The 68,826-nt window shown below is 42.0% G+C and overlaps 2 protein-coding genes across 8 annotated transcripts; one reads left to right on the top strand and one right to left on the bottom strand.

The window, feature by feature from the left end:
• Positions 1 to 8,343: 8,343 nt before the first annotated feature.
• Lgals12 (galectin 12) lies at positions 8,344 to 25,157 on the bottom strand. Of its 5 annotated transcripts, none has more exons than XM_074047927.1 (11): positions 22,931 to 25,157; positions 20,496 to 20,652; positions 18,342 to 19,405; positions 16,682 to 17,540; positions 16,341 to 16,554; positions 15,475 to 15,594; positions 14,883 to 14,921; positions 14,289 to 14,315; positions 13,681 to 13,769; positions 10,298 to 10,448; positions 8,347 to 9,781 (listed from the first exon to the last, which is right to left on the bottom strand). In XM_074047927.1, the coding sequence occupies exons 4-11, from the start codon at positions 16,768 to 16,770 to the stop codon at positions 9,635 to 9,637; spliced, it is 876 nt and encodes a 291-aa protein (XP_073904028.1). In that variant the 5' UTR covers positions 16,771 to 17,540; positions 18,342 to 19,405; positions 20,496 to 20,652; positions 22,931 to 25,157; the 3' UTR covers positions 8,347 to 9,634. The 5 variants fall into 5 exon arrangements, with proteins under 5 accessions (XP_073904044.1, XP_073904028.1, XP_073904031.1 ...); XM_074047930.1 differs by having other exon boundaries at positions 16,682 to 16,832; XM_020152022.2 differs by having other exon boundaries at positions 16,682 to 16,770.
• Positions 25,158 to 25,421: 264 nt separating this feature from the next.
• Plaat5 (phospholipase A and acyltransferase 5) lies at positions 25,422 to 51,511 on the top strand. Of its 3 annotated transcripts, none has more exons than XM_074047917.1 (6): positions 25,422 to 25,814; positions 26,254 to 26,370; positions 28,560 to 28,665; positions 46,088 to 46,196; positions 48,376 to 48,588; positions 50,249 to 51,511. In XM_074047917.1, exons 1-6 carry the CDS (start codon positions 25,663 to 25,665, stop codon positions 50,449 to 50,451), a joined length of 900 nt encoding a protein of 299 aa, XP_073904018.1. In that variant the 5' UTR covers positions 25,422 to 25,662; the 3' UTR covers positions 50,452 to 51,511. The 3 variants fall into 3 exon arrangements, with proteins under 3 accessions (XP_073904018.1, XP_020007610.2, XP_073904010.1); XM_020152021.2 differs by having other exon boundaries at positions 48,376 to 48,638; XM_074047909.1 differs by lacking the exons at positions 25,422 to 25,814; positions 26,254 to 26,370; positions 28,560 to 28,665 and adding an exon at positions 28,703 to 30,759 and having other exon boundaries at positions 48,376 to 48,638.
• Positions 51,512 to 68,826: the final 17,315 nt, after the last annotated feature.

The raw sequence follows: 68,826 nt of genomic DNA, 5'->3' as shown, positions 1-68,826 counted from the left end.
TGGGTGCAGCTCTACTTCACTGAGGAAGAGGAAGCTTAGTTTCAAGAGTTATCACAGAGAATAAATCACAATCTTGAGATTAGGACAAACTGTAATGAAGTCCAATCATTGCTTCTGCTCCAACATATTTAGAGGAATGTAGGAGCAAAGAAGAATTATCATGTTCTTGGAAGACCTAAGTTAAGTGTGTTCACAGGAAGGGGATAGGTAGGGTAACACTAATGAATTATATGGGTGTATGGTTTTATAAGGCAAGAAGGAGTAGTTGTTCATCTTACTAATAGGGGTTAGTGAAAAGTGGGGTGAGGTAGGTAGGAAAGACCTAGTTAATGTGCTGGGAAAGAGAGGAGGAAGAGAGATGAAGAAAATTAAACAAGCCAGTGACAAAAATTTGAAAGAAAAGAAAAAAAGATGATCTCACAATATAGTTAAACTATTAAGAGTGTAGATAATAAAGAAGGATTATGAAATATGGGTGATAGAGCAGTTCTTGTTGGAGACTAAAGAAAGTTTAAGTGAGGGAGGGAAAGGACAAAGAGAATAAGGTTTAAGACTGAATATTGAAAGGTGGGTGTTGTGGTTCAAATACAATGACTGCAAAGAAAAGGAAGAGAAGAAAAGTAGAACTAAAAAGAAAATGAGAGAGAGTATAAAGTTATCCTAACCAGATATGCAAATTCAATACAAACAAATTAAAAAATCGGAGCAATCAAAACCTAACAGTGATGAAGACAAGTTTATTTTTGAAAAATCAGAAATTTCAGTGGCTTTTCTGACATCTATCTATCTATCTATCTATCTGTCTGTCTTTCTATCATCTATCCATCCATCTTCTATCTTTTTCCTTCAGAATTTGAGTCTTTAAAGTCAGTAGATGGCAGTGTAGTTTAAGACTTGACTGTGGAATGGAGTCTGGGCTTCTTTACAGCATGGGAGCAGTGTATTTGGAGATCTGAACACAATCTCCCTCGAAGCCTTCTGAGGAACAAGCCCTCAGTCTTCTCCCAAGTCCCCAAGAACTCATGGCAGTCCCTTCCCTTGTTGGATGCTGAACTCTGTTTCTGTGCATGCTACCACAGTTTCTTAACTGTAGCTAGTGGTCGTTCCCATCCAACCTAAGGGCTCTACCTTTTGTCTCAGCAGGGCATTCTATTTGGTGTATTTGTTTCCTGCTTCTTTTTCTTGTTGGATTCTCTGTAAATTAAGTCATGGCACAGGATGCTCCAAGGCTTTTGTGCACACATGTGGGGCTAAGCTCATATTCCCATAGTTCTGCTTTGTCTGCATTTATTGATACACTCGGGCTGTTGATGAAATCAAAACTTTGTTGCCAGGGCTAACTATTTTAGCAATTCTTCAGGGAGTTAGGCGAGAGAATTGCTATTTTTGGGGGGTGTAACCATGAGGAATAATGGCTGGCAATGTTACTCTGTCATTTTGCTATCTGTTTTCTATTTTTCCCTCAATTATGAAGGATCACTTTGCTGGGTACAGTAATGTAGATTAGTGGTTATTTTCCATCAAGGCTTGAAATACATCATTTCATTCACTTCTTGATTTAGAGTTTCTATTGAGAGGCTTGCTGTCATTTTGATGAGTTTGCCTTTATAGGTGACGTGGCACTTGTCTAAACTTGCAGATTTTAATATTCTTTCCTTATTCTCTACACCTAATGGTTTAACTATAATATGATGTCAGGAGCTTTTCATTCTTTCATTCTTCTTTAGAACTAAATAATACTTCATCATGTATACATACACCAAAATTAACACCTAGGCTGATTCCATAACTTTGCTATTGTGAATTGTACCAAAATAAATATGGATATGTATGCATATTATATGCTATCTTACATTCCTTTGGGTAAGTAACCAGGAGTGGTATAGCAGAACCATATGGTAGTTCTATTTTTAGTTTTTTAAAGGAATCTCCAGGAAGCCTCTTGGATACATTTAAGACAAACCCATGCCAATTCTTTCATGTTGTCCATATCAGGTCAACAGGGATAACTTAGCAACTCTGGAAGGAAAGCCAGGCACGGTGGGCAGCTCTTTCTCCCCCATTCCTGCAAACAGTGCCAAGGCGGTCCATCTTTCACCTCTGGAATTTTTCAGGTGGGACTCAACACTTGTTCCACTCCCACCCCACCTGAAAGCGCCAGTGGACATGGGTCAAACTTTGTGTGTCCTTAAGTCCTTTTTGTTTTGCCTTGAGGGAAAGTAGAAAGAACTCTATTTCTCTTCTTGCCCAGAATGGGGGAACTCAGCACACATAGAGATAATTCCCAAAATCTCTTTTAAAAAATCCTCCTCTAATCTCTTAATTCTTAACCCTTTACTATCTTGGGAGTGGCTATGGGTTGAAGTGGCTGATCTTACTTCTCTGTTCCTTGGTTGCTCTGAGAATGTGCTTCAGCTTATGTTTCACTCTTAACGCAGTGTTACAAATATGAAAATAATGAAAGCAAAGCTCTTTTTCTAATCATCTTATAAAAATGAACTAACTTTCAGTCATCATTTTCTTACCTTTCACTAATCTTTTAATTTTTAAGTTGGTATTGAGGTATAATTTATATACAGCAAAAATTAACATTTTTATGTGTGGATCTACGGGTTTTGACAAATATATCCAATTATGTTATTATCACTACAATCAACATATATAGTGTTTTCCTCCTTCCCCAAAGTTCTGTCATGTTCCTTTTAGTAAACTCCTCTGCCTCTCCTAGCCCCAGACAACCACTGATCTCATTTCTGGTATGTCATATAAGTGTAATCCACTGCATGTAGTCTTTGGGTCTGGGTTCTCTCATTTAACATCTCTTTCTCGTTTTGATATTTACCTATATTACATATTTTGACTGAGTAATATTGTTATATGGATGAATGTTTATTCATTCCTTAGGTGATAGACACTTTGATTATTTCTACTTTTTGTTATTATAAACAAAGTATCTATAAACAGTTAAATACAAATCTTAGTGTGGATATACATTTTCATTTTGCTTGGGTAGATTGGAAGAGGGAACTTTATAAATTAAAGTTTGTGAGAAACTGCCAAACCAGCAATCAGTCTTTTAAAATAAATTTTCCTTTGCTTTGAAGAACATCCAGATCTTATAGAGTGCTTTTCAGTTTTAATCCCAAATGTTCACTACTTACTCTCTTCCTCCTGCCTTAATTACTGTCCCTTCTTTCTTCTACTTTGACAATGTAAGGATACACTTTTAACAAATACTTTAGGGTCAAGAAATTACTGGTTATAGAAATGACAAAACATTTAGAAAGTAATAACAACAAAATATTACTTTTAAAATTGTCAGTTGTGACTAAGCCAGTAATTACACAGTAATTTAATTCTTATATGTGTATATTAGCAAGATTGACATTTATTGATCTGAGTGTTTTTATTCAAGAAATTACAGAGACACAATGGGCATATGCTTTTTTCTTTGCTCCCATTCTGAAATCTAACTAAAAAAAAGCAGTGAAAGTATTAAAAAAGGCATAAAACAAGAAGTACAGAAAGAATGACAAGCTGTCAAGATAGAAAAAAGTCAAAAAAACCCCAAAGCAAAACAAACAAAAGCCTGCGGAATTTGGAAAGCTGATATGTGAATGGGGGTTGATACAGGAGGCTAATGGAAGCTGAATATTAAGATTTCAGGGGAGAGAGTTACAGCCTAAGTGAACCACAGTATGCCACAGAAGCCTCCAAATGATCAGGAATTGGAGGTACCTGGAACCACAGGAGGGTAGAGGCCAAAGGATGCTGAAATAAGAGGCTTGCTTTGGATACCGTGTCTCTTCCTCAGGATTCTGTAGCCATGGGTCTGTTTCCCAACTTTACAGAAGATTAAAGGTATTTTCTAAAGAACTTGAAGGAGACAGGCTCTAAACCCACAAAGACCAGGCAAAATGAGGAAGAGAATAAATTTACTGAAGATTGGGAGGAGGGGGCTGGGATTAAAGGGAAGTGAACAAAGCAAATCTGTACTCTGCTTCTATTGCTTGGCTTCCAGGATTCTGATAGCCAGAATTACAGCCTCAAACAGTAGCTGGATGATTCCTGTATTAGTCAAAATAGGCTAGGTTGTGCTGAAGTAACAAACAACCCTATAAATCTTAGTGGATGACTGCAATGGTGGTATATTTCTCTTTTACACACAGTCTGTTGTGGGTCTGGACAATTCCCTATGAAGTTCCTTAGCATTTTGCACTGCTAGAAGTTCTAACATACAGTAGCTATCCTCTAACCAGGACACATCCTCCTTGGTCAGCACTGCAGGGGAGGACAGCAGTGGCAAGTGGCAATTAAACATTGACAATAAAGGCTTCAATCCAGAATACACAACCCCACTCTCATCTCATTGGCCAGACGTAGTCATGTGGATCATCCTATCCTAGGCCATTTTCTGTTACTGTAACAAAACACCCAAGACTGAGTACTTATAAAGAAGCTTATTTTAGCTCATGATTCTGGAGGTCCAAGGTTGAGAGTCAAATCTGCTGGCAGAGTCCTAAGGTGGTGCAGAATTTCACACAGCAAGACGCAGGGATCATGCATGTGTGTGTGTGTGTGTGTGTGTGTGTGTTTGTGTGTGTGTTCTGGTCTCTCTCCCTCTTCTTATAAAGCCACCAGCAGTATTCAATCATTGGTGGGGGTATCTACCCTCATTACATTATGTAATCTTATTACCTGCCAAAGGCCTCGCTTCTAAACATAATAGTTGAATTAAGTTTCTACTCTCTTACTTCCTATAATGGAGATTGAACTTCGTATGTGAACCCTTGAAGGATACACTCAAACCATATCCAAACTATATCACAGCTTAACTTTCAGTGAATGGGGAAGTGCAATTCTGAATGTGACCTGAAGATGAGGAGACCATATGTCCACAGGCACTGAGATTACTTTGTAGGGAAATTATTTAAGCCCAGAAAAAGACATGGGGTTACTTATATTAAGGTGGTACCCCAGTCCAAAAGCCATCTGTTTCCTGAGTTACCCTTTGGTGAGGCATGTGTCAACAGATCCCACCTAGTCACAAACAGCTTCCAATCAGAATATTGGTGCCTTGCTGTCTTCTCCTCCATTGTCAATACTGGGGATTGAACTCAGGGCCTTGTGCTTGCTAGCCAAGGACTCTACACTTGAGCCATACCCCCAGTCCTTTATGCTTCTAGTTTGTTTTTCAGACAGAGTCTTGTGTTTTGCCCAGGGTCAGCCTCAGACAGCAATACCCCTACCTCCACCTCCCGAATAGCTGGGATTACAGTTATGAACCAATACTTGGCCTTCTAGTGCCTCATTCTTGAACATAAACAAGCAACCAAAAATTGCTGGACACTTGAGAAAATCCTCTAATTTGAAAGATAGACAGCAAAACAAACAAATAACAAACTTTAAGAAAATAAATGTGATATAGGAAGCAGAAGAAAACTTATGCAAACAAAATTAATATTATTAAATAACTGGAAAATATATTTCTGAAACAAGAATAAGAGGTTATAAAAAGAATATTCAGGGAACAAGAGTTTTTGACATTCTGGTAAAAAAAATGAACTCAATCAGATCAGACCTCTAGACCAAAGGAAATACTACAGGAGACAGAGTAATATATTAAACAGTGCCCCAGGGACTAACCAGTAAAATTCAGTTTCTTGGAATCTGTACAAGAAAAGGAATTCACATTTTTTCCCAACAAATAAAAATGAGATGGAGGATGGAAACTACAGATGAAATAAAGACCTAAGGGACATATAAAACAATTGATGACCTTAAGTAGAAAAGAGACAGCTCAACATTTAGTGTTGATGAGTAAGTGAAATTATAAGCCAATTTAATTTATGAATATAATGCAAAAATTGAATGCAGTATCAGTGAATAGAATGCCTCAGCATGTTTATTAAAAATTCATCAACATGAAATCAGGTTTTATTCCAGGAATTTTAAGATAGAGTAACATTAGAGATCCTGTTAAGGTTATGCATCTCAATAACAGATTAAAGAAACTCAGACATGATCATATGATAAAAATGAAGATATGCAATACTGACCCTCATTCATGATAAAAAGAAAAGTCTTTTAGTAAAAAAAAGGAAAAACATTTTACCTTAAAAATTGTGTCTATCCCCAGCCTACTGTGGCCATCATGATTGATGGTGAAATATAAATAGCCTTTCCCTAAAGTCAGAACAGATCAAGGTATCCTGCTACTTAACAGTACATAGGAAGTCCCAGTTAATGTAATACATTAAGGGGAGAATGAAGGAGAAATGGGGGAAAGGGTGGGGTGTCATGGGGGGGGGGAAAAATCAGAAATCATATTATTTTTATTTATTTATTTTTTTGGTGGTACTGAGGTTTGACTCAGGGCCTCACACTTGCTAGGTAGGTACTCCACCACTTGAGTCACCTCACCAAACTAGAAATCCTATTATTATTATTATTATTATGTGCAAATGCTATGATTATCTTTTTGAACTAATAAAAGAATCCAGCAACTTTGCTAGAAACAAAATTGGTATAAAGAAATCAGGTACATTTTTTGTACCAATGTCAACAAAGTATAGCTTTTAAAAGACAGAATTATGAATAGCATAAAAGGTATAAAGTGCTTAAGTGTGAATATAACAAAAATTGTGCAAGACCCTGGTAAAAAATAAAACATTATATTGATGGACATAAAGGACTGTCTAAATAAATTGAGAGGTATATTGTGTTTATGGATGAGAAGAAGCATTCTAGAGATACACATCCCTTCTCCCTCTAAAAATCTGTACATTCTAGTTAATTCTAACAAAAATTCTAAAAAAAATGTGTGTGGACACTGACAAGCTTATCCTAAAAATTGTTGTGGAAGAATAAAGGGCTAAGAATATCTTGAAAAATTTGAGGGAGAATAAGGAATAGCCCTATAAGACTTTAAGGTTTAGCCAGGCCCCAGCGGCTCTCGCCTGTAACTCTAACTACTTGGAAGGCAGAGATCAGGAGGATCAAGGCTCAAAATACAAAATAAAGCGCTGGCAGAGTGGCTCAAGTGGATGAGCACCTGCCTGGAAAGTGTGAGGCCCTGAGTTCAAACCCCAGTACCTATGCGCGCGCGCGCGCACACACACACACACACACACACACACACACACACACACTCACACAGATTTTAGAGTTTGCTCTAAAGCAATAGTAAAGATGCCGAAGGGTCAGGCTTTACTCCCAGCTGTGTGTGATGGGGCCAGCTGTGTGGCCTGCCTCCTTCTCTTGGCTTGGGCCTTGGGATCTGCATGCCTCTAACTCATCCTCCCACTTGTCATCTCCTCTGTGACCTGGGTCTTGTCCAGAAGCCAGTGTCTTTGTTTCTATGGAGTCACTTTCCAATTATCTTTGTCATGACTTCTAGTTTTACTGGGTTACGATAAGGTTATATTTACTTTAAAATCTACTCTGGGGAATGTACGAGGATTTTCCCTGTGATAGATACATGATCAGTATTGGTAAATGCATGTAAGGGAATAATGTTGTTTTTTCTTTGTACGGTATGAAGTTTAAAAACACATATTCATCTCAGCTATTTGATGATGTAATTCAAATTCTCTATATCCTTCACTTTTTTCCTTGATCTAGTTAATTTGCTAAATACAGTTGTGTGTCACTTAAGTGATAGGGCTAAGTTCTGAGAAATGCATTTGTTTGTCAATTTTGCCATTGTGCAAGCATCAGAGAGTGTGTTTACACAAACCTAGATGGTATAGCCTACGGCTCATCCAGGCCTTATTATCATCTCATGGGACCACCATTGTTTGTGTGGTTGGCTGACCAAATTGTGGTTATGGCACATGATTGTACTGAGAGTAGTGCACTAAAGTCCTTGTGGGGCTAGTAACAGATTTGGTTCTGACTCTTTCTGAGTTTGTAATTAGTGTGCATTTCTGAGGTGGGGCCCGAGACTTGCTTTGGCCGAAAGCATGGTAGCAACTGTGGTGTGGTCACTTTGAGCAGAGGCCTCAAGAGCTTGTGATCTCATGCTTGTAAATGAGATGCCACTGTAAACAGTGTGCGTCAATCCCAGGCCTCCTGGGGCGTGTGAAATCAGGCGGGTCTTGTCTACACTCTCTATTTGCCTTCTCAGTGGCTGAAACCTAGATAGGGCGACAATGGAGCTTCAGTCACATGGCTGATGGTGGTGGAATGGTGACTAAAACACAACCCAGATGTTGAAGGCCTATTGGCCTGCGCCATTTTCTCCAGAACTGCCAGATAAGAATGAAGTAAATGGGGCTGGGGAAGAGGCTCAAGTTGTAGAGCATCTGCCTAGCAAGTGCAAGTGCAAGGTCCTGAGTTCAAACCCTAGTACTGCCACCAAAAAAAAAAAAAAAAAGAATGAAGTAAATGTCTGAATTCTTTTTTTTTTAAACTTTAGTGTCTGTTATTATTTTAGTTCATTTATTACATTGTACTTATTTGATTTTCTTTGGGATTTTTTTTTTCATTGCTCTAGAATTATGCCTCTTCAAGTGTATGAAATGTGTGGTACAGAAAATGACTTCAGGGGTACTTTGATGAACTTAATGTAATAGTGGTATATCATTTATAATTAAGTATATTAGAAAATATGTACAGACTTCAGTTCCCTAATTTGTTACTTGGAACAAGATTAATCAATGGAATTGGAGTTTTAAAAGAATTTTTTACAATTCAATTTTTATTAGAATATATTAATTGTATGAAGAGGTTTCATTATGACATTTCCATACCTGCATACAATATGTACTTTGATAGAGAATTTTTATGAAGGAGTAAATAATAATACAAATAACATGATATGATGACTTCCTGAATTTTGGGAAGCTGGTAATATTCCCTAGTCATAATCTATCTTGCTTTATGATAGGGATTAGATAGATTGATAAAATAGCAACTTCTTTTAAATTTGGCCACTTTGGCAAAAAGCAGTTTTTGCCTGAATGGAAGCTGAAATGAAGTCTTTGCAGCAAAAAATGCTAAAGGTGAGAGTGGGGGAAACAGTAGGAATGGGAGAGTAAAAAGGGAGGACAGTCCTGAAATTGGGGTTCTGGTTGTAGTATACTTGTGTGCCAGGCTGGTAAGTGGAGGAAATACAATTTTGGATCCGAGACTGCTCAGACCCTTAATATCACCCAAGAAAAGTGCTTTGGTTGTCTGAGATCTGTGCAATCACCGGCCATAAGTGCATGCTTTACTGCCACTTGCAAGTATTTATTTTTTCAATATAAATTCAGGGTCAGATTTAAGGCATGTCTAGGAATAAAGCATATCGTCATGTGAACTGAGCTGAAATGTTTGAATTCTTTAAGCCACTGTGCTCTGAGTATTTTGGTTAGGCTATAAAACCCAGGGAGTGCAGTGTAGGCCCTGAAGGAAGATAGAGCCAAGTCCCAGGCTCATGGTGGAGGAAGTCACAGAGTTGGAGCAACTTTCACACCTGGTACCTTTCCTCTGCCATGGGGATCAACATCCTTGTAGACTCAGGCTAATGACCCAGAATTAAACTAAGCTTGACTTGGTGGTGATAGGCAGCAGAATGCGGCCATACCGTGAGGTCCTGGGCAGTGACTGGCCTTTCTCTTATGTGGCCGGGGTCCCTCTGGAACCCTTATCAGTAGTGGACACAGTAAAGCTGGACACTTCCACTGATCCGGAGCTCCCGCAGTCTTTCCAGTGCCTGCTGGTCCAGGCTGGTGGCTCCCAGCCTCTGCCCATTGAGTGCCAGCTTCAGTCCTCCCTCCTGGCACAGAAGCAGCACCTGGCAGGGAGGGCTTGAGTAGGTGAGGGGCTTCCAGACAGACCCTCCTTTGCCTGTCTGATGTGTTATTCACAGAGACCTCCTCCCCTCAGAGGACACATGACTGGAACCAGAGAGACTCAGCTTGTCACCAGCTCATTGTGGCTTCTGACAAGGATCTTCCTGGCCCTTGGCCTCAGAATCACCATCTGCAATGGGAGTTTCTTCTTGTTGGGAAGTAGGTCTGAGTCCTGGCACACTGGAACCATTAGGATTGCTTTTTAATAAGGCTAAGGCTTGAGCCCCCACTGCATTACTTATGCCAGAGTTTCTTAAGGCAGGATTCCAGGCATCAGCATGGAGAGTTGAGAATCAAGGCCTGTAGGTTCTCTCTGCTGGGATCCCTCCAGTTTCCAGTTCAATGACTTTTGGCTGCCCACCCACCCTAGGATATATGCCCTATAGTCTCCCAGATCATTATGGGAATCAGCTCAGTGTCCATTCCTAGAGAGATGCAGTCATTTGGTTCAGACCTACCTCGAAAAAGCGCTGAGGGTAAAAGAGGAAGGGGGCTGAGATCAGCTTCTTGCGTCCCCAGGGGGAAACCCAGGCCAGGGTTTTATCTGCGAAGGAAACCCTGAGTGTCACAGGAACGTGAGCGGTCTCATCCCTCAGGCTCAGGGTGAAGCTGCAGGAAGCAGGCCCAGAAAAGGGGATCAACCTCCACTGTTCTCAGGCCATTGTGTACCCCAGGGGGAAGGCTGGATGTGGGATAGCAGCTGGAAGGTTCACAGTTTCTGAGCATTAAGTGTCTGTACAAGCTCTGGGATAGATGCTTGGATACAATATTTCAGAGGAGTGGAAAAAACATGAGTGAATCTCCAAATTGCCATCTACTGACTGGAGGACCATGGAGTAGGGATTACCTAGTTTGAGCCTCAGTTTTTCCTCCTGAAAATGGGGATAATTATGATAATGATAGTAGCAGCTAACATTTTTGTTTGTTTGTTTTGCAGCAGGGTCTCCCTATGTAGCCAGGCTGGTGTAGAGCTTGCAATCCACTAGCCTCAGCTAACTATGTGCCAGGTATTGTCTTAAATATTTTGTATATAGTTCAGTGGTTAGAGCCAGGCTTCAGGTGTTTAATCCTGGCTCTGCTGCTTTTTAGTCCTGTGAATTTAAGCAAATCATTAATCTCTTTGTGTCTGTTCCCTTATCTATAATTTAGGGATAACAGCAATATGGTTTCTGTCTTCCGGGGTTGTTGTTAGAATGAAATAAGTTAATAAACATAAAGTACTTGTGTAGAATAGTACCTGGCACATAGTAAGCACTCAAATGATACTTACTGCTTTAAAAAATTATATAATACAATATCTATCTCATAAGGCCCACCTCCCCACACAAAGAAAATAAATAGGAATGGAGGAGGCAATGTATGTGAAAACTAGGAAGAACCCGGTGCACAACAGGGATTTTACAGAAGCTAGGGTTTGCATTTCCGTAGTCTTCACAAAAATCCTGTACCATGAAATTTATCAGCTCACTCAGCTAATGAGGACAGGAAGTTAAATGATTTGCTCTGTTATTTGTAGTAGCTGTGGGGTCTCAGGCTGGGATGTGAACCAGGATCACAAGTCCAGACTGGGAAGATCTTTCTACTGGCATCTTCCTGGCACCTGCCTCTCAGTGAGGGCTCCAAGACTCTGTTCCATGTCTTGGAAGCTTCCAGACACCATCTTTGAAGCACCACCCCTGAGGGTGCTGTTGGCAGCAGGAAGCAGTTGAAGAGACACGGGATGCAGATGGCGGGGGCAAATTTGAAGAGATACCTGCCTTGGAGAGGTTTTCAGAGACTCCTATGAGACCTACCAGGAGGAGGCTTCATGAATTTCTAGCTTTGGAAAAGGGACAGTAAGGGCTTAATGTTGGAAAGAAGTTTGGAAAGCAAGGACACAGAGAATGTATTGTGTGGAGGCTGTGGTCTGGAACTGGTCAGCCCCATCACCCTCCCCAGATAAGTCTTTGTTTATGCATAGGCTTGAGACTTCTTAGAGGCATACTTGTCTTCTCCCTCCCTTGCCCCTCCACCACCTTATCCACCCTGGAGTGGATAAGGGACTCTAAATGTCTTGCAAAACTTTGTGAAGCTCTTGCAGGCTGCGACCACACTCCCTACTCAGTATGTGTGTGTGAAGTGGTTGGGGGGAGGGAAGGACAGGCTTTCATGACAAATGAAACCATGCCCACCAACTTTTGCTCCCTCTGTCCAATTCAACTATTGTTTGTTTCAGAAAGCAGCAGCATTCACTGCAGGCTTACCAAGTGCCAAGCACTGTGCTAAGGTTGGATGTTTGTGGCTCACAGCCATAGGAACGTTCTGCCTGGTCCACAGTATTCTTCAATTTTAAATAAATACCAAATTTAAAACTGAGTTTATATAAAAGATGATTTTCAACTTCTCTTTAAAAAAAACAGAAGATCTAGCATTGTAGCAGGGAGGAGGATCAGAAGAAAACAGATAGGCCTGAGTCCTGATAAAGTAGCAGGGGGAAGGGATGGCATAGCAGAGAGATAAAACCTAAAGGAGGTCACATAGCACGAGGGGTAGAAGGGCACTTAGCACTAGGGTGAAGTAGCCTATAGAGTTGCATGTAACCATATATGGGTTAAACCTTGTTGTTTTAATTGTATTGCCTCTGTAACCTGCTTGCAAGGGTACATAAGGTGAAACCCCTTTGTTCTCGGGCTCAGGCTTTGGACACCAGTCCACTGAGTCTGTGCTGGCACAAAAAAGCGTTGCTTCCTGCTAAACTGCCTCAGTGTTCCCTATCTCAGCTAGCAACTTCCTGCAACAGCATGACTGGGCCTATGGAAATGGCCTTTCTACTTCATCCCCTTCCCAATCTGGTGTGTTACCATTTATGTGACGTGTCTGACCTCTGAGAATATGTGCAACTGTGGCCCTTGAGAAAGAGCAGTTAAGTTATTCATGGTGTTAGTAATAACAGTCGTGTGACTTTGAGCTAGGACGTGAACCGGGTCTCAAATCTCCAGGGTTTGAGTGAGGTCGTTTTACTTTGACCACTGAGCACCTTTTTATTTTCCCCATCAGGTTTGGATTATTTTTTTCTCCTTTTTTCAACATAGAAACTCAGACTCAGAGAGGTATAGTGACTTGTCCAAGTACACACAGTTTACAAGAGGCAAAATCAGGAATCCAACCAGTCATGCCTGGCTTTGGAGGCCTATGCTATCCAGTGCTGTTATTCTAGGGCAGTTCCTGCCCTAGAATAAATAGAATGTATGATCAGGAGCACACTGGGGAAAGGTTTACTGAGGTCAGTGACTTAAATAAGAACATAAACAAAGCAGGGAGAGCACAGGGTGCTGTCCTCACTCTCCCCTCTCCTGCCTCCTCTGAGATAATTCGGATATCACCACATTGTGGAGCACTTTCTGTGCAAGCAAATGAACAGGCTGCCCTGGTCTAACTGGATTGGAGCTATAGGTCTGTGTTTGAGTGCCTCCTGGAAGAGAACCAGGCAGCATTTGTTTAGTAACTAATTCTTGTCTTCCAAGTACCAGCTCTCCTCTCTAGGGTACTTTGGCTGTTTCTTAAACTAAGCATTGTGTCTCGGTGGGAGTCCACATCTTCTCTCTGGGCTTCAGCCTGTGCCTGTACAGTGCTTTCCTGGGATCTATGATGCGAGACTGGTTGGTCTGACCAGAGGCACCACAGGGAGGATGCTCCTGCAAGTCTGACTGACTGCAGGCCCCAAATCCCAGCCTGACTTTCATGAGCTTGTGACCTTGGGAAACTTACTTCTTTCTGCTCCTCTGCTTTCTCATCTATAAGAAAGGGATTAAACAGTGGTGCTTGGAAATTGAAAGAGAGGGTTTTTAAGTTGGATACTTACTCCTTTGGCTCTTGCAAGATCAGTCCCCGAACTATGATGACTTGTCCAGGCCAGAGACCCTGAGGAAGAGCACGTGAGCAGGGCACTTCCTGAAAGTGATGGGAGAGGACTAAGAAGGTGATCACAGGGGGCTCAGGGAGGGTCCCCACTAATAGGATCAGCTCTTTTGGGCTACCCTCAGGGACCAGGGGAGCACCAGGACAGGCAAGTTTCTTGCAGCCAGGAGACCCAGCTCTGCCTCTTTATTAAGCACCTGCTGCATGCCTGCTGAAAACTTGCCCTGGCCCCTCCAGGCTGAGCACAGTGCCCTATGCCTGTACACTGTGTGCTCTGCCCATGGCTGCACTCTGGACTATAACAGCCATTCAGTGGTTCATTCCTTCACCAGCCTGTGAGTAACTGGAGGGCCAGGACTGGCTTGTTCCTCTATCCTAACGCCTGGCACTGGGCTCCATACAGAGAAATATCAAATAGCTGTTTGCAGAGTAAGTCAAGAAAAGAAAATAAAGCTGGAGCTGCTGTTTTCTTATAAGGAAGGTAAACTTTGGGGCTGAAGGAGCCAAGAAGACACCAAGCCTCCAGGAGATGCAAGGAAGGAAGTCACTTACCAGTCTGTGACTATACAGCAGGAAGGGCTGTTAGGAAAGAAAGAGGCAAGAGGTGGTCATTGGTGTTTGCTTAGGAAATCAGAACCTCTTGCTAGTATTCTTACATATGGGGCACACTTGGGGTTTGTGTCTTTCACAGCCGCAGGTGAGTTGTTGGACCACCAATGGGATCCTCTTGAATGTAGAGACCTATCATCTCTGGAATAACAGGTTAGAACTGGGCAGTGGGTCTGTCATCCCACATCCTGGGGCAAGTCATGAGTCTCATCTCCCCTTTTGTCCTGTAAGGCCAGCCCCAGCCACCTGACAGGGTTGCTGTGAGAATCTAAAGCTTCAACTGAAAGGCATCTTCTAATGGGAATCATGGGCTCTGCCTGATCCACCAGGCAGTCAGCAGGGAGAGGCAAATCCATACTCTCCAAGGGCTGAAGGGAGCCAGGTGTATCCATGGCAACCACAGCAGTGAGGGAAGGGGCAGCTGGGCCTTGTGCAATGTGGGGTCATGTGCAGGAAGGAGGTTGGACTGGCTGGCTCCGGTAGTGTAGCTTTTCAATTTTGTCCAACAAGGTCCAACATTGTTCTCAAAAAACTCACGTGTCCAACTGGATATTCTTTGCTGCCCTCCATAAATGGCTGTTGAGAAAGAGAAAAAAGAACTGGCAGCATCTGGGGCCACTGCAAGTTCTGAGAGTCACTTATTTGGCCCCTGCCTTTCTTGATTGCTTCCCACACCAGCTTGTCAATAGGCTAAAACCCGGTATTTTGAACTTACTTGGCCCTGCCTCAGACTTATTGCATCAGAGCCTCTGGGGCCAGGTCCCAGAGATCTTTATTTTCAATAAGTTCATCCTGTGGAATAGTACAGCCAGCTAGCTGCAGCCTGTGTAGGCCCCACTGTGCCCTGTCCTTTACCTCCTGGCCATTGCTCCTCAGTGTTATTCAGATCCTGCAGCTAGGTCAGACCAGGCTCTTGCCAGTGACCCCCTGGTGCCATTCTGCTGTTACCTTCTCTTCCCTCTCACCCCACTCACCTCTGACACCCCTATAGAGCCCCTTCCCCTTAGCTATTACTGGGGTATAGAGTCTTCTCTATTGGTGGGGTAAGTGGTCGGGCCCCAGGCCTCTACAGGCATCAAGGGAAGTCAGTGCCCACCACTACCCAGGCCTTGGCCCCAAGGGAACTTACATTGATGTTCAGGAATCCAACAGCCTTCACCAAGATGTCACCATATATGCCCAGTGTGTCTACCCGGGACAACGGGAGTCGGTAGCGGTAGTGGAGAAAATGCTTTCCATTTATACTCACCTGGAGAAGCAGACAGAGCTCAGCTCAACAGCAGCCAGTGTTTGCTGGGTTCATAAGCACATCCCAGCATGGGTGAGTACTACTTCCTGGACATTTATCTGTTTGGTTTCACACCAGCTTTGCAAGGTAGGTACATTTTACAGATGAGCTTAAGTAACCTTCCCAAGGTGGCAGAGCTGGCAGATGGCAGAGCTGGTTTTGGAACTAGGGCACTTTTTATGCTCCTCTTTATCTATGACAAAGCACTGCTCCATCATCAACCCATGTACAGGTGAGAAACTGAAACCCAAGAGGCTGAGAGATAACTCATATCCCTCCAACTTCCCTCACACCGGCTGCCTTGTTCTTTGGAGTTGTTTGAAGTTCTCATTATCTTTCTGGCAGGAGTTCATATCAGAGGTTAAGGTCTCCCTCTTCCCTTCTGTCTCAGCTACAAGATGGGGATAATGAAAGAACCTACTTCAGAGGTTGTGGTGAGCATTTAATGGGTTTAGGTCAGTCCCTGGTATCCAGTAGATGCTCTCTAAATGCTTGCTATAAATATGGCAATGGATCTCTCCAGAGGCAGGCCCCATCCAGCTTCTTGCTGCCACATAGGTTTAGGGCAGTCTGGAACCAGGTGTAGCAGCTACTGAATGCTTTCCCTGCAATTCTACTCCCCACAGTGAGGTGGGGAATTAGTTGGGGGAAGGAAAGGAGGAGGGCCACCAGTTCTAGATTATTCCATGACTATCCCTTCCACTCACCTTCATCTCCTCATTTTCAAAGAGAAAGACGATGAGGAAGCTGGCCCCTTTCTGCAGGTCTAGGCCAGGCCACCGGGCCTCTGTTTGCCACTGTCCATAGTATAAGGTGTTGCAGATGACATGGGGTTTGGTGGTGTGGAAGCGAGGGTTGAAGTGGATGGCGATATCTGGCCGGGGACACAGGCTGCAGCCGCACTGGAAGTCCACCTGAAACCTGGTAGAGGGTGAGGCTTTCAAGCTGCCGTTCTGGTTGGAGACCTTCAGAGATCCTGAAGGCAGACTGGAACCCCCAGGTCGATCCTCTAAAGCTGAGCCCCAGCACCCGGGGTCTGCCCCCTTACCTGCGTGCACATAGCGGGACCACACCCTGCAGCATCACCATCTTGCCTGCATGAAGGCCGCCAAAAATTGTTGTGACATAAGGCACCATCTGCACAAGGGGAGAAACTCATACATGCAGGTTGGAGAAAGGGCCAAGGGACCCCTATAGGTCTGGAGTTTAGAGTGGGAAGAACAAGAAAACTCAACTTTCCCTCTTCAAACAGAAAACGTCTTTACAGGGAAAAAACAATCAAGTTTTTCTGAAGTATTCTCTTCCACCTACTCTTCTTTTTTGGACATACATATGTCAAAGCCACATTGCCCTGGGGAAGCCTAATCAAGCTCTACTGTCCCTTTAGAGTACCAGACAGCTAGCTTTCCCTGCTCCTAGGGCACAATAAGCTGCTGTGTAGCCAATGAGGCTTGACATCCCCTAAATGCTACCCTGGTCTCCAGAAGTCTGGTATGGAGGCTTCCTGGGGACTGGTTAGTAGCTGGAGTCTGGCAACTGGAAGGCCAAAAGAACTGACAAGTTGGGAACTGAGAGAGGGCCTCAATGTAGACCCTCGGAGAGATACCTAACAATAAGCAGCTATACTCCCTGGCACATCTTTCTTTCCTTCCTTGAGCTCCCAGAGCACTTTGCTCACATAACTATCTTGACTCTTGGTCTTTGGTGTAGAGGGGCTGGCTGGCTGTTTTCCCTGGGATACCACAAGCCCCTTAAAGCCGAAACCTCCTCTTTTCCTTTGGTAGACTCAATGCCACGTTGGTGTGCACAGCATGAGCTCTGCTGAGATGTTTGCAGAAGGAATGTAAACAGAACTGCAGGTACACTTTGGATAATATTGCCGGATCAGACTCAGAAGCCCAAACCACCTAGAAAGAAACGGTAGCCTCAGCACTGCCTTTCAGGTGAGCTTGAATCAATGGTCCTGATTCCAGAATCTATATCCCCAGTGGACTGACCCACCTTTCCAAGCATGTTAAGGAGGTTCTAGATGGCTTGGCCCTTTACTCAGGCACCTAGGGAGACTGGGAGTCCCAGCTGTCAGAGCCCCTACAGCACACACAGGCTCAGCAGTTCAATGGCTTTTACTTCCCAGGTTCCAGGAAGGGTCTGTAATTAACTGAGCTCATGCAGCCCTCTGGGAGGAGAGGATCAAGTAAGGGAAAGAGATAATTACTGCTCATGACTGGGGGTGTCTGTTGGGAATTCAGCATTCCGTAAAGCAGCTTCAGAAAGTCTCCCGGTCACTGAACAGGAGGAGGCAGAGAGGAGCCCCCATTGCATCCCCGATTGGGCAGTTCCTCCACAACCCTCCTTTCCAGACTGTGCTGAGGCTGCTCTTTCTAGTAGTCAGTGTCCCCCTCAACGATCTCACCCACTCCACCATCTTCCTAGCTACCCATCCCAGTAGGGGCACAGCACTGGGTTGCTGAGTGTCACTAATTTTAAAATGTAAGGAACCTGGAAGCCCAGCACCAAACTTACTCTCTCAAGTGGGAATTTGCTGGGTCAGCCACTTGGCTAAGCTTAAGAGAGCCTTTCAGAACCCTGAGCAGGTCCTAGGGGCAGGAAGGCCCAAGACTGAGGCCATTCCTATCCCTGGGGGAGTCTGGACCTGGCTGAGAGGATCCCTGAGATCTAAGAGGGTCCAGATCAGGACAGCTGCTCACCGGATGGAAGACTGGTGGCTGCAGAATGAAGGTGTCAGGAATCGGGTCCAGATTTTCTCCAGGTGACATGGGGAGAAGGTTTTCAGCCTCTGGGGCAGTGATCCCAGCTGTTAGTCTCACCTGCACCCTGCAGGGCACTAAAGCCTTTGAAGGAGAACTGGGAGGGAGGAGGTCCACCTCCAGGGCTCACACCAGACCCAGCACCAGTGGTGAACAGCAGAAGAAGCAGCTTTGGCTGAACTGGGGCTGAGGGCAGAAACTCTGTGTCCAGGGGTGGGTCTCTGGTACTAACCAACTAACTGGCCCCTCTGGGACTGAAGCTCATAACCATTGCAGAGGGAAGTGAGGGGCTGGCTCCTTGGTGGCCAGCAGGGCTTTGTGTTCCCAGGCTCACCTGAGCAGTCACTGGATCAGAGGAAGGGGTGGTGGCACATGTGTGCAGGTTCCAGAAGAAGCCCTGCCCCCAGTTTCCGGGATTCTCCTCCCCTTACCACCAAATGGTCTGGTCTTTCTCTCATTTCCCTGCCCTTTTCCCCGCCCCTCTTTTTTCCCCCAAGTTGTACAGCTCCTGGAGGCTCCATCTCAGGATTAAGTGGAAATGCCAGGTACCAGATGGGATCACAAGAAAGTGGAATGAGAAAAGAGAAGGGAGAGGAGCATCTCCTTGTCTGTGAAAAGGTAGCTTGGATTAGTGGGAGCACTGGACTGGAGAAAGAAACCTGGCTATTTGCTCAGCCTCTGCTTTAGCATGGTGCTCTGTGCCCTTGGACAAGTCACTTCCTCTCCCTTGGCTTCTCTTTGTTCATCTGCACATTGAGAGGCTGACCACAGTCTCACAGTCTTGCAGGAGGCTTGTATCTGAGACTGAGGCAAGATTCCTATTTTAGCAGACTTCTTCCAGTCCTCGTTCCAATTCCAGTAAAGCTTTCTCTTTAAAATCTGTACAGCTTCTCAACTTTAGCCTAAGTTGGGAGATCGCTGGATCTGACCATAGTGTCAGACTTGGCAGCAGGAAATTCCTGGCAGGATCAGGCTGGGTGAAGGGTGAAGTGCATGGGGTGCTCCTGGAATGAAGGGGAGTGTGCATGAGGACCCTAGGATGAGGAATCAGAGCCAGAACTAGTCAACCTGTGCTTCTCACCTGGAGGCTTGACAGAAATGCAAATTTGGGGTTCTACCCCAGACCTACCAACGAGGGCCCTCTGTGGGTGAGGTGCAGGGATCTGCATTTTAACATGCCCTCCAAGTGTGCTGCTGCACATGTATGCTTGAGAGACCCTGACTTAGCTCATAACTGAAAGGGATTTGGGTGCTAAGCCATGGTGTTTGTTCAGATCCTGCTGTGTAGATAGAGCTGGGTGGCAGAAGGTGTTTATGTGGGGAAATTTGATCAGAGCTGAGTGAGAGTGTGTGTGTGTGTTCAGGAAGAGTAATCTATGTACACAGAGGGGAGGAGAAACAAAAGGTGGAGAGACCAGTTGAGCAGGGATGTGGAACCCTGCACTAAAATCAGATCTGGGTTCTGTCCCAGCCTCAGTTGTGCAGATCTTGTGGCCTGAGGCCAGTGGTACCCTTCCCCCCACCCAGACCCAGTTCTTCTGCTGGGTAATAGAGATGGAGGAGGTATTTGTTTCCTAGGACTGCCTTAACAAAACACTACAGATTAGAGGGTTTAAATAACACAGAAATCCTTACTAGTTGGGAGGCACAGAGTCTAAGATCAAGGTGTTGACAGGTCTGGTTTCTTCTGAGGCTTATCTCCTGGGTTTGTAGATGGCTTCCTTCTTGTCCTCATGTAGTGGTTCGTGGTCTTTATATTTGTGTCCTAATCTATCTTATGTAAGGACTGTGGTCATATTAGATCAGGATCCTCCCATATGAGTGCATTTTACCTCACCTCTTTAAATGTTTTTTTCCTTTTCTTAAACTTTTACTGTTATCGTGCTGGGGTACATTGTGACATTTACAACAGCTCAATATATCATAGTTGAATTAATCCCTTCCATCATTATTCTTTATTATACCTCCTCCCATTCCTGGAATAGTTTCAACAGGTGTCACTTTTCCATTTTCATACATGAATACATAGTTTTTCCACCGTATTCACCTTCCTACCCCTTTTCCTTCTATCCTCCCCCCTCCCACTGGTCTTACCTCTTTAAAGGCTTTGCTCCCAACCAGTCACATTCTGAGGTCCAGGGAGTAAGGATTTAGCATACACTTTTTTCATAATAGAGGAGCTCCTGTAACTGCTCTCTTCAAATTCAAGGGCTAGTTCCATGGCAGCCGAAAGAAGAAAGTGGGGAGGCAGCTGAAAGAAGAAAGTGTATTTCCTTCTCTTTTTCAAAAACCCTGGTTTTACTCTTGGGGATATACCCAAAAGACTCTGACACAGGTTACTCCAGAGGCACCTGCACACCCATGTTTATTGTGGCACTATTCACAACAGCCAAGTTATGGAAACAGCCAAGATGCCCCACCACTGACGAATGGATTAAGAAAATGTGGTATCTATACACAATGGAATTTTATGCAGCCATGAAGAAGAACGAAATGTTATCATTCGCTGGTAAATGGATGGAACTGGAGAACATCATTCTGAGTGAGGTTAGCCTGGCCCAAAAGACCAAAAATCGTTATGTTCTCCCTCATATGTGGACATTAGATCAAGGGCAAACACAACAATGGGATTAGACTATGAGCACATGATAAAAGCGAGAGCACACAAGGGAGGGGTGAGGATAGGTAAGACACCTAAAAAATTAGCTAACATTTGTTGCTCTTAATGCAGAGAAACTAAAGCAACTGAGCAACTGAGGGCAATAGGAAAAGGGGAACAGGTACTAGAGAAAAGGTTAGATCAAAAAGAATTAACCTAGAAGGTAACACCCACGCACAGGAAATCAATGTGAGTCAATGCCCTGTATAGCTATCCTTATCTCAACCAGCAAAAACCCTTGTCCCTTCCTGTTATTGCTTATACTCTCTCTACAACAAAATTAGAAATAAGGGGAAAATAGTTTCTGCTGGGTATTGAGGGGTTGGGGGGGAGAAGGAGGGGGCGGAGTGGGTGGTAAGGGAGGGGGTGGGGGCAGGGGGGAGAAATGAACCAAGCCTTGTATGCATATATGAATAATAAAAGAAAAAGAAAAAAAAAAGCAAAACAAATAAACAAAAGGTCACGGGGGGGGGGGCGGGGGGAAATAAAATGCACATGAAACCTTTGTCATTATGGAGAACATTCTGGTCCTGAAAGAAATCTGAATAAATGTAAAAGGATTAAAATTAAAAAAAACAAAAACAAACAAAAACCCTGGTTTTGAATAGCTAGGAGAGACATGAGTGGGCTTAAAGCACCTCAAGAACATTTCCATTCTCCAGAATTAGAAGGGACATTGGGGTCTGTGAGTCTGTCAGAGGATAGAGGAGGGCAAAACTCTCTTCCTGAGTCGAAGTGGCCAAAATGAGGGAGCACTTGGGAGAGAGGTCCAGAGAAGGACTGAGGTTGCAGAGGAACAACTGCACTGGTGACCCTGATGGTAGCATCTTTTCTCCTAGCCCAAGAATGGCATCCGCTATCCCCACCCCACTTCTTTACCCTTGTCTCTCTACTCTTGTGGTGAGTAATTCCTCAAGGACAGATAACTCTTGCACCTTTAGTATCAGACAAAATGCTTGGCACAGAGTGAGTATTTGAAATACATATACTGAGTGAGCGAATGTGACCAGTGATGCATATGGCTCTTGGCTAACTTGTTCCTGCTCTGTCTCTCCCCCAGCAGGTGTTGAATTGTGGCCCACACACAAGCTAGTCATAAGCTCTTTCAACTGGTCACAGATTATAATTGGGGAATTTTTTTTACCTCTATCCATTAGTTATTGATTAATAGTCTGGGAAGCACAGTCTGTGTTAGGGATCTTGAGGTATTCCACTCCTCTCCATTTTTCATCCAACAGCCTCTTTCATAATCCCTGCTCCTGAATGGGTGTGACTTTGGGCTTAGAGGAAGGACTAATGCATACATTAACCTTCTTTGGTCTATATCTTTCTTTCTTTCTTCTCTGACTGCCTTCTAGGTCACTGGAAAGTCATCCAGAGATCCTTCTTTCCTAGGGACCAGTTTCACATCACCCTGGAACAGGATGGGTGGGATAATTAGGAGAAATACCAGGCAAGAAGAATTGACAGAGCCTGACATTTGGCTGGATGAGGGATATGAGGGAACCCTATGAGTGGGAAGATTCTGGTGGTATTGGTGAAAAACAGGGAAGGTGTGGGTCTGATCCAGAGGGGTGACAAAGTGACTAATTCAATCAATATCACTTTGGATTGGGGGTGGCAACTGCAAGGCTGGAGCCTGGACACAGAGAGTGTTTAGTGTGCATTTGTTGAAGAAATGAAGGTGCTATTGCCTGAAAGTATTTTAATACATTGTGGGGAAAATGGTTTTAATGTATTTTAGTGCTATCCTGGATTGCAGAGGGGTTTTAGCTGTCATGGTTCACAAGAGTAAGTAGTTCCTGCTCCATCATGGTGTCAATGTAGAAATGACTACAGAAAGAACTGTTGGCTTTGCAAAATGACCCACCTCCTGGGATGACTTTAAATGAAAACAGTGTTCATATCTGGATGCCGGAGGCTCATGCCTTTAATCCTAGCTACTCAGGAGGATTGTGGTTTGAAGCCAGCCTCAGCAAATAGTTCATGAGATCCTATCTGGAAAAAAAACCAACACAAAAAAGGGCTGGTGGAGTGGCTCAAGTAGTAGAGTGCCTGCCTAGCAAGGGTGAAGCCCTGAGCTCAAAACCCAGTACTGGAAAAAAAAAAAGACTGTTCAAAATTCAATTACACAGTGGATTGTAGATATGGAAGGTGCACCAGTTACCTTCCATGGAAAAATTTCAGTGTCTGTTTAACTTTAGTTGATACACTTTTGACTCTCCTCAGGTTATGTTTATGGCTGAAAATGCTGTTCATCCTCACATTTATAGCAATGGTCATATCTGTCTATCCATTCTCACAGAAGACTGGTCCCCAGCATTCACAGTTCAGTCAGTTTGTCTTAGCACTGTCAGCATGCTTTCCAGCTGCAAAGAAAAGAGACCACCACCGGATATTTCTTTTTATGTGTAAACATGTGATAAGAATCCAAAACAGCCAGGCACCAGTGGCTCATGCCTGTAATTCTAGCTACTCAGAAGGCAGAGATCAGGAGGATTGTGGTTTGAAGCCAGCCTGGGCAAATAGTTCAAGAGACTGTATCTTGGAAAAACCCTTCACAAAAATAGGACTGGTGGAGTGGCTCAAGGTGAAGGCTCTGAGTTCAAATCCCCGGTACCACACACACACAAAAAGAATCCAAAGAAAACAAAATGGCAGTATCATAATGATACTTGATGCCACTGTCATCTTCCTATCAGAAAATTATCCCACTGAGAAAAATGAGCACTTTCATCATTTAGTCTTTAAACTTTAACCTTTGACTGAAAGTGACCTATAGGCAATGAAGAGTTCTTCCTTTCACTGCATTGTTACTTGTGTGCATTCTGGGCACACGCTGATTGCTGGTTCAGTCCAGGAACTGGCACGATTTTATTAGTCATACAGTATTAATGCAGGTGTCAGGAAATGTCAACTATAATTTCATTTTAATTTTTTTAAAGCTTTTGGAAAAGTTTCAGGTCTTCATGTATTGTGCAATAACAATGATTTCTTTGGTTGTTTGGGGACATTCATTGCAGGCAATTGGCGTTGTAATAGGAAAACTTTTTATTAATTCCTTCCACCATGATTAATGCATGATAGGGCCTATCAAATGAATTTATCTGTTATAGTGAGATTATAAAATAAAGTGAGGTATCCAACCTTACTTTGAAAGTCACCCCAACTGTTTATATTTGGATTCCATGCACTGTGATCTTAAGGTTAACAGCATGAATTAACATGCATCTTTAAAGGACAATAATGACAGATCACTGCATATTTATCCAATTGTTTATATCTGCTGTCAAATTGTTTTGACATGGAAGGTTTTCAAGTAACATTGGCAGAGAGGTACAATGTGTCATCCCTATGGTGAAAATAAATTTATTTGTCATAAATTCATTTGTTCTTCAATCTCTGAAATAAAGGTATGAATAATATAGAGTATGACTGGTGTGATCAAGGCTTTAGTTTGGAAGTAAGAAAGATGGCAGTGATGATGAAATTGCTGTAGTCTGTCATCTGGGCTTTTTACTTGTACATTAAAGATTTTTTCCAAGTAGATTACTCTTGTTACTTCCTGCTAGCATCAGCATGAGCCCTATTGTCTAAAAGCTATTTCGTTTATGTTTAGAAAATCCATAAACATTTTTGTGTGCAATCTTGTTCCTTTTGGTATGTTTTAAGTCAAGATTGAATGTTACAGTACTTTAATTGTAAACTTTTGTCAAGCTTTTTTGAAGTTTCTTTACTTCTATCTTCTTGTCCTTCAGTCCTGTACCCTAAAATAAGAGAAACATTTTTGACAAAGAAAAAAGAATTAAAAACCTCTGAATTCTCAAGATTTTGAGTGTGCCTTCTCTCCCATGTGTCCTTCCTTTGCTCCCTAACGTTGGAGTAGGTGCCACCTCCCAGGCTTTGCCTACACTGTTTTGCATTACCTTGCGGTTTCCTCCTTCCTCTTGCCCTACCTTTCCCTTCAAAGACTCCCAGATGCCCAGGACTTCAAGAGCCAAAATCCACGCTCTTCTCGGTTCCAGGACGCTTTCACCTTGTCCGTGTCCTGCGCGCCTCCGTCGCCGCGCTTCGTCCCCCGCGCGCCTCCGTCGCCGCGCCCCGACCCCGCGCGCCTCCGTCGCCGCACTGCGCGCCCCGCCCCCCGCGCGCCTCCGTCGCCGCACTGCGCGCCCCGCCCCCCGCGCGCCTCCGTCGCCGCGCCCCGCCCCCCGCGCGCCTCCGTCGCCGCGCCCCGCCCCCCGCGCGCCTCCGTCGCCGCGCCCCGCCCCCCGCGCGCCTCCGTCGCCGCGCCCCGCCCCCCGCGCGCCTCCGTCGCCGCGCCCCGTCCCCCGCGCGCCTCCGTCGCCGCGCGCCCCGTCCCCCGTGCGCCTCCGTCGCCGCTTCTGACCTTTCTCTGCCCAGTCTGCGCGCGGCCCCGCCGCCGTTTGCCCTGCAGCCCCCTCTCCGCGCTCCTCCGCCCTCCCCTCCGCGGTTCCTAGCCCGGCAGGCCCCACTGCTCACAATCCCGCGACTCCGCGGACCCGGGGCCGCGCCGACTGGGAACTCTCCAGGCCAGTTGTCCCTTGCGAGGCCTGGGGGCAGGCGGGCTGCAGCTGCGGGATGGGCCTGAGCCCGACCTTGAGGAGGGAGTATGGGCCCAGCCCCTCTAGGTTTCCACTGTCTGGTCTCAAGTCCTCCTCCAGAACCACTAGTACCGGGTCAAGTGACGATCAACCTGCCATTGGACGTTCAACCGTGCTCCACTCAGGTTTGCCCCAGGAACGGGGCCTCTACCCAGGAAGCCGCCGGGCCCAGGCCAAAGCCCGGAAGCCTTCCTGGTTTGTTCTCCACTTCCCAGCGCCAGCGAGTCGTTGGGCCTTCAGAAAAGGCAGGAGAGTTGTGTTCAGGGCTCCTTCTCAGACATATTTAAATGCTTGTTAACCAGAACGAGTGGGTATTTCCAAATGGCCACGTGTTACTTAATCAGAACGAACCCGGCATCTAGTGACCCCCCTCACTTCTTTCATTTCCCAGAATCTGTTCCCAGCAGTTCCGAAGACAGCCCCGTCCATCATACATCCATTTTTTTTGGTTTCAACTGGGAGCTAGGAGCGGTTCTAGACCAGAGCTCCTGGCCCATCTTTCCATATCAAGGTGCCGTTTGGAACTTCCCATTTACAGGTTACATTCTGTGAAGGCAATTGTGGATTAAACATCATTTTCCCCTCTTGAATTAGAAGAAACGGTGGAATCGCAAGCTTTGGTCCAGTACTTGCCCAAGCAGTCCCAGCAGGACATGTTAGAACAAGGCCAAAGTGTCCAACAGGGGTAAGATTCTTTCTTTGAAAGGACTGGGTCTGGGTCTCCGGCTGGGAGAAGGCTTTTGAAGAATTGACTTGGATGGCAGTTTGTGAAATAAATCCTGACGTGGTTTCCTAGTGAATCAGCTATCACTACTCAGTGATAGCTGGGGGGCTGCTGTGCTCTTGCTCATAGCTGATCTAGGCTTGGGATTTGCTGGCTGTAGCACACGTAGTAGCACTTTCTAGTCAGCGTCATTCTCCACTGTTTACAGTATTGTGGGTTGGTGTCACTAACCAATGAATGATGCAGTTTTCTTGCAGATGTCTTCAGTGCACTTTCATTAAAAACATGATGGTTGCCTCTTTTAAAAAAAATTTTGGAGGGGCTGAAATTTTGGAGAAAGGCCACACTGAAAATACACTGTACCTTGGTAGGAGAGTTAAAGCTTGGGGATGATAAAGCAAAAGCCATTTTTGAGTTGGTGGTATAGTAGATGTGTAAATATGCACTTTCCCATTCAGTCCTCTTGACAAGCAAGCATTCACACACAGGTCTTTTTAGCTTCAAAAGATTTCACTGTACCAGATTACCTCAAAGGCTTGAATAAACCTGTTGTCTCCCATTTCAGTCCTATGTTCCAAGGGATAAGATACACCCACTTATTTCACATTACTTTCACTTACGATGCTGTGGCTAGTATGGAGCTAATTGTTGGAAGAAACAGCCCCAGAGTGTAAGGGGCTTCCCTTGTCTCAGCTAGGGAAGTGACTGAGGCCCTTTGCATTTCATTATAAACTCTTAAGTACTGTTTTCTTTCTTTCCTTTTTTAAGTTAATGTGAATGTATCACTTTGATAAACATTTAAAAAGAATAATTAACAGTAAAAAGAAAAGCTGAAAGCTACTGTCAATTTTGAGAGAGGTGGGAGAATGGTATTTATTTGGGAATAAGTAGGAAATATTGCAATGTGAAACGTACATGCTATGGAGGCCCAAACTCCTAAGATTCCATATGCCAGATCTGGCCAACCATTCCTAAATACCAAATAAAGCGGCATGGTGAAGGCAGAGAAAGGAGATTTATTATACGACTTGGGGCAGAGTAAGCACTCAGCTCATCTTCAGCCATCTTTCAGGGTATAGACATGAGCTATAGGTTTAAGTAGACAAAAGAACTGGGGTCAGGGGACAAAGGTATGCATGGTTAAATAGTTACAGTCACAGGTGTGTTCTGGTTGACCATGTCTCAGTCCAAGGGTCCCTAGAGGGGTTTCAAAGAAGATGTTATCGTTGTCATCACTTGAGGGGAGCAGTCTGGTTCCCATGAGATGATTGCTTCTGCTCCAGGGTGCAGCCTCATCATTATACGTAACTGTCCTCATTTGGAGGGGTGGTCTGTCCTGTACATTTCACTGTTCCTTATAGAAAGTTTCAGTCCTTTGTCATAAAGATGTTATCAATTCTGTCCTTTCTGGAATCCAAGGTGATTTTAAAGTGACTGTAAAGAGAATGGCTTAGAGCAAAGACAGATACAAAATGGAGGCAAGGATACTAAGCTTCTCCTGTTTTTAGTTAATTTGTGGGCCCAAGTAAGGAGTCAGTACATTTCAGCAAAAGCCGTTTGAGTACCTCTTACATGGGGACCATGAGTGTATTCCAGGGGACTGGGTGCAGGACAACATTTAAAGGCAAAATAAGAAGGATAACATAAATTGTTTGAAACCATAATCTTTGGCCACAGGATTATTAACAGGTGTTCAAAGACTGATTAAGGGGGGGAGGGTGTCGTTCCAGCCCAAGTTGAACAGACAGTCCTGGAGAAGTATTCTTTGTGAGCAGTTGCGTGGTCTTTATGTGAAGTTGTGGTTTTGTGGAATGTCTTATAGACTTGTCTTAAGACAGATCTTATAATCAGGCAGTTGGTGCACAGTGGTCCTTCCTTCATGGCCTCCTTCTGGCTCCATTTCCTCAGGGTTCCACACTCCTCACTGCTGTCATTAGTGTGTTAAACAATTGATAGGAAATCAGGGAGCAGCAATCATTTTGTAAGAAAGTTAAGGATTTTGCAGAAATAAATTAGGAGGAACTGTTTCCTCCAGTGTCAAATTTGGAAAGTGTTGTAAAATCACAAATCTGAAGTGATTGTTAGTACAGATTTTCCAATAATTGTGCAATAGCATTGTTTGTTAACGATGTGATTGCAAAATCCCTTAGGGAGAAACCTGTAATTAACTTGGAGACTGCACTCAGCCCAAAGAGACCAGAGTTGAAGTCACCCAAGCCTGAGAGTGAAGGCAAGTTAGAAAAGCAAGCAACTGAGGTAGGTATAACAAGAATTCTTAAAGTAGTTTAGCTTCTGGCCATTTCTCTACATATTAGACTGTATTCTACTTTAGACTGTTTCTAATAAAAACTCACACTGAGTTGGGATGTTGGTTGTGCTTATTTTTTTCTCTGAAAAAACCAACTTTACTGAGGCATAATTAGTATGTATTTAAATTCCACTTCTTCAAAATGATACATTTTGACTGATGTACGCAACTGTGAAACCATTGCCAGAATCAAGATAATGACCATCTCTATCAAGCATAAAATTTTTCAGTCTGGTGCCAGTGGTCCACGTCTGTAATCCTGGCCCCTTGGGAGGCTGAGATCAGGAGGATTGCCATTTGAGGCCAGCCTGGACAAATAGTTGGTAAGACTCCATCTCAAAATAACCAGAGCAAAATGGTCTGAATTTGTGGCTCAAGCAGTAGAGTGCCTGCTTTGGAAGTGCGAAGTCCTAGATTCAAAACCCCAGTTCCACTGGAAAAAAAAAATAAAATTTTTTTTTCAAATGCCTCTTCCTACCTCATGCTTACTTGTAAGCATCAAGTGTTATACTTTGCCTTCCTATAGAGTCACAGAGTTTGCGTTTTCTAGAGATTTATCAAGTGAAATATTGTATGTGCTTTGTTTTTGTCTGTCTCCTTTCACATAATCACTTTGAGTTACATCCTTGTTGTTGCTTGTTAATAATTCCTTCCTGGGGGTTCCCACCCCGCCCGCACCGCCGGGACCCGGCCGCCTGGCGCGAGTCCCCGTCCGGGCCTGGCTTGGCCCCAGCTTGGAGCGGCCGCGGCCGGCCCGGCGGCGCTGCGGTCTGAGAGTCCATGCTGTGATTCTCAATGGAGAGTGAAAGCACAGATTCATGATGAAAACCAGCCCCCGTCGGCCACTGATTCTCAAAAGACGGAGGCTGCCTCTTCCTGTTCAAAATGCCCTGGGTGAGACATCAGAGGAGGAACCTAAAAGACCCCCTGCCCAACAGGAGCCTAGTCAAGCACAGGCCTCCAAGGAGGTGGCAGAGACCAGCTCTTGCAAGTTTCCAACTGGGATCAAGATTATCAACCACCCCACCATGCCCAGCACACAGGTGGTGGTCATCCCCAACAATGCCGACATCCAGAGCATTATCACAGCATTGACTGCCAAAGGAAAAGAGAGTGGCAGCAGCGGACCCAACAAATTCATCCTCATCAGCTGTGGAGGACCCCCAGCTCATCCTCCTGCCCTCCAGCCTCAAGTTCAAAGCAGCGATGATTCCAAAAGGACAGAAGTGATCACCGAGACGTTGGGCCTTAAGCCTGCAGCTAGGGATGTGAATGTTTCTAAGTCACCTGGAGCCCCTCCAAGGCAGAGACAGGAGAACTGTGCTGGGGCTGAGGCAGTGGGCTGCAGTCTGGACAACAGCCTAACCAATATCCAGTGGCTTGGGAAGATGAGTTCTGACGGGCTGGGCTCCTGCAGCATCAAGCAAGAGGTGGAGGAAAAAGAGAACTGCCACCTGGAGCAGACTAAGGTTAAGGTTGAGGAGCCCTCGGGAACATCAACGTCCTGGCAGGACTCTATGTCTGAGAGGCCACCCTACTCTTACATGGCCATGATACAGTTTGCCATCAACAGCACTGAGAGGAAGCGCATGACCTTGAAGGACATCTATACTTGGATTGAAGACCACTTCCCCTATTTTAAACACATTGCCAAGCCAGGCTGGAAGAATTCCATTCGCCACAATCTTTCTCTCCATGACATGTTTGTTCGGGAGACATCTGCCAACGGCAAGGTCTCCTTCTGGATCATTCATCCCAGCGCCAATCGCTACTTAACGTTGGACCAGGTGTTCAAGCAGCAGAAACGACCCAATCCTGAGCTCCGCCGGAACGTCACCCTCAAAACGGAACTCCCACTGGGTGCACGACGGAAGATGAAGCCACTGCTACCACGGGTCAGCTCGTACCTAGTGCCCATCCAATTTCCAGTGAACCAGTCCCTGGTGCTGCAGCCCTCAGTGAAAGTGCCATTGCCCCTCGCGGCTTCACTCATGAGCTCAGAGCTTGCCCGCCATAGCAAGCGGGTCCGCATTGCCCCCAAGGTGAGCATTCTCTTTTTCTGCAAAGAGAGACTCCAGACAATTAAAAATGATGGACCTACAGCTTGTGAAATATTCTTCTAAGTGTTCCTTGAGAAACTTACAAATCTAGCTGGGTAAGCAAGTCACAAAAACACAGGGTAACTTAATAGCATTATAGTAGCTAAGAAGGAATCTGGATTTTGTTATAAGTGGTGTCAGAAGGCCCATAAATACCTGATGAGTTGGTAAGAATGCAGACAAGGGCAATTATGACACATGGACTGGGACGGGTGAGGAAGAGTTCAGGAGGCAGAAGGTCCTAGAAAGAAGTGGATCTGGGTGGGCTAGCACATGTGGACAGAGCACACTGCTGGGCAGCACATGGGCAGGAGATGTGGGTTTGAACCTTTGTTCCTGGTAGTAGTAGAGTAGACCCCCTTTCACTTGGGGTTTAAGCCTCAGTCCTGTTGGCATTTGGGGCTGGATAATTCTTTGTGGGGATTGTGCACTGTTTTCCCACCATGTATCAGTAGCACCCCCAGCTATGATAATTAAAATGCCTCTGACTTGCCCCTGGGTAGAGAAATCATCTCTGGTTGGGCATCTTTGGTATAGTTTGGGGGAAAGTTAAGAAGGATAAGGTAAGATCACACTGATGGCCCATCAAGTTTGGACTTAACCCTGGGGAGACAGTTTTGTGAGCAAGTCTGATGTGTAACCAAAGTAAGGGGTGCCCTGCACCTCCTTTAGTGAGGTAGGAATGGCATGGACTCAAGTTGAGAGAGTTGGGTTGGCTTTTTCCTTTTTTCTTTTTTAGTGTAACAAGTTTGAACTCAGGGCTTTTTGTTTATAAAGAAAGTACTCTACTGCTTGAGCCACACCTCCAGTCTTTTGAAGATGAGGTCTTGAGATCTATTAGCCCAGGCTGACCTTGAAACTCAGCCTCCCAAGCAGCTAGGATTGCGCTGGTGGAGTGGCTCAAGTGGTAGAGCACCTGCATAGCAAGGTCCTGAATTCAAACCACAAAAAAAGTACAGCCAGAAAAAAAAACAAAAGTAGCTAGGATAACAGGTGTGACCCACCGGTGCTTGGCTGTATTGGCTTTTATTAATTTATTTAGAGACAGGACGGCCTTGAACTTATGATCCTCCTGCCTCAGCCTCCCTAGTACTGAGATTACAGATGTGTGCCAAGTCTGGCTCTTGCTTTTATTTTAATTTAAAATTTAATTTAATTAAAATGTGGAGGGGCCGGGGTTTGAAGTCAGTGCTTCGCATTGCAAAGTAGGCACTCTACAACTTGGGCCACACCTGCGGTCTGTTTTGCTTTAGTTATTTTAGAGATGGGTTTGGCAGTGGCAGGGGGCGGGGGAGGCAGTCCAAACTGTGATTCTCCCAAACTCAGTTTCCAAGTAGCTAGGGTTACAGGCGTGAGCCACCAACACCCAGCTGTATTTAATAATTTTTAATTAAAAAATATTTTTAGGGCTGAGGATGTAGCTCAGTGGTAGAGCACTTGCCTAGCATGTCCAAAGCTCGTTCCCCAGCACAAATCAATCAATCTAAAATATGTTACACATGATATTATACATATCATACTTCTTCCCCCTCCCCCTTTTAGCTACATTCCATCTTCCCTCTCCTACCTTTACCCACATCACACCTGCTGCCCAGATAATAATGCATGTTAACCAGGGGTGGCTGCGCATGCTTGTAGTCCCAACTACTCTGCAGGCTAAAGTAGAAAACACAGCAAGATGCTAGCTCCTAAAAAAAAAAGATAATTTACTATGCTTTCTTCCCTATTTTAGCCATGCTCTTGGTACAGTATCCACACAGAGCCAACCACAGCCATTTTGTATATAACATACAATGCATAAAATACTGAAAATGTGAAAAAAAAAAAATAATTCCTTCCTTTCTATTACTGAGCACTATTTCATCATATGGATGTATCACTATTTGTTTATCTGTTCACCTGTTGATGGACATTTTGGTTGTTTCTAGTTTTTGGCTATTGCAAATAAAGCTGCTATGAGCAGTTGTGTACAAGTCTTTGTACAAATATGTTTTCCTCTGGAGTGAATCCTCAGAGTAAAATAAAATTGTTAGATCACATTGTAGGTAAATGGTTAACTTACTGGTTTCCAAAGTAATTGTGCCATTTTGCATTCTGTCCAGCAGCGTATGAGAGTTCCTGTCCCTCCATGTTTCTCATCAGCATTTGATATTTTTGCTATTCTAATGGGTGTTGGGTATCATCATGGTTTTATTTTGCATTTTCCTAGTAATATTGAAAATCTTTTAGCGTAATTATTTGCCATCTTTCTATATCTTCTTTCAAATCTTTTTTGCATTTTTTTCTGTTAGTTTGTATGTTTTGAGAGTTTTTCAAAAACTCTGCATATAAGTGCCTCATCAGATTATGCTTTGCAGTATTTTCCCCCAGTCTGTGCCTCAGGTTTTTGTGGTACTGGTGCTTGTGATGAAACCCAAGTTATCATCTCTTTCTTTTATGAATTGTGCCTTTGGTTTTGTATATAAGAAATCTTGGCCTAATCCAGAGTCACAAAGATTTTCTCCTATTTTTGTCTATATATTTTATAGTTTTATTTTTTACACTTACATCTTTATACATCTTGATTTAATTTTTGTATATACTGTGAGGTATGAATCAAAGTTTATTACTTTATATTATTTATTTACTTTTTGTGGCACTGGAGATTGAACCCAGGGCCTTGTGCTTGCTAGACAAGTGCTGTACCACTTGAGCTAAATCCCCAGCCTTTTTGTTTTGTTTTTATTTTTTGTTTTTGAGATAGGGTCTCACAGACTTTGCCTGGTTTGGGCAACTTGTGATTCTCTTGCTTCTGCCTTCTTAGTGGCTGAGATTGTATGTGTGTGCCCCCATGCAGGCTTAAGGATATACAATTAGTCTAGCATCATTTTTGTTGAAAAGACTTTCCTTTCCCCATGAGTTGCCTTTGCTCTTGGCCATGTAATTGTGGGTCTCTTTCTCACCTCTTTATTTTGTTATGTTGATCTTATGTGTTTATTGAGAGGCTAGTATCATATTATCTTGATTACTGTGCTTTATAATAACTCTTGAGGACAAGTAATATTAGCCCTTCAATTCTGTTCCTCCCTCCCCCAGAGTTGTTTTGGTTATTTTAGGTTCTTTAAAAATGCTGCTGAAATTTTGACTGGCATTTCACAGAGTCTTTAGAGAACTGGCAGTGACAGTTTGAGACCACTGACTCATGAGCAAGGTAGTCTATCTACTTAGGTCTTGTGTAATTTATCTAACCAATGTTTTGTAATTTTCACTGTACATATATTGCACAGCTGTTAGAATATTTGTGGATCTTTTAATAGTACATATTTTTGATACTATTGAAATGGTATTAAAATTTAAAATAAAAATTCAATTTCTGATTGTTACCAGTAATGGAAAACAATTAGTTTTGTATATTTATCTTGTATCTTTCAACCTTTCTGCTGACTTATTTGTGTTAGTAATTTGTTTTGATAGATTTCATTGGATTTTTAATATAGATGATCATATCATCTACAAATAAATGCAGTTTCACTTCTCCCTTTCCAACCTAGATGTGTTTTATTCATATTTATCAAAGGACATGCCAATAATTTGTAGCATGTTTCAAGACCATTTGTTCAAATTACTAAGACTGATTTATGTTAACAGAGAACAGAATAAGTTGGTAACTGTTATGATTATTCATACAACCACACTGCACAGCACAGTAAATCAATATGTTCTTATAAATGTTTTTAATTTAACACCATATCAAGTAGATTCTTTAACAAGTTAATATGATGCAGAAAGTTACTGTTGTCTCTGTAGCTGCAGGGTGGCCATTGCCTTTAATACTTCATAAGAGTCCTTTTAAAAAAGTTTATGGTGACTTGTATTTTCAAGGGTGGGCTCTGGTAACATTATAACCAAAAAGCAGACCTACAGAACTCACTGTCCCAAAACTGGAGTAAGAGAAGAAAGTAAGGGTTTCACTTACTAGTGAAATAAGAAGTACCTTGTTGCTTCTTTGCAGCTTTTTGCTCAGCAGAGATTAAAAGATATTCTTGATCTTGCTCTCAAGGTCCTCCCAAATAATTTCAGAAACAGGAAGAAGATAACAATTTATATTACAAGATAAGCAATATCACCAGCTCCTTATGTGAAATCTTGTATAACACTGACACATTGTTTCATTTGGCTTTCTCTATTTTAGAGTTACTCCAGGTTCTGTTTTCATTAAAACTTGACTGAGGTCTCTGTCTCTGCATGGTTCTTTGATAGGCTTGCTAAGTTCACCTCCTCTAGGTTCTCCCAGGCCATGTCGGTGGACCCTTTTCATCACTTACTCCTATTTCTATGGCTTTCAGCAACCCATGTACATGCCCTTTAAAATACGGGAGATTACTGACTGCTTTATATAATGGGTGAATTAATGGCAAGAAAGAAGATGAAATAAATGCATCTTGGGGTCCTAACAAATTAGGAACACCAGCTCTTTTCCTAAAATGAGGCCTTAGAGATTGCCGAACACAGATATAGGCACCCCCACACCACCCACATTCTCCATCTTTTCCTTTCCATTCCCTGTATCCAGCCATATGTCATCTCCAATTTCATTCTCCTACTTACTCTGTACCAGCCATCCCAGCTTCCTTTATGTTTGTCTACCTCCAATTAACCAAAGCCATTTCCTTCATCAGGGCCTTTGCCTCCTCTGCATTGCTTTTCCCTGATTTTTCAAATCCAGCCCATAACTCCTGTGTTAAGGTCCTAAAGCTCAGTGTGGCTGTATTTGAAGTAAGGAAGTAGTTAAGGTTAAATGATCTGATAGGATTAGTGACAAGAGACTCCAGGGAGCGCTCTCTCTTTTACCCACCATCCCACCCACTGTGAGTGCACACAGAGAAGTCATGTGAGCACAGAGCAAGGTGGTAGCCACCCATAAGGCAAAAGAAGTGGCCTCAGTATGACATCTACCTTACTCTACCTTGATCTTGAACTTCTCAGACTCTAGAATTAAGAGAAAGTTAACATTTGTTGAAGTCACCCAGTCAGTAGGATTTTGTCATGTCAGCCCAAGCAAACACACACAAATACATACCTCTTCTTTTTGGAGAGGATGTTCTGGACCTCTCTTTTTCTAAAGGCTGACTCCTCCTCAATGTACTCCTGATCTGGGCCCCTCCTGCTTTCTTTTCCAGGTCTCCTTTGCTGCTGATTAACCTTCTTTCTCTGCCATCTTTAACATCTCCCTCTCTGCTGAAGCCTCACCTCCAGAATTTACATGTGCTGTCGTCTTTTCTGTCTGGGAAAGGCCCTCTCCAGGTCCCGTGGGGCCTTCATTTCCCACCTTTCATGTCTCCTTTTCACAACCAGTGCTTGAGAGCTGTGTGCCCTCCTTCTTTCTGGTTTCTCACCTTCTATCTTCTGTCCAGCCAGAGTCAGAAAAGCCTGGCCTCCACCACAGTCTGGTCTCTTTATTCCACAGCCTTGTCTGACATTCTCTTCCCCACTTTTCCTTTGGCTGCACAAAATGTTCCCATCAGTATTCTTTGTGTTGTTGCCCTGGTGGAATAATTTTCCAGAGCTACACATAATTTTCTTCTTGCTTTTGAGACCTCAGCCTAGATCTTACTTCTTCATAGAAGTCACTGGGTGTAAGGCACAAATAGAATATGTCCATGGTTACCCTCAATTGCACTGCTCTGTGTCAGTGGTTTGTAGCATTGGTGGTGCTGGGGTTTGCACTCAGGGCCTTACACTTGCCAGGCAGGCACTCTGCCACTTGAGCCATCTCCCCAGTTCTTTTTGCTTTATGTATTTTATGAATAAGGTCTTTCATTTATGCTTGGGCCAGCCTGGACCCCAATTCTTCTATTTATGCTTCCTGCCTAGCTGGGATGTCAGGTATGCACCATCACACCCAGCTTTTATTGGACGAGATGGGGTCTTGAGAACTTATTGTCTGGGCTGGCCTCAAACTGTGATCTTCTTGAGCTCTGCTTCCCAAGTAGGTAGGATTACTGGCTTGATCCACCTCTCCTGGTCTGGTGGGATTGTAGCACTTTTCTTTTTTTTACAACCGGGTATTACTGGCATGACTTAGAGTCAGGGAAGGCTCATTGTAGGAACCTGGACAGCTCTGGGCTCTCTAGAGACTGGAACCAGTATCTGGAACCCTGTCAGTGTCATTGGACTCTTGCTTGTCCACCTCTTCTCTTGACTTCTTTAAGACTGATGACTTCACATTCCTATATCAAACAACCTCTTACATGGGGTTCAGGAATGGGAGACCCAGTTTAGCAACCCCTGGGGAAATAGAGCATCTCCTCCCTTGTCTTATATATAAAGATTTAAGGGAAAGACTCCAACTGGCCCAGCCTTGAAAAAGGTGCAATGATCACCAAGCCTGAAAACTATGATTGGCATCCTTACTGGAATCACTAGAATAGAGAGGGAAGGCGAAGTTACCCAAAAGAAAATGAGAAGGCTGTTACCAGAAAAATCTACATCATTTACCTTAACTACAACCCATACATACTATCTAAAGTAGGCTTCCCCAACCAAGCAGGATGATACGCTATTATATAACTGTGTTTATTGCCACTTATCACATTACGTAGCTATTTTTCTTATTGATAATCTGTCTCCTTCCAACCAGATGGAAGAGAACTTGCTAGTGTATTTGCTGCTATATTCCCAATGCTTAAAACAGTAGGTGCTTCATAAATACTTGTCAGCTGAGTACATGAAGGGTGAATTTCTGGGGGAAATAAGTCATGCACACACACAGACACACACACATATATTTATTCACTGCAAAGGATTAGAAAAAATTCATGGTGATAGATTTATAACAGAAATAAGTGTCCAAATTGGGATTTGAGCTAGGTCTCCTGACTCTAAATCCTGTCTTGTTTCTACAACTTTGTAGCTGCCTTCCATTCTACAGTATCCTCTCTTTATGTTTTTTTCTTACTAAGTGACTATTGGTTGGGTAGCATGTACAGCACGGATATTCTGGGCAAAGGATGATTCATGACCTGGGTGGAGCACAGTGTTATGGTACAGCCTTCACCATGCTACTTAGAAGAGTATATAGTGTTTATTTCTGGAAGTTTTTCATTTAATATTTTTGGACTGTGATGGATAATTGTGGATCGCTGAAACTGCAGAAAGTGAAACTGAGGGAAAGGGAGGACTACTCTAATGTAAATTCTCAAGTGTTTTGTCAACACTTCAGACTCCAGGTTCCATTACTGAGGTATTATCTTGGTTAGGGCCAAAGCTGGAAGTGAGGCGTTTCTTCTGCTTCTAGCTTTTCACATCTGCTCTGATGCCTGCTTAGTGGTTGACCAAGGATTCAGTATATTTTGGAAATGGTCTACAGGCTTCACGATTTTTCTCCTGGGAGTTAAAGGTAATGCTCCTACTTTGTGATCTTGCTCTTGCCTCCTTGGTACCTGCCACAGGTGGGAACAAACTCTCTACCCACTTTCCTACACTGCACCTGTTGGATTTATGCTTTCAAAACTGTCATTTCCAGGGAACCTAGGAGAGACCAGTTTTTCTAAGTGGGCGCTCATTTCTGGGAGAAGGCCAAGACCTGGGTTGTCAGCCTGTGCAAAGGAAATGAACAGTAGATGGATGGAGGGTTCTGAAGTAACACCTTATTCCAAAGGGAGAAAAAAGGCAGAAAAAAACTAATGGTGGTGTTGAAGGCTGGAGTGTTGATTGGTATTGGTATTGGGAAGATAGAGACAGGCTCCTATGGTTCATGAATGACTGGGGAGACAGGAAAGTCAAGGAAAAGGGAAGATGATACCTTGGAAGAGCCTCCAACGTAGCATAACCTTGACTTCACATTAGACTCACTTAGGAGGTGCTTAAAACTCTGCCACCCAGGCCATACTCCAGACCATTCAGAACTTTTCAGAGTTTTATAGGTTATTTAAATGTGTAATCAAGACTGGGAATGAATTCTTGGTATAATCATTTACAGGGGGAGAAAATTTGGAGTGAGTAAATCTAGATTACCCTTATGTCTGTGAGTCTCATTTAGTTTTTCGTTTTACTATATCGTCCAGTGGCAATACTGCTGGTGAGAGAGTATTGAAAGACCAAAGTCTCCTTCCCATCCCTCCTCCTCAAACAACTGTTTCCTGTCCCACAAATTTGGATTTCATTAGTTTTTTTTTTTTTCAGTACTGGGGTTTGAACTCAAGGTCTTGGGCTCACTAGGCAGGTGCTTTACCACTTAAGCCATCTCCCCAACTCAGATTTCATTAGATTTTCTTGTAGTAGCATCACCATGTATTGCGCTATCTTCTAACTGGCATTTATTCCAGGAAGGAATAACCAGGATCTTTATTGATTGCTTGATTGTTGTCATGTCACCAGTAGGAATGACCCAGCCAGCTTGAGTGGGAAAGAATTGGTTGATTGGTTGGTATGGAAGTGGGTCTGTGAAGATACTGCATGTTCCCAGGAAGAACAGATGTGGTTGTCCACTGCGTTGATGGTTTGGATGAAGGTGGAATGTCATTGGGCAGGACTCTCAGGTACTAGAATTTGTGCTCAGGTAGACTGAGATGGAGTCAGGGTTTGATCTGGGATAGCACAACATCTCTGGGGAGCCCTATGAACTTACTTAGCAAAACCTGCCCCATAACACTGCTCTTGCCTTCAGCCCCCATCAATGCTAGAAATAGCTGAGTTTGATCTATCTGGGCTTCTACACCTGTGTCTATACTCATTATTCATCCCTGAGCTTTTTTTTTTTCCCTGTCTAGTTAAGGACTTAGATGTTACTATATGGTTACTATATCAGTGTGGGTGGGCCTATTTTTTTTTTAAATTGTAGTGCTGGGATTTGAACCTAGGGCCTTGAACATGCTAGGTAAGTTCTGTACCACTGAGATATATCCCCAGTCCTTGGTTTATTTGAGACAGGGTCATGCTATGCAGCCAAAGCTGGCCTCAAACTCTAGATCCTCCTTCCACTGCTTCCTTAGTGCTGAAATTACAGGCATGTGCCACCATACTTGGCTCCTATGGGTTTTTGATCATGTATGTATAATAGTAGAAATAGCTTTAGCTTAGTGTACAAGTCCATCTAAAGACAACACGCTGAATGAGTTCTACTCTCTGATTTACCTTTGTGAAAAAAGGAAAAATAATTACAAAATCTATGAAACAAAGATTTGTGTATACCTAAACTGTAAGTTAAAGGTAGTTAAAATGTTTATTTGCATTAGCACATGCACATTTTGTACCTGTGTTAATTTTTAAAATTAATTGGTTATTTGTCTTGGTGGATCTCTCACTTACCAGGTGAGTGCTCTAGCAGTTGGGCCACGCCCCCAGCCCTTTTTGTTTTAGATATTTTTCAGATAGGGTCTTGTGCTTTTCACCTGAGCTGCCCTTCAACTGTATTTCTCTTATATATGCCTCCTTTGTAGCTAGGATTACAGATGTGAGTCATGATGCCTAGCTTGTTTGTTGACTCTCACAAACCTTTGCCTGAACTGGCCTTGAACTACCATCCTCCCGATCTCCACTTCCTAAGTAGCTGGAATTACAGATGTGAGCCATCGTGCCTGTCCCATGTTAATTTTTAAAAAATGCTTCTAATTGAGACTTTGTTGTAGACATTTTAAAACAGTGCTGTCTGAACCCTTTGCCATTTGATAAGACAGAGACAGTTTGTTAGAAAGATATATTCTTGATAACATTTGAATCACAAAGAGAATCTTCTTAATTTGCTAATAGTTCTGTTATAATATTCTTTAAAGGATGAGAAAGATCTCTCTACTGCTCCCTGTCTTTGCTTGCCCCTTGTTCCCTGGCCTTCCATAGCCATTGGTCATCATCACATCACCTCTGATCTGTGCCTTCAATTACCAGCTGTTCTTTTTTTTTTTTTTTTTTTTGAGGTAATGGGGCTTGAACTCAGGGCTTCACCTTGAGCCACTTCACCAGCCCTATTTTTGTGAAGGGTTTTTTGAGATAGGATCTTGCAAACTATTTGCCTGGCTGTCTTCGAACTGCCATCCTCCTGATTTCTGCCTCCTGTGTAGTTTAGGATTATAGGCGTGAACCACAGGTGCCCAGTTTACCTGCTGTTCTTACAACACTTAGTGCTCACCCTCCTCGATCTACTCCCACCTTTCAGGTTTTAGGGAGGCAATATCCACCTGTCTTTTCCTGGTCCTGTGGCAAAAAAAAAAAAAAAGAAAAGAAAATCCAATTTCAATTCTACAATATACTTTTGCTCTCTGAGTGAGAAGCCTGGTTTGGGGAGCCCTCTAGTGGGTGTTTAACTGCCATTGCCTTTCCTCTTTAAGGCAGAGTTGATTTGGTTAGTACTTAGTTCTGGACTTACTGTGGGTCCCTTGGGGAGAAAAATCACTTAATTTGTTTTGGCCTCAATTCCTTCCATGAAATATTTGTGGTGTAGATTGTTTTCTTTGTGCCCATAGAATGAAATTCCTACAGTGATGAGCAGGATTTGTGGAATGGCTAAGTGCAGATCTCAGCACATCTTCCCCCCAAAAGCAAAGATGAAGCTTGAAGGAATTGCTTAGGACAGCCATTTAAAGAGTGTGGACATTTGATCAAAGGTATACAACAAACTGAGAAGTATTAATTCAAGGTCTACTGAATCTCAGATTCTTAGAAAAAAACAGTGGACATCTGTAGTGATTCAGAGTGCTCTCTCTGGGTGGGTGGGTCACGGCCGGAGGACTAGAAGTGGCAGCAAAGGCACCTGGCTTTATTTGGAGCACTGTGTGGAAAATTCCATGCTCTATGACATGTTACAACATTGGTTATCTTGGTGGCACAAATTTGAAGGCCAAATTTGCAATATTGATCAGGACAAACAATAGATCAACAGACCAGTCAGAAATTCAACATGGAAATCTAGGTAATGATTCAGCTCTTTTTTTTTCCCTTTGAGCACTGGGGTTTGAATTCAGGGCCTCACACTTGCTAGGCAGATGCTGTTACAATTAGAGCCACTTCACCAGCCTGAAATCCAGGTAATAAGAAGTCTTGAAAAGACCACATATATCTTGTGGTCTGGAAAGTGTGAGCAAGGCTGGTGTACACATTCAGGGTGGAATGAGGGAGCCCTGCTGACTGTGTCACTACTGGATGAACACCAGGCCTTATAAAGGCATGAGACAAAACCTGAGACAGACTTGTAAACATCTCCAATTTTGAATGAATTGTCCAAGCCACATGGAGATCCACAAGCAAAGGATAAAGCCCTATTAGCTTAAGGTGCCATTCAATCCCCAGTCACTGACATACCATTAAGTTATACAGATCCAGGGAGCCATTCTCAATAATGAACAGAATAAATGGACAGAAAATCAGTGAGAATTTAGGAGATTTGAACAACAGTATTAACCAACTTGTCCATGTTGACATTTATAGAAAATTCCATTTGACAACAGCAGAATACATATTCCTCTTAAGTATACATGAATGTTCTTCAGGAGAGACCATATTCTAGGCCATTAGCAAATCTCCATAAGTTTAAAGGGCTTGAAATAATCCAAAATAAGTTTTTTTTGGTGGTACTGGTGTTTGAATTTAGGGCCTGATGCTTGCTAGGCAAGTGCTTTTTTGCTTGAGCTGTGCCCCCAGCTTTTTTTGCTTTAATTATTTTTCAAATGGGGTCATTTTGCCTGGGCCAGCCTGGACTGTGATCTTTCTATTTATGCTTCCTATGTGTCTAGGATGACAGGCACACACTAGCATGATCCATTTATTAGTTGATATGGAGTCTTGCCAACTTTTTGCCTGGGCTGGCCCCAAACGACAATTGTCCTGATCCTTACTTCCCAAATAGCTGAGATTACAAGCATGAGCCACCATGCCTGACCCAAAAATATTTTCTGTGATCACATAAATTTAATCAGAAATCCATAACAGAGTAATAGTTTGAGAAACCCACAAGTATTTGGAAACTAAGTAACATAGTTCTAAATAACTCATGGGTCCAAAAAGAAATAGGGAAGGTACAAAATATTTTGAGCTGAATGAAAATGAAAATATATCAGATTTTATGAGATGCAGCTAAAGTAGTTCTTAAAGGGAAATTTATAGCTGTAAATGCCCACATTAAAAAGGACACTTCAAATCAATAAGCTAAATGCCTGCCTTAACTGGGAAAGAACAGAAAGCTAAGTCTAAAGCAAGCAGAAGGAAGGAAATAATTATTGGAGTGGAAATCAGTGAAATGGAAAGCAATAGAGAAAAATAAAGGCAAAAGCTGGTTCTTTGAAAAGATAAAATTGACAAACTTTTATCTATACTGACCAAGCAAAAAAGAGAATCACATTGCTAAAATCAGGAATGAAAAAGGGACTCATTACCAATCTCACAGACATTAAAAGGAATACTCTGGGGCTGGTGGTGTAGCTCAGTGGCAGAGTGCTTGCCTAGTGTGCACGAGGCCCTGGGTTTGATCCCCAGCATGGGAAAAACCAACCAGCTAACCAGCTAGCTTCATTTGAGAATTCAACCACACACTTAAAGCAGAAGTTATCAATCCTTCACAAGTTTTTTCTGAAAATAGGTGAAGTTGCTTCCCAACTCATTCTGTGAGGACAAAGTTAGACAAAGATACATCAAGAAAACTACAAAAATATCTTTTATGAATAGAGATGCAAAAATCCTTAGAAAAATACTAGTAAACTGAATCCAGTAGCACAGTGACCTTGTGACACAGACTTATAAAGTCTATTAGAATTAGTAAATATGTTCAGAAAGCTTGCAGATTATAAGATTAATGCATAAAATAATGATATTTCTATAAGCTATAAACCATTTGATAATGAAATAAATAATTCCACTCAAAATAGCATAAGAATATTCAGGAATAAGTTTAACACAATAAGTAAGGCTACAAAGTGTTGGTAAGTGAGACCAGAAAAAAAAACTTAAATAAAAAAGCATTGTTTCTTATTTGTGAGTTGGAAAGATCTGTAATGTTAATGTGTCAGTCTTTATCAAATCAATTTATAAATTAAATGCAATCCCTCTTGGAATGCTGACAGACCTTTTAGGGGATATAAATTGACAAAGTGATCCTAAAATTTACACGGAAAGGCAAAGGATTCAGAATAGCCAAACTGTTATTGAAAAAGAACAAAGTTGGTTAATCAAAATGCATCCATATAATGCAGTACTGATACCTGCTATGTGGATAAAACGAAAGCATTAAGTAGCAGCCAGGCATTTATGAGATGTCCATTTCTATGAAGTGTCCAGAAAATGCAAATCTAGAAAGGCAGAAAGTAGCTTAGTCGTTGTTTGGGGCTGAGAATAGGGATGGTAGGGGAAAAGGGAAGTGATTGCTTATGGGTTGAAGGTTGACTTTGCATTAGGAATCTCTTTGAGGTAATGGATATGTTTTAAAATCAGATTGTGATGGTTATACAAATTCAGTAAATTATTAAAAGTCATTGAATTGTACACTTAAAATGCATACATTTCATGGCATGTAAGTTAGACCTCAGGAAAGCTTTGAAAGAAATAAGTTAAGAAAAAAACAAACCTTTTACTTTTGTGAACTCTTGCTCTGGCAAGTTTCTGTCCTCACAAGGAAAAGAGGACTAGGCACCAGGAGGAGAGCTGCAGCCTTGAGGAAATTTAGTGGGAAGCTTGTTGCCAGTGTGGGATGAGGGATAGAAGAGTTGGGAAGTGGATGGGTGTGTGGGTAGTTCTCCCTCTCTGAGGCTCTGACCTCCTAGCCTGCCTTTCCAGGGAGGTATCACCAAGCAGAGCCTCTTCTCATCACCAGTCTCAGACAAACTTAGGGATAGTTTGGGAGGCATTAGGGGTCAGGAATCAGAATTTAGGTGGAAATTTTATATTCTCAAATGCAGTACTGGAGTAGGAAGGATAAAAGAATTTTGATTACTGCAAGAAGTAAATTCTCAGGGGAGCCAAAGGGCTTTGACACGTGTGTGTGTGCAGTATGGCCTCATTTGTCCAGTTTGTCTAAACTCACTTTCATGTTCATATATATATGCATGAGCACACACTCGCTCATTTTCATCAACATACCCACCTAACTGCCCACATATCTTCATGTGCACATTCCCATGTACACAGGGAATCTTAATCTCTCTGACTCCCCTGGAATGAAGGCTGTATGCCATCAAAGACTGGGCCATTTTCTTCTTTGCTAAAGCCCTAGGGCCCAGAATAGCATTTTCTTGCACACATTAAGTGCTCAATATATAGTTTTAATAATGTGAGTGCTTATTGTATTCACAATTCCATACTTACTGCTGCATGTATATTCTGTTCTTTACTTCTGTCCCTGAAACACACAAACACACACACACACACACACACACACACACACACACACACACACACACACACACACACATATATCCTGCTAAATAAATGCTCTCCTCCAGGCTTCTTTGAGTGACAGTTTATCAGCAGTCTGGGTCCAATCAGGAGATAGATATTACACAATAGGTTAAAGAGGAGGAGCTTAAAGAATTAGACTATGATAAAAGACTGTTTATAAGGTGTGAGGAAATGCTATAGGGTATCTCAGAGCTGGGGAGAGTGCTTAAGGAAGGACACACTTGGAAGAGGTTCAGACTTCACTGGAAAGATGTGGTTCAATCTTCCTAATAACAGAGAGCTTCACTGATTTTGCCAGGATAGAGCTGGTCTACAGTCACTGTGCAAGCAGGGGTGGAATGGCCCAGGCACTGGTGGTGTGGGAGTGCAGAGGAGGGGAGACCTATAGGCTGTAGGTGGGCCATCTAGGGAACTTGCAGAGGGAATCATGGTACCCACAGGGGTGGGAGGCTTTTTGGCACTGGTTTCCCTGTCAGAAAGGTTATTGTCAGGTTGAGGCTGCAAGGTAGATAGACTGAGGTTCTGGGTGGAGGCAGAGCTCTCCTACGTATCCTTGTACCACACCACTGACCAGCATCCTGCCTCTCCAGCACTTTCTATCCTGAAAGCTTAGCATGTTCACTTCATGGAGAAATGCTTGAAGGAATTTAGGCACTTATCACAGGACATATATGGGCACATTCAGAGCTGGGAGGCAATCTATCACAGGCAGAGATGGCCCTGATGGCTTGACAATATAAGTTGGTAGCAGGAGAGAGGCATCCTGTGACCTTCTGTTTGCAAAGAGCTTTTTCCAGTTTGGAATTCTGTCAAGTGATGAACAGTCTATGGGCTGAACCGTAACTGATTCCCAGACAAAGTCCCTGGAGTTCCCTGGGCCTATTCACTTTATCTTTTTTTTTTTCCATGATAGGTCAAAATAAGACCGAGACCTGGAGACCTGATTGAGATTTTTCGAATTGGCTATGAACACTGGGCCATCTATGTGGAAGATGATTGTGTGGTCCACCTGGCTCCGCCAAGTAAGAGTGGAGATACTATGGAAATACTGATACGGAAGTTAGCAAAGTAAACAGAAATACAGTCAATTACTGTGTTCCTCTGCTGTTGCCCTTCTTTGGCAGTAAAGCACCTTGAAGCATTCCTGGACCTTTATGTAGAGCTTGATCTCTGTTCATTAGAAACCACTGAGTGTCCAGCCATAGAGTGACACAGTGTGGAGTGTCCCCCAAATTACCTACCCATCTAGTGAACCCTTAAAAAATACAAATCTAAGAACTCTGAGCCTCTGTTTTGTACTGACAGCAATTTAGCATCCTTCCCCATATTTCTGAGGATACTGTGGGTGGGGGGGCTGGGCAGATGATCACATGACATTTGTTTCCTGCCATCCTCAAATGCTGCTTCTGGCACCTTGCTGCCAATGGTGGAAGTCTTTGTGTTCTTGCTGATCCAGCATCCTCCAGACTGCTTCACCCTAAATGTAGATACAATCCTCATTTCATTTCTCAAGGCAGCATTAACACAAGGCAGAGATTGAATGTGTGGTTAATTCATGTTTAGCGTTGACTTGATGGGGAGTAGGTGATAGTGATAGAGGAAGATTTCAATAGAACATGAAACAACTTAAAAACAAATATCCAGAACCTCGTCTCATGGTAGCTGCCAGAGGAGATAGGTCCTGGTGGGGAGAACTTGAGAGATGGGGGAGGGGCATCTCCATTACATGCTCTGATTCCTTTTGAATTTTGTGTCCTATGCAAGTCTTGCCCTTTCAAAATGGAATTACAGAAGTGCAGTGCCAAAGGCCTTTGACCACAACTGGTTTGCAGCTGTCATTCCTGTGTGCTGTTCTCTTCCTTCAGCCCAGTCTTTCACCTTACTGGGACCCTCTCACAGGACAGGGTCTTTTCTTATGGCCTTTCTTCTGAGCCCCATTCAATTCCTGTCCCTACTTCCTGTCAAGGAATTTAATGAACCAATGTAAAAGTTCATCTCCACTTTTCCTTTCCAGAGGAACTTCCCTCTGGTATAGTCAAAGAGATCACTAACAGTTATTCCTGCAAATCAGATCTTTCTCTAAAAATGAATTCTGCCATCTCTGCTCCTGCATGCTGAATTCCCTTTTGTGAAATTAACAGATTTTCTTTAAATACATAAGAAAAGGACAGGAACATTTCTTGCTTTCAGACAACTTTCAAAGGAGGAGACATACATATTTACATATTCATATGGTTGTAGCAAAAAAATCTTTTAAACTTTAAAAAAAATTTTAATTGATACAAGAATGGTAGATATTTATGGGGGTACAATGTAATGTTCTGATTCCTGTATACAACAACATTGGCAATTATGCGTCCATGTATCCATCACCCTCAAACATTTCTCACTGCTTTTTAGTAAGAACACTCAAAATCACCTCTTCTAGTTTTTTTTTTTTTTTTGAGGTACTGGGGTTTGAACTCAGAGCCTTGTGTTTGCTAGACCAGCACTCTATTGCTTGAGCCACTCCACCAGTCCTCTTCCATCTGGTTTTAAATGGCCATCCACCTGGCCTTCGGTAGGTTTCTGGCCCTCTTCAAAGGATTGAAAATGATAGTATAACAGCTCTCAAATGTGTCTTTTTTCAAAGCTGTGGACCTTTATTTTAAAACAAACCCTTAATGAATCCCCATAATTGAATAGTGCTAAAGGCCAAGGGGTTCTGGGTGGACACTGGTGGGAGTGAGTGACATTCAGAGCCCTGTGTGCTTGGCTTCACTTGTGCCCCTGAAGTGGCCACAGAATGAGATGGATCATGGAATCACCATGATGGTGAACACGACACCCTCTTATCCAGGAGATGACACACAAAGGATAGAAATTAATGAAGTCTGGTTAGGAAACAAGACTCAAGTTCTATGACTTGGTCAGGTCAGTAAAACCCAGTCCAGAGCCACACTGTAAGACACTTCTAGAACTGATAAGAGATTCTTGTAGGGGTGGAGTGTGGAGCATATAATGCAGGGCAGAAAGTTTCTTGGGAAAGTTGGTCCTTTGTGCTTCCTTTAGCCCAATTCCTGGCCTCTGTCAGCCCTTTACAAAGATGAGAAAACCAAAGTCCCCAAAGGAAGTGGTTTACAAAAGGTCTGAGGCTGAGCCAGCACTCTGGTTCTGCTACTCCTCAAAGCTTTCCAGTTTTTGTTTGCTTTCGTTCTCTAGGTGACGAATTTGAGGTCGGCAGTATCACTTCTATCTTCAGCAACCATGCGGTGGTAAAATATAGTCGCCTGGAGGATGTGCTTCATGGCTGCTCCTGGAAGGTCAACAACAAGCTGGATGGGACATACCTGCCCCTGCCGGTGGACAAGATCATCCAGCGCACGAAAAATATGGTCAACAAGATAGTGCAGTACAGCCTGATTGATGGAAACTGTGAGCACTTTGTCAACAACCTCCGATATGGCGTGGCCAGGAGCCAGCAGGTGTGGCTTCTCTTTTCCTCGTAGTGATTTTAGGCTTTGTCAACACATCAGTAATAAGAATGGACATTGCTGGTTTCATAATTTTATTCGTTGTGCTGGTATAGTGTTCCATTTCTAAAGGACTGTGTGGTTCAGGAGGCATTTTTCTCTTGCTTTCTCCTGTTGAGGAGTAGAAGCATCATGGGCTAGTATGAAGACCGTTGGATGGAGTCCCAAATCAGCCATTAATTCGGGCAGTCTTCTCCGTCAAGTTGCTCTATTTCTGAGACTTTCTTTTCTTTTAGAAAGTGGGGATCTATTAAGGTAGATAGTTTTTTTTTTTTGGTAGATAGTTTCTTGTTAAAGTTGCAAACTAGCAGCTTGTGGGCCACATTTTTGGATATATATTATTATTATTTTAAAATTTGAGTTACTTGCCAGCATTTAAAAATATAGAAACTTCACATAAAAGATCTGGATTTGCAGCTTTTCTTCAACCAACTGATCAGTCAGTTGGGCCAGCATTTCTGTATATTGACCATCTCTGCAGGGCCAAGTTGTGGATCTGTGTGGTATGTGTGGGTCAATGTGCCACCTGCCAACTCTGTTCACATTACCTGCCTGGCCCATGTTGCATTTGCTTCTGTGACCCCTCCCCCAATATAAGGCAGTGATAAATTCAATGTGGCATATAGGGTACCATGTGGAAGAGCCTTGAAAGCCTAAACACCAGTAATGATTTGACCTACTCTTATTAATACTTGATCCTTACTAAGACCCCATGAGATGAGCAGAGAGAGTGTATATTATATTATCTCTTTTTAAGTAGATGAAACAAATTAAGGACTGAAGGTGGGACCTATTTTTTCTGTGTGTTTCCCCCACTATGTTTCTCATGTTCTCTGAACAGAGTTGGTCTCCCTGCAGCTATTATTCACTGTGCTGGCAGTCCAGTCCCCTCCTCCATCTCCCCCTTGGCTTTCTGCATCCTCATCCTTTGTACTTTGCATCCTCCACTTGCCTATTCTTGTGGGGCTTTGCACCAGTGCTGGGAACTTGATGGGCTCTGGTATGAGGGATCTCCCAATCCATGAGCTTTTATACATGAAAAGAAGATGCTAAGGGTAGAGGGCATGATAGATGGCCCTCTGAGGACTCTTGGGTCCAGGAGTCATGAGGATCAAGCCCAGAGCTAAGCTTGGATACTAATTCACTGTGTAATTCTACTCAAGTGAGTTCCCCTCTGTGGCTCTGATTCCCTGTTTGTTGAATGAGGGCCTCAGTGGCTATAGCTGCTCCTTTGTACAGAAACCTCTGCCTCTGAGCACCACTGTGGCAGCACACTTACCCTTTGATGAGTGGCTCTGAGGAAGAAAAGAAACAAAAATCCTGGATGCTTTTCAGGAGAAAGGAAGCCTGTTTGCCTGGGGTGTCTGTCTCCAGAAATCCTGGCTTCTCTTGGTCTCTGGAAGCTCTAGGATTGTTGGAAATATACCACAGCATAGGCTGGATCATCTTCTAGGACAAAAGTCTGGGCAGGCTGGGTCCTGAAGGGAATGGTGGGGTAGCAATAGGGGAAGGTGCAAGCCTAGGATTGGTACTGACTGTCCTGTGAACTGATGTGCTTTCAGGTGGAGCACATCCTGATGGAAGGTGCAAAGGCTGCAGGTGCAGTTATTTCAGCTGTCATGGAGACCATAAGGCCCAAACCTCTAACTTCCTGAAGGTGCTGGCAACATCAAGTAGAGGAAGAGCTGCCGACACCAGCAAAGAGAGCATACCTCCTTTCTTCCCCTTGTTTTCCTCTCAATTGCTCTGTTTAAGAAAATTGTGAACTTCTGAAAGAATCTAGAATGTACTAATTACTCCTCCAGAAATACATCCAATATATGTGATCACAGACCCATGGACTCTTAGAATGGAAGAATTAATATCTATTGCGTACCTACTATGCACCAGGCATTATACTGGGCATTTCATATACTCACTCAATTTTACTTTCTTTTCAGGAAGGACCCTTGCTTATTTCTTAGGTCAACTCTAGTCTGTGATGCTGGAAAACCATCAGAAACATCCTGGGAACTTCTGTTTGAACATTTCCAATAACAAAGAACTCTTCCCAGAAGTTTTTTTTTATTGGACTAGAATGTCTCTAGCTTCTTTCTATTTATCTTAATCCTGCCCCTTTTGGTCCATAGTGTAGCTGGGGGAGGGAGAAAAAGAAGGGAAGAAAAACTGTGGTTCACTATTTAGGGGCAACTGTATCTTAATCTGGATACATATTCTCCAAAGAATATTTCCTTTTTAAAATTGTATATCAACTTTGTCATTGTTTTAAAGCCCTCGATTTAAAGTATAATTGATAAGACCCCTTTTCTTGCTTTTCTACCTTAGAATTACCAGAAAAATTCAAGTCTTGGCCTTTGATCCACCTCCCAAGTAGCTAGGTTTAAGGTTTTGTGCTTTTGCTTGAGTTGGTCTTGGCCTTTGATCCACCTCCCAAGTAGCTGGGATTACCTGGCTTGTTTTTGAGGTAGAGTCTTGCTAACTTTTTGCCCAAGATGGTTCAAACTACAATCATCCCTACCTCCACCTTCTGAGTGGATGGAATTACAGTCGTGAATCACCTTGTCTGGACTTTTGGTTTTTTTGAGACAGTCTGTTCTCAAACTCGTGATCCTCCTGCTTCAACTTCCTGAGTGCCGAGATTATAGGCATGTACCACCACATCTGAAAAAAGGTTAATTTTTACATTTGTTCAAAAATTGCTTAAGGTTCAACTTCAAAAGTTGAAGAACCTCTATGTTTATATTAATGTGGGGTGTTCTTTGTATGTGGTTAATTTTTGATACTTGCAGTTTTGTTTTAAAGATGGGCTTTTGATAAAAATCTCTGGAGGCCACAGGTTCCTTGTCTTTTCGTTTTCATGAATGGTGTCTACTCCATCTTTGCCATAAGCAACAGTCAAGTGAGTTCTGAGTCACAAAGGCAAGGGACATGTGGAATTGATTGTTTTTGCAGAGCTGTGACTTCCTCACTTTTCTTTAGTAGTGGGACCCTCCCTTCAGGCATAATATTGTTAAGCTGCCCGATGTAAAAGACAGATTAAAATGGAGAAACTCTGTGCAAAGCAGGGCTTGTAGCTTCATGAAAGCAGCTTGAAGGGATCTGCTGGACTGGAAGGCCTCATTGACTGTCTCTGCCAACAGTTGATGGGAAAAGAATCACAGTGACAACTGTGACAATCACGGGGTGTTCCAGGTGTCATCTTACATGCTTTGGAAACATCTCTATCAGGACCTTTCCTCACTTCACCCATGGTTATGTCTTCATCTCCATTATTTCCAGACTCAGTGGCTCCATTAGGCAGACTGCCCACTTAACCAACTTTATCCAGTGTTTTACCTGGGTAAACATTTACAGTGAAAATGTCTCTACTCAGTGAAATAAGGATGTTAAAAGAAAGAGCTGATTCATAATGACTCCAGAGATAAACAGGGGAAGAAGGTGGCTAGGGGACACAGATGCATCTTGACAGGGACATTTTGGGCATGAGTAACATGGGTAGAGCCAATTACATATAATTCTAATATTAGGGTTTGGCTTTTAGGTGAGTAGTAGTAGATATTAATGAGTAGGTTACACTTCAAAACCAGTTTAGGCACTTTGGGATGGAGTGCCTTCTCAGGGTATAGACACTGCTACAGTTTGGATAAGTGCCCGCCAAAGGTCTATGTGCTAAAGGCTCAATCACCAGTCTGTGGAACTACCAGGGGGTGCTGGAACTTTTAGGAGGTGGGTCCTGGTGGACCCAACTCATGGACCCCATGCCCTTGAAGGGGATAGTGGGGCCCTGGCCCCTTCTGTGCTTCCTAGCTGCAATGAAGTGAACATTTGCCTTTGCCGTACATTCCCACTATAATGTTATACCTCCCCACAGCCCCAAAGCAAAGGAGCCAACTGACCATGATCTGAAAGCTTTGAAATCATCAGCCCAAACCTTTCCTCATAAGTTTATTACCTCAGGTATTTTGTCCAGAAAGTTGATTAACACAGATACTGAATTGTGATTACTCACAATTCAGTATCTGCTTATAAGAACTGAAGCAACAAGGTGCATTTCTTCATAGGGATGGATGAGAACTCAGTATAGGGAGGAACCAGGGGGGGTCATGGAGTATCAGAACCTCTTCAGTGCTAATGAGCCTTTCAGGATTGATGCAGCACAGAGACCAACAGCCTTGTGGCTATGATATGCCTAGATAGTGACACCTATCAGAAGGGCAGCTTTGGTGTCTCAGGGAGCCCAGTCTGGCCCAAAACAGCAGGAACAGGTTTACTACCATCTCAGCTCAGGAGGATAGAGTAAGAAGTTTATGTCTCAATCAAATGCAGATGACGAGAGTTCTGGTCTTCCATATCTTTGTGTCACAAGGGGAAGTGTCCAAGGAAGCCATGACATTTTTCCAGGGGAAAGAGGAAGACACTACTTCGTTACTGCTTATAGGTCATTGGTAAAGTATCCTCTTGGGGGTGCACACTCAGGATTACTACTGGACAAGGCTGGGCTGAGGAGGACTGGACTGGGGGAGGCTCAGTACAGTTTATCCTTCAAGAACACACACCTGGGTCTACACGAGGAGTGCGGCAGGTATATGAAGTTAAGAAAAGTGTGGAAAGAAAAGGCACATATGGTATTATTGCTCTGCCAGTCTCTAAATGTAGGAAAAGTCAAGAGTAGACTTACAAGTTGCAGAGTGAAGAGTTCATTGATTTAACTAACTGTCAAATCTTTTTTTTTTATTATTATTATTCATATGTGCATACAAGGCTTGGGTCATTTCTCCCCCCTGCCCCCACCCCCTCCCTTACCACCCACTCCACCCCCTCCCTCTCCCCCCCTCAATACCCAGCAGAAACTATTTTGCCCTTATTTCTAATTTTGTTGAAGAGAGAGTATAAGCCATAATAGGAAGGAACAAGGGTTTTTGCTGGTTGAGATAAGGATAGCTATATAACTGTCAAATCTTGAAGTGGAAACCATATAGATGGATTTAGGGCTTCATGACATCAGCTTTATAGTAACAAACTGGTCAGTGATTACTGTGGAAAAGGCAGTGAGATTGAGTGGGTAGGCATGGCACACGACCACAGCAAACCTCATGGTCTTAGATCTCTACTCTTTTTTCTTCTGTTCAGATTCCTGGCTGGGAGTCAGAGAAATTTCATAGTTAATGAGATACTTGGGAAGAACTAACAGAAGCCCTCACCCATAGGTTATTCCATAAGAAATGTGTGTTTTGGGATTGACAGTTTTCATGATTTCAGTGCAGCCCAGTCTATAGAACACCTACTTCTGTAGGTCAGGCTCCCTATGAAACAGACTCTGAGACTAAGGTTTGTGGGAGAACATTTACTAGTGGACCAGGGGAAGCAGGATTAGGCAGAGAGAGAGAGAGAGAACTTGAATGGTAAAGCAGTCACAGCAAGGACCTAAGTCAACCTACATGGATCTCTGGAGCTGTGTTATCCTGAATTGAGGCCAGAAGGACAGTCCATGAATTAGTCTGTTGATACATGATGTCAAGGAAAAAGGAGTCACCTTCCCATGGAGGACTTGGTTGAGAGCTGTCAGTCATCCCTTTTAGCAGTTGGATGAATTTATCCTTCAGTCCTAAAGGCATGGGAAGCAGGCGGTATACCTCATATGTAGGCAGCATACAACAGTGTCTACTGTACCTATCATTCTCTGGTGTTGTGGTAGTTTCTGGGGATTCAAAGATGAAAAAGGCTTCCACAAGAGGGAAAGCGGTGGTATTATTACCTGCTCTCCACTTACATTTTCAATGTTCTTCTGTAGGCAAATAGGAAAATAATTTCCCTTTTTTGGATATTTGGAATTTGCTCAGCAGTGTAGACATGGCAGAAAAAGACAGCCACATGAATTTCTGGGTAGTTATTATGATCCTGCATAGAAGGGGGAGAGAAACAGTTTCTTCTTTCCTATTCCTGAATTTCACACAATATATATCTTCATGCATCAGTATACTGGTGCCTCTAATCACCGTTCATATGTTCACACATGAATGATAAACACTTGGAGCTTTCTATCAATTATTTTGTGCCCACCAGACTAACGATACTGTCCACAGATGGCGTGGGATTCACCATATGACAGAGTTCTTGAAATCAATGTCGATGTAAAATGCAATATTAAGTGATAGCAAAGATGTGCTAACTTGAAGCCTACAGATATAGTATTAAAACCAAACAATATTACATAAATTATTTAAAACTTAAGCAACATATTTTTTCAAGTTGGAGAATTTTATCACTTGAACAATTTAAGGTCACTGATAAATGGTGATGGCAAAATGGAGAGCTTCTTTTAGTAAATTTTATTATTGGTTTAAAATTTTCTACATAAATGTACCTCTTTGAAGGTACTGAGTAGGAGAATCCAGTCTTTCTATTTGGGATGATTCAGTATAAATCTGACCAAAGTTCTTTACCACCTCCTGCTCCTCTTTCCTCTGAGACACTTTTTCCTTAGCTAGGATGACTAGGTAAATGAGATTTCTTCATCTTTCTAACACCTGGACAAAGATTTTTGAGCCCAAAGTCAAACATTTGCTTGTGCACTTGGACAGTTTCCCCTCCCATGACATGTGGATTTCTGTTTAGGTTTAATGATTCACTTCTGGCTACCTGACCTGGGCAGAAAATGAGGCACTTTGGGTAGTGAAAGAGGGCACTCTGTTATAATCAAGCCCAGATATAAACTAGCTTCATTCTGGGAAAACTGGGATATGTGCTCACTGTGGGGATGAAATTAAATGAAGAGAGGTAGGGAAAGAGGCAGAGGGGGAGGGAGAGGGAGAGAAGGAAGAGTTATCAGTTAATATTTAAAAATATTATCTTGTTCCATGTAAAAACTTGACAATAAAACACCAAAGGTCTTTTTTGTTGATGATACAGTTTTAGCATTCTTTGTATTATTTTAGATTATGCTCTTTTTCTCTGCAATAAATTTAGGGTCTTCTGGCTTAAGCCAAATTAGCACCCAATTGGACATTAAGAATGTCTGATGATTGTCTTTTTTCCTCAGCGACAATTTTCTGAGAGCTTCTGAATTTTTTCTTTTTATCTTTTTAAACTAAATACCACTACTTTCATTTTTACATCATTTTCCAATCACTTTGTAAAATTATCTGCTGGCTTTACTGACATTGCTCAGAAATATCACTAGCTATTCTTTGACAAATCAGTCCCTGTATTACCCAATTCAGGGCCTACTAAGAAGTTGCCCTTGGTGTAAAGCTACTGGATTACAAATTCCAACATTTGTCATTCAGAGAATTTGTTCTTGTGCCCTAACTTGAGATTATACTTGTGTTATATTTTCCCTCCCTCCCTTTTTTTCTTTTTTTGGTGGTGCTGGAGTTTGAACTCAGGGCCGCATGCTTGCTAGGCAGGCACTCTTATTACTTGAGCCACTCCACCAGCCCTGTTTTGTATTGGACATTTTCAAGATAGGGACTCAGGCAAACTATTTGCCTGGCTGGCTTTGAATTGCTATCCTCCCGATCTCTGCCTTCTGAATATCTAAGATTATAGGCATGAGCAACTTTTTATTTATTTATGTATGTTACTTTTAATTGGAGCATAATTGTACCAATTTATGGAGTTCAATGTGATGCTCCCATACATGTATGTAATATGTAATGGTCAAATCAGGATAATCAGCATATCCATTGCTTTTTATGGTGAAACATTAAAAATCCTTTCTTCTAGTTACTTTAAGTATATGGCACGTTATCATTGACTATAATCACCCTACTGCACAATAGAACACCTTAATTTATTCCTTCTAACTGTAACTTTGTACTTGTTGACCAATTGGTTCCCAACAAACTCCCATCCCTCCCATTCTTTTCTCTGTCCTTAGCTTCCTTTGGGGCCTCAGATTCTGCTGTTTTAGAAGGTGATTGCCGGGGTTGAGGATTTAGCTCAGTGGAAGAGCTCTTGTCTGGCAAGTGCAAGGCCCTGAGTTCAGTCCCCAGCACCGAAAAAAAAAAAAAAAAAAAAAAAGAAGGTGATTGCCTGTGTCTTTGAGGTGGTTCTAAGGTCTACTAAAATTTTAGGTTTAAGAATGGTCTGTATTTTAGGGCAGACCATTCCCAAAATAGCTTCCAGATTTAATGGACTCCATTAGCAGTTCTGTGGGATGTTGTAATATAGAGAAGGTAGAAATTATTTATATAGATAAGAGCAAAGTATAAAAAATGTCAAACTCTGCCATACAGGTAAAGATGATGGATGATGCTATCAAAATGAAATTGTTAGTCTGGTGGAAGTAAAATAATTGATAGGTAGCTTCAAGTGTTTATCATTCATGTGTGAACATGTGAATGTTGATTTGGAGGCACCAATGTACTGATTCATGAAGATATGATTAATGAAAACTGGTAGCTGGTAATCTGTTGATTTGCATTCATCTTAAAGGGGGAGGATATAGATTAGAGAAGTTTTAGCTAAATTAAACTTGTACTGCTAGTTTAAACGATTAACAGGGACTGTGGCACTCAGGGAGGCATGGTCTTTTTCTAGCAAAAGATAACACAAACATGGATACATTTTTCTCCACTGTCAACATTCTATTCCACAGTCTTGTTGGATAAGGTGTGATAACCACTCTGTTTACTTCCTGCTGAAGGTGGGCAAAAGAGGAGTAATCACAGAATGGAACTGCTTAACCTCCAGCTGGAGAAATTCGAGGGTCTGAAGGTACTAGCAAGCCATCATATAAATCCTGAACAAATGTTTATGTACTTTGGTTCTAATTTTATAATCTGTTTCTCTCCTTTATAATTTTGCCACTTACACTTTGTGGTATGTCAGCATCTTTTAAAGTGCTTTACAGTCAAGTTTAATTCCTGTTCAGGTGAACTCTTGCTATAACATCAGTATTTCACTGGATTCCAGTTAGCATTCATTATGAATTAGGATACTTCGCAGAGGAACTGCGACAATTATATGGTGTAATTTTCTATTTCTTTCCAACCAAATTAGCCCTTCCTATATAACAAATGTTGTTAAACACTGGGGTTATAGTTGTGAGCCAGGTTAAGCATAAGTCATCATTCCCTTCTCTTCTTTCTTCTCCTATTCCTTCATTTTTCTGGCAGTGCTAGGGTTTGAACTCAGGACTTTGTACTTGCTAGGAGGTGTTCTACCACTTGAGCCATGTTGTCAGTCCTTTTTGCTTTGTAGTGTTTCTCTCTTATGTCCAGCTGGCCTAGACCACAATCTTCCTATTTATGCTTCCTGCCTAGCTGGGATGCCAAGTGCACACTACCATGTCAACTTTTTATTTTATTTATTTTTTTATTGTTTTATTATTCATATGTGCATACAAGGCTTGGGTCATTTCTCCCCCCTGCCCTACCCCCTCCCTTGCCACCCACTCCATCCCCTCCCTCCCCCCCCACCCCCTCGATACCCGGCAGAAACTATTTTGCCCTTATTTCTAATTTTGTTGTAGAGAGAGTATAAGCCATAATAGGAAGGAACAAGGGTTTTTGCTAGTTGAGATAAGGATAGCTATACAGGGAGTTGACTCACATTAATTTCCTGTGCGTGTGTGTTACCTTCTAGGTTAATTCTTTTTGATCTCACCTTTTCTCTAGTTCCTGGTCCCCTTCTCCTACTGGCCTCAGTTGCTTTTAAGGTATCTGCTTTAGTTTCTCTGCGTTAAGGGTAACAAATGCTAGCTAATTTTTTAGGTGTCTTACCTATCCTCACCCCTCCCTTGTGTTCTCTCGCTTTTATCATGTGCTCATAGTCCAATCCCCTTGTTGTGCTTGCCCTTGATCTAATGTCCACATATGAGGGAGAACATATGATTTTTGGTCTTTTGGGCCAGGCTAACCTCACTCAGAATGATGTTCTCCAATTCTATCCATTTACCAGCGAATGATAACATTTCATTCTTCTTCATGGCTGCATAAAATTCCATTGTGTATAGATACCACATTTTCTTAATCCATTCGTCAGTGGTGGGGCATCTTGGCTGTTTCCATAACTTGGCTGTTGTGAATAGTGCTGCAATAAACATGGATGTGCAGGTGCCTCTGGAGTAACAGTCTTTTGGGTATATCCCCAAGAGTGGTATTGCTGGATCAAATGGTAGATCGATGTCTAGCTTTTTAAGTAACCTCCAAATTTTTTTCCAGAGTGGTTGTACTCGTTTACATTCCCACCAACAGTTTAAGAGGGTTCCTTTTTCCCCGCATCCTCGCCAACACCTGTTGTTGGTGGTGTTGCTGATGATGGCTATTCTAACAGGGGTGAGGTGGAATCTTAGTGTGGTTTTAATTTGCATTTTTCCTTTATTGCTAGAGATGGTGAGCATTTTTTCATGTGTTTTTTGACCATGCCAACTTTTTATTGGTTGAGATGGGGTCTATAACTTTTTGTTTGGCTGGGGTTGAATACTAATTGTCCTGAGCACTACTTTCTGAGTAGGTAGTATTATAGGGGTAAGTCACCACACTTGGCATTGTCCCCTTCTTGGGAGCACAACCAAAGTCTGTTTTTGTGGGTATAGCTTAGGACTGAGATGGCTCCCATTTGGGATGGCCCATCTGCTTCCTGCTTCCTGTGTGGACTATCCCATTCCTACTAGCTGTACCACTTTATTAGGTCCTTCCTGTATGGTTTCCAGGTAGGATCTCAAAGGAGGTTATCCCTAAGTATTTGTTCACACCCAGTAAATCCATAGCTAAAGGGAAGACTGAGAAGGGGCCTAAATTGGGCATAAGTGTACTGAGGGGGCCATCTTCATTTAAACTTGTATGCTGTTTTTCTCAAGGCTGGTATTCCTGGTCAGACATGGGAGGTTTTAGCAAGCATGCGAGACGGTTACCTACCCATACTGTCATCAGGGAGAAAGGATAAATATGACTGGCCTGTGTTGCCCAGGCTTCACTTAAAAATAAGTACTTGAGGTCTTTTATTGGGGTGACATGGGAATCTGACAACCTTGTTGGAATGGACAAGTCAGTGGTACACACTTTACTCATATGGGTGGAGCACAGTTCTACTCTGACTAATTTGACAGAGAAATGGATTTGTTGAAGTACTCAAAATGATCTGATCCAGCTGTTGGTCTGTTCTTTTTCCTTCCAGATTTTTAGGAGAACGTGGTTGCCAGGGTGAAATAGATAGGATGACCTGTCATTGCAGTAGGCAAACCTATTGGAGGGAAACTCATGGATAGAAGTTAGTGTAGTCCCCAGGGTTTTTATACACCAAGTCACCTCCTGATCCTTTAATAAGTCAGCATGTTTTCCCCTATGGGGAGGGAGACCTATAGAAAACTCGTTGAGTGTTTCAGAAGAACTCAGTCTGAGCCAGCTTCAGTGAACCACCCTAATCTGTGGCAGGGCCTTATTCATAGTTAAGTTAGTTTCTTGACAGATTTTTAAAATAATTCATTTTCCAAGTCTTTTCTATTGATCAAGGCCTCCAAAAACAGTATAATTTACAAGTAATGTACAGTATTTTAGGCATCTATTGGGGAAAGTTGAGACAAATGGAGATCTATTGTCACTTTGAATTATGTTAGGCAAACCAAATCTTGGGATAATTAACTTTAAAAGTGCCTTTAAAAATTTATTTCTTTTTTTTTCTGTCAAATGTCTTAAAAAATTATTTTGTTAGCCCCTTGACAATTTTAGATGCTTTTTCAGAGTGAGTCAAGTAAGCCTCTATCCACCTAGAAAAGGTGACCACAAAAACTAACAGACATCTGTAATATCCTGGGGCTTAGGGCACTTAAGTGAAAGTAACTAGCCAGTCTTTGTTTGGGACATTCCCCTGAAACTGAACCCCTATTTGTGGAGGCCTGATGGCTGAACCACTCTTTGGATTTTTTTTTTTTGGCACAACCCAGACAGTTTTGAGTGGAACGTTGAATGACTCTTTGTAAATTGGGTTCCACAGTATACCTCTGTATCCCTTGGAGGGTGTCACCTCTCCCATCATGAGTGTTACATGTTTTTTAAGTCACAGCCTTTAGAGCCTCTGGGATCAGAATTATTCCCTGAGCATTGCATTTTCATCCGGGGACAGTTGGGTCAAAAGTGAAGCCTTATTCTTTAACCCTTTCTTTGTCTTTATCATGGCTAATATTGAGGTAAGTCAATTTGGGCAACCAGAGACCCAATTAGAGCTGCAAAGTCACTAATCATGGCAGCCTGCATGGTTGCTTTGTCAGCAAACTTGCTCCCTTTATTCAGCAGGGTCCCCTCTTGGTGGCCATGACAGTGTATTAGTGACACATGGAGAGGCTTGTGAACAGCATCTAGTAACTACAAGGTTTCAGGTTTGCATTTGATTTCTCAGTTATCTGCAGTAAGAATTCTTTCTTTTTGCATGGCCCCATGAGCGTGAGCTACCACAAAGCCCTTTTGTGAGCTAGTGTCCTCTTAGCTACTTTCCTTCACTTAGGAAGAGAGCTCTGGTAAGGGTAATGATTTTTGACTTCTGAGCCAAGCTTGTAAGAGGCAATGCTCTTTCTCCTAAGGGTTTCTCGTAAGGCTATTACAGCACACCCTGTCCAGGGCTTGATCCATAAAGCTGCTCCCAACTGTAAATAGTTCTAAATTGGGTCTGTACAAAGGCTGACAGAGAGATTCAACTAGTTGTAATACATTAATTCAATAATCTTCAGGCAATTGTGTTTGGGGTGGATATGCCAGAGGCCTCATTTGGGAGCAAGGTGACTGGATTCAGTGTGGAGGTAACCTACAATTTCACATTGGGATTGTCCAACAGGATCGCTTTGTATTTTCCCATTCTTTCTGAGGTGAGACAATAGCCTCCTTTTTTTCTAGTATGAAGAGAAATGAGGTTTGGCACATACATAGTCAAAGATTTTCCCCAGATGAATTTTTCTACTTTCTGTAGAATGTCACAAGTGGCTGCAACCGCTTGCAAGCAGGAGGCCATCCCTTAGCTATGTGATTCAGTTGTTTTAAAAAAAATTTCCCTGGATGTGGCACATTTCCCAAGGGCTGAGTTAAAACTTCAAATCTTTAATCTCCCTTACTAACACTTGTAGTCTTACTTTTTTGTGTTAAGTTAATTTTTTTGGATAGTACTAGGGCTTGAATTCATGGCCTTGCACTTGCTAGGCAAGCACTCTACCATTTGAGCCACTCTGCCAGGCTCTCCCTGCGTTAAATTTAGTCCTGCATGGGTTATGCTCTTACGAATGGAATTATCTTCTAATTTCTAAGTTATTTTCTATACTTAATGTCTAAATTTCTAATTTTCAGATGACTTATACCTAATAAATAGCTATACCATTTATTTTTGTGCGTTAATCTGGTATCTAAAGCCTTACTGGACATATTTAACATATTTACTAATTGCAATAGTTTGTAATTCTGTGTTTGTAGATTCCCTAGGATTTTCTATATACATTGATCAGAAGCGATGAGTGAACATTCTTGCCTTGCTCGTGATCTAGTAATTCACTATTAAATATGTTAGTAGTAACAAGATTTTTATGGATTTCCTTTCTCAGGTTAACAAAGATTTCTTTGCTTGATAGTTTTCTAAGAAAATTTTTACCATGAATGGCAAATTTTGTCAAATGCTTTTTCCTGGGGATATTTGGAGGATCATATGATTCAATCAAGCTAATTAACATATCCATCTATGCCCCCAAGTTCTATCCATGTTGTCACAGTGTTGGAATTTTCTTTTTTTGAAGGCTTTGTAGTACTTCATTATGTATACATACACTTTTTTTAATCCACTTACCTGTTGATGTACACTTAGGTTGCTTCCATATCTTGGTTACTGTGAAAAAGCTTAATTAACACTGGAATGCAGACATCCCTCTGACATACTAATTTCAATTCCTTTGCAATTGAACACTCATGAACCCGAGGAAGAAGTCTAAATGGAAAAGACAAAGGAAAACAGAAACTCATGCCAACACTTATGGAATGCAGCAAATGAAGTATTAAAAGGAAAACTTACAGTGCAAAGCAAAACCAAACAAACTGAAGAGGAAAGGCTATATTCTATCATAACTCTATCTTCAGATTTTTGAGGAACCTGCATATTATTTTCTAAAATAACTGTATTAGTTTATATTATCACCAACAGTGTTCAATGTTCTCTTAAATAAATGATACTAGGAAAGCTAGATATCTACATGCAAAAGAATGAAATTGGACCTTTACCTCATGCCACAGACAAAAACTAGACTCAAAATGGATAAATGACTTAAACATAAGACCTTTATACACAAGTATAAAGCTACGAGAAGACAACACAGGGAAAAGCTCCATGACATTATTCTGGGAAACGATTTCTTGGGTAGGACTCTAAAACCACAGGCAACAAAAATAAAAATGGACGAATGGGATTGCATATTATTTAGCATCTGCATAGCAAAGGAAATAATCATGAGAGTGAAGAGACAGCTGACAGATTCAGAGAAATATTTGCAAATAATCCATCTGATAAGGGGTTAATCTTCAATATAGGCAAGGAATTTAAACATCTCAATAGTAATAAATGACCCAATTTAAAATATACAAAGAATCTAAATAGACAATTTTCAAAAAAAGAGATTATGAATGACCAACAGACATAAGAAAGAAGCACTCAACATTTTAAATCATTAGGAAAAAGCAAGGTAAAACCTGATGATATATCACCTCATGCCTGTTAGAATGACTGATATAAAAAAGATAAATGGTAACAAATGCTGTCAAGAATGTAGAAAAAAGGGATCCTTTGTACAGCTGACTTTTTGTGTGTTGATTTTGTATCATAAAACTTTATGATTTTGTATCATAAATTTTTTGTGGAGTCTTTAAAATATTGTGCATATAAGGTCATAACCACTGAATTATACTAAGTATGTGTTTTGACTACAGTGGAGTTAAAGTAGAAATCTGTGAGAGAAGAAAAACTGGAAAATTTATAAATACATGAATGGCTAAAAAGCACACTCCCATGAACCACCATGGGTCAAAGAAGCGGTCTGAAGGGACAAACAAAACTGAAAATACAATGTATCAACAGGAAAGCTTATAGTGATAAGTGCCCATATTAAAAGATCTAAAATAAAGAGCTTGTTTATGGCTTAAGGAATCAGAAAAAGAACAAACCAAGCTGAAAATTAACAGAAAGAAGTAGAGACCAGTCCATGATCTAACTTCATTTTGTCTCTGATTCCATTTTGCCTCTAACTTTTTTCTTCTTCTAAGTCACTCTCTTCTGCAGTTATCTTGTATTACCAGAATGACAAGTCTGATCGATACATGTTTACATATCACCAAGCAACGGTGAACATTGCAGAGCAGATTACACCATGATGAAATTGCACCTACTCCCAAGTGGGAACAATTGCCCATAATAGGAACTAAGTCCACCCTCCTAAGAAGGAGCAATCATCTCATGGGGAATGGGTGGCCCTGTCAAGAGGTACAGCAATATTGATTTATCCTCCAGAACCGCCTGCAGAAACAATCTTGAGATGATGACAAATCAGACCATGGCATGACCAAAATGACCAGCTCTGTCAGCCATGCAACTCCCACACCCAAGGTATACATATCTCCAACCTTTTTCATTGTCTCTTTTTTCTATAAAATCTAAGTTTCTGTCAGCCTCTCAAAGAGATTTGGGTTCAGATCTGTTCTCCCTCTTAATGATTTTCCTGGTCTGGCAATGCTGATTAAAGCTCATTTCCTGCTTTTCACCACTGCTCATCTTTTTTGATTGGCATATTGAAATGCTGAGCCTAGTCTGTTGGGACTCCTGCAGCTGAGGCTTTCATCCTGAAACTCTGGTAATAGAAGGAAATGATGAAAAAAATGTAGTGGAAATAGAGTGTAGAAAGGACAAGAGAAAAAACCAATGAAGGTAAGTTGGCTTTCTGAAAAGATGACCAATATGGACTACCTTTTAGGCTAGAAGGACAACATGGAGTCGTTTAGGACAATGACTAGCTGCTTCTTTAAATTTCCCAATTTTAAAGACACCCATGTTACAATATCCTTATGAACATAGACACAAAAACCCACATCAAAATACTAAGAAACTGAATTCAACACAACATTAAGAGGAGCATACACCATGACCAAATGAGATTCATTCCTGGGATGCAAAGATTGTTATGCCAATCAATTAATGTGTTACATCACATTAATAGAATGAAGTATAAAAATCATGTGGGTTACTACATTCTTGTTCTTGTTCCCCTTCTTGTTCTTCTCCTCCTCTTCCCTGTACCCCCTCTTCCTCCTTTTCTTTTTGGAGACAGAATCTGTGTAACCTGGGCTGGTCTAGAATTCATTATGTAGCCCAGACTGGCCTCAAACTTATAATCCTGCCTCAACCTCATAACTGTTAGGAGGTTATCTTAATAGATACAGGAAAAGCATCTGTGAAAAGACTGAACAACTTGAATTGAAAAATTTCAGCATACTTTCATGATAAGTCTCAACAAAATAGATATAAAAGGAATTTACCTCACACAATAAAGGTTATATTTGAAAAGCTCACAGATAACATCAATTAACCAGTAAGATCAGGAATAAGGCAAGAACATCCAGTCTCACCACTTCTGTTTAATGTAAGGATGGAATTCCTAGCCAGTGTGATTTGGCAAGAAAAAGAAATAAAGGAACCCAAATTAGAAAGCCAGAAGTAAAATTATCTCTGCAGTTGACATGACTTTGTATGTATCTATCTTTAAATGTCTAGCATTTTTATCTACTATTTGGAACATTTTCTTATTCTACTCTGGTAGTCAAGTTTTCTATTGAAAATTATGGCTTGCATGTTCCATCTAACATTTTGTTGAAGTGGAGTTTTTTATTGTTTAAGATAAAATAATTTATTTTAAATTAGTGAGTGAACTTTTATTTCCTCTGCTGATTTATATACCCATACTTCTAAATATTAATACTATTCATACTGAATCTGTAACTCTTTTGACTATTGTTGCTTATAGTGAAGTCTTACTTGTGCTCCTCCTTATAGCACCCAGCCAAAGCCTCACCCATGATCTGCTTTATTTTAATCATCTTGTCTAATCTTAATATCTAAATAAGTTTGTAGCTGTTTTCAAGTTCTTGCAAGGTTATGAGATTTTTTTCATTGCAATTATTCCACCAATGACACTACCAAGTAATTGGGAAAGACTCAATGTTTTCTTAGTTTTTCTTCTTTTTTGAAATAGGGTTGCCTAGACTTGTCTCTTTCTCCTGGACTTAAGTGACTTTTATTCCTTCAGGTATATAACCAGGAGTGGTATAGCTGGATCATGTGGTAATTCTATGTAAGTTTATTGAGTAACATCCATACTGATTTCCAGAATGCTTATGCTAATTTACATTCCCACAAACATGCCTGCCAGGAGTTGCTGTTTGTTTTCTTGATAATAGCCATTTTGATAGAAGTGGGATTAAATCTCAATGTAGTTTTGATTTGCATTTCCCTGATGATTAAAGGCATTGAATAACTGTCAAGTAATTATTAGCCATTTGCAGTTTTTCTTTTTTTTTTTAGCTTCCATTTAAAAACTTATTTTCTATGGTTAAAATTTTTATATAGATCATAGCCTATTTCCATGTAATTAGAAATACTTGGTTCTTTTTTAAAATTTTTATTTTTTTATTATTCATATGTGCATACAATGGTTGGGTCATTTCTCCCCCTTGTCCCCACCCCCTCCCTTACCATCCACTCCACCCCCTCCCTCTCCCCACCACCCCCTCAATATCCGGCAGAAACTATTTTTCCCTTATCTCTAATTTTGTTGAAGAGTGAGTGTAAGCAATAATAGGAAGGACCAAGGATTTTTGCTAGTTGAGATAAGGATAGCTATACAGGAAGTTGACTCACATTACTTTCCTGTGCATGTGTGTTACCATCTAGGTTAATTCTTTTTGATCTCACCTTTTCCCTAGTTCCTAGTCCCCTTCGCCTGTAGGCCTCAGATGCCAGGGCAACAAATGCTAGCTAATTTTTAAGGTGTCTTACCTATCCTCACACCTCCCTTGTGTGCTCTCGCTTTTATCTTGTGATCAAAGTTCAATCCCCTTGTTGTGTTTGCCCTTGATCTAATGTCCACATATGAGGGAGAACATATGATTTTTGGTCTTTTGGGCCAGGCTAACCTCACTCAGAATGATGTTCTCCAATTCCATCCATTTACCAGCGAATGATAACAATTTGCTCTTCTTCATGGCTGCATAAAATTCCATTGTGTATAGATACCACATTTTCTTAATCCATTCGTTGGTGGTGGGGCATCATGGCTGTTTCCATAACTTGGCTATTGTGAATAGTGCTGCAATAAACATGAGTGTGCAGGTGCCTCTGGAGTAACCTGTGTCATAGTCTTTTGGGTATATCCCCAAGAGTGGTATTGCTGGATCAAATGGTAGATCGATGTCTAGCTTTTTAAGTAACCTCCAAATTTTTTTCCAGAGTGGTTGTACTAGTTTACATTCCCACCAACAGTGTAAGAGGGTTCCTTTTTCCCCGCATCCTCGCCAACACCTGTTGTTGGTGGTGTTGCTGATGATGGCTATTCTAACAGGGGTGAGGTGGAATCTTAGTGTGGTTTTAATTTGCATTTCCTTTATTGCTAGAGATGGTGAGCATTTTTTCATGTGTTTTTTGTGTTTTTTTTTTCTTCTTTTGAGAAAGTTCTGTTTAGTTCACTTGCCCATTTCTTTATTGGTTCATTAGTTTTGGGAGAATTTAGTTCCCTATATATTCTGGTTATCAGTCCTTTGTCTGATGTGTAGCTGGCAAATATTTTCTCCCACTCTGTGGGTGTTCTCTTCAGTTTAGAGACCATTTCTTTTGATGAACAGAAGCTTTTTAGTTTTATGATGTTCCATTTATCTATGCTATCTCTTAGTTGCTCTGCTGCTGGGGTTTCATTGAGAAAGTTCTTACCTATACCTACTAACTCCAGAGTATTTCTTACTCTTTCCTGTATCAACTTAGAGTTTGTGGTCTGATATTAAGATCCTTGATCCATTTTGAGTTAATCTTGGTATAGGGTGATATACATGGATCTAGTTTCAGTTTTTTGCAGACTGCTAGCCAGTTTTCCCAGCAGTTTTTGTTGAAGAGGCTTTTTTCTCCATCGTATATTTTTAGTGCCTTTGTCAAAGACAAGTTGGTTATAGTTATGTGGCTTCATATCTGGGTCCTCTATTCTGTTCTACTGGTCTTCATGTCTGATTTTGTGCCAGTACCATGCTGTTTTCATTGTTGTTGCTTTGTAATATAGTTTGAAGTCAGGTGTTGTTATACCTCCAGCATTGTTCTTTTGACTGAGTATTGTCTTAGCTATTCGTGGCTCTTGTATTTCCATATAAATTTAATGGTAGATTTTTCAATCTCTTTAATGAATGTCATTAGAATTTTGATGGGAAAGGCATTAAACATGTAGAATACATTCGGGACTATAGACATTTTTTACTATTTTGATTCTACCAATCCATGAGCATGGGAGATATCTCCAGTTTCTCTAGACTTCCTCAATCTCTTTCTTCAGAAGTTTATAGTTTTCCTTATAGAGGTCATTCACATCTTTTGTTAGGTTTACACCTAGGTATTTGATTTTTTTTGAGGCTATTGTAAATGGTACTGTTTTCATATATTCTTTTTCAGTTTGTTCATTATTAGTGTATAGAAATGCTAATGATTTTTCTATGTTGATTTTATATCCTGCTACCTTGCTGAAGCTATTGATGGTGTCTAGGAGCTTCTGAGTAGAGTTTTTTGGGTCTTTAAGGTATAGGATCATGTCGTCTGCAAATAGGGGTATTTTGACAGTTTCTTTACCTATTTGTATTCCTTTTATTTCTTCTTCTTGCCTAATTGCTCTGACTAGGAATTCCAGTACTATGTTGAATAGGAGTGGAGATAGTGGGCTTCCTTGTCTAGTTTCTGATTTTAGAGGGAATGGTTTCAGTTTTTCTCCATTAAGTGTAATGCTGGCTGTACGTTTGTCATATATAGCTTTTATATGTTGAGGTACTTTCCTTCTATTCCTAGTTTTCTAGAGCTTTTATCATGAAATGTTGTTGGATCTTATCAAAGGCTTTTTCTGCATCTATTGAGATGATGAAGTGGTTTTTGTCTTTTCTTC

The sequence above is a fragment of the Castor canadensis genome, chromosome 1, assembly GCF_047511655.1.
Source record: "Castor canadensis chromosome 1, mCasCan1.hap1v2, whole genome shotgun sequence".
Taxonomy (NCBI): Eukaryota; Metazoa; Chordata; class Mammalia; order Rodentia; family Castoridae; genus Castor; species Castor canadensis.
The sequence above is the reverse complement of the archived record's forward strand: the minus strand, read 5'-3'. Positions and strand labels throughout refer to the sequence as shown.

What these genes read in the sequence shown, in the direction of transcription:
- Lgals12 (XM_020152022.2), bottom strand. Translation starts at nt 18,410, where the DNA reads ATGTCACCTGGAGAAAATCTGGACCCGATTCCTGACACCTTCATTCTG. An exon ending in TTGAAAATGAGGAGATGAAG is followed by an intron (nt 15,595 to 16,340) that starts GTGAGTGGAAGG and finishes CTGCTTCTCCAG; the next exon opens with GTGAGTATAAATGGAAAGCA. An exon ending in AAGAATATCCAGTTGGACAC is followed by an intron (nt 14,316 to 14,882) that starts GTGAGTTTTTTG and finishes CTTTCCTAACAG; the next exon opens with CCCTTCCTGCTGTATAGTCA.
- Plaat5 (XM_074047909.1), top strand. Translation starts at nt 29,536, where the DNA reads ATGATGAAAACCAGCCCCCGTCGGCCACTGATTCTCAAAAGACGGAGG. An exon ending in GGGTCCGCATTGCCCCCAAG is followed by an intron (nt 30,760 to 46,087) that starts GTGAGCATTCTC and finishes TTTCCATGATAG; the next exon opens with GTCAAAATAAGACCGAGACC. An exon ending in GCGTGGCCAGGAGCCAGCAG is followed by an intron (nt 48,639 to 50,248) that starts GTGTGGCTTCTC and finishes ATGTGCTTTCAG; the next exon opens with GTGGAGCACATCCTGATGGA.